This window comes from Oncorhynchus gorbuscha, unplaced genomic scaffold, assembly GCF_021184085.1.
Source record: "Oncorhynchus gorbuscha isolate QuinsamMale2020 ecotype Even-year unplaced genomic scaffold, OgorEven_v1.0 Un_scaffold_1381, whole genome shotgun sequence".
Taxonomy (NCBI): Eukaryota; Metazoa; Chordata; class Actinopteri; order Salmoniformes; family Salmonidae; genus Oncorhynchus; species Oncorhynchus gorbuscha.
The window spans coordinates 359-72,447 of NW_025746174.1; the positions used below are offsets into that span (position 1 = coordinate 359).

At 48.7% G+C, this 72,089-nt stretch overlaps 1 protein-coding gene across 1 annotated transcript; it reads left to right on the forward strand.

Annotated features, from left to right (window-relative positions):
* Positions 1-8,877: 8,877 nt before the first annotated feature.
* LOC124022424 (AT-rich interactive domain-containing protein 5B-like) lies at positions 8,878-40,507 on the forward strand (the record flags this gene model as incomplete). The annotated part of the gene is made up of 9 exons (XM_046337356.1): positions 8,878-8,996; positions 18,824-19,037; positions 23,668-23,745; positions 32,812-32,950; positions 37,522-37,555; positions 37,854-37,992; positions 38,207-38,649; positions 38,832-39,389; positions 39,576-40,507. Coding segments are annotated over 9 exons (2,558 nt in total), but the record flags the coding sequence as incomplete, so codon positions are not given.
* Between the last annotated feature and the right edge of the window lie 31,582 nt (positions 40,508-72,089).

Consider the following 72,089-nt stretch of genomic DNA (forward strand, 5'->3'; position numbering starts at 1 on the left):
TGTGTTTTGTCTCCTCAGTGTGTTTCTGTCTCCTCAGTGTGTTTCTGTCTCCTCAGTGTGTTTCTGTCTCTTCAGTGTGTTTCTGTCTCCTCAGTGTTTCTGTCTCCTCAGTGTGTTTCTGTCTCCTCAGTGTTTCTGTCTCCTCAGTGTGTTTCTGTCTCCTCAGTGTGTTTCTGTCTCCTCAGTGTGTTTCTGTCCCCTTGTCTCCTCAGTGTGTTTCTGCCTCCTCAGTGTTTCTGTCTCCTCAGTGTGTTTCTGTCTCCTCAGTGTTTCTGTCCCCTTGTCTCCTCAGTGTGTTTCTGTCCCCCTGTCTCCTGAGTGTGTTTCTGTCTCCTCAGTGTGTTTCTGTCTCCTCAGTGTGTTTCTGTCTCCTCAGTGTGTTTCTGTCCCCTCAGTGTGTTTCTGTCCCCCTGTCTCCTCGGTGTGTTTCTGTCTCCTCAGTGTGTTTCTGTCTCCTCAGTGTTTCTGTCTCCTCAGTGTGTTTCTGTCCCCATGTCTCCTCAGTGTGTTTCTGTCTCCTCAGTGTGTTTCTGTCCCCCTGTCTCCTCAGTGTGTTTCTGTCTCCTCGGTGTGTTTCTGTCTCCTCAGTGTGTTTCTGTCCCCTTGTCTCCTCAGTGTGTTTCTGTCCCCTGTCTCCTCAGTGTGTTTCTGTCTCCTCGGTGTGTTTCTGTCTCCTCAGTGTGTTTCTGTCTCCTCGGTGTGTTTCTGTCTCCTCGGTGTGTTTCTGTCTCCTCAGTGTGTTTCTGTCTCCTCAGTGTGTTTCTGTCTCCCCTGTCTCCTCAGTGTGTTTCTGTCCCCCCTGTCTCCTCAGTGTTTCCTCTGTCCCCCTGTCTCTCAGTGTGTTTCTGTCTGTCTCCTCAGTGTGTTTCTGTCCCCCTCTCTCGGTGTGTTTCTGTCTCCTCAGTGTGTTTCTGTTTCTGTCTGTCCCTCAGTGTGTTTCTGTCCCCTCATGTCTCCTCAGTGTGTTTCTGTCTCCTCAGTGTGTTTCTGTCTCCTCAGTGTGTTTCTGTCTCTCTCAGTGTGTTTCTGTCTCCTCGGTGTGTTTCTGTCTCCTCAGTGTGTTTCTGTCCCCTTGTCTCCTCAGTGTGTTTCTGTCTGTCTCCTCAGTGTGTTTCTGTCTCCTCAGTGTGTTTCTGTCTCCTCGTGTGTTTCTGTCTCCTCAGTGTGTTTCTGTCTCCTCGGTGTGTTTCTGTCTCCTCAGTGTGTTTCTGTCTCCTCAGTGTGTTTCTGTCTCCCCTGTCTCCTCAGTGTGTTTCTGTCTCCTCAGTGTGTTTCTGTCCCCTCAGTGTGTTTCTGTCCCCCTGTCTCCTCAGTGTGTTTCTGTCTCCTCAGTGTGTTTCTGTCTCCTCAGTGTGTTTCTGTCTCCTCAGTGTGTTTCTGTCTCCCCAGTGTGTTTCTGTCCCCAGTGTGTTTCTCTCTCAGTGTGTTTCTGTCTCCTCAGTGTGTTTCTGTCTCCTCAGTGTGTTTCTGTCTCCTCAGTGTGTTTCTGCCTCCTCAGTGTGTTTCTGTCTCCTCAGTGTGTTTCTGTTTCCCCAGTGTGTTTCTGTCCCCCTGTCTCCTCAGTGTGTTTCTGTCTCCTCAGTGTGTTTCTGTCTCCTCAGTGTGTTTCTGTCCCCTCAGTGTGTTTCTGTCCCCCTGTCTCCTCAGTGTGTTTCTGTCTCCCCAGTGTGTTTCTGTCCCCCTGTCTCCTCAGTGTTTCTGTCTCCCCAGTGTGTTTCTGTCCCCTTGTCTCCTCAGTGTGTTTCTGTCTCCTCAGTGTGTTTCTGTCCCCTTGTCTCCTCCGTGTGTTTCTGTCTCCTCAGTGTGTTTCTGCCTCCTCAGTGTGTTTCTGTCTCCTCAGTGTGTTTCTGTTTCCCCAGTGTGTTTCTGTCCCCCTGTCTCCTCAGTGTTTCTGTCTCCCCAGTGTGTTTCTGTCCCCTTGTCTCCTCAGTGTGTTTCTGTCTCCTCAGTGTGTTTCTGTCTCTTCAGTGTGTTTCTGTCTCCTCAGTGTTTCTGTCTCCTCAGTGTGTTTCTGTCTCCTCAGTGTTTCTGTCTCCTCAGTGTGTTTCTGTCTCCTCAGTGTGTTTCTGTCTCCTCAGTGTGTTTCTGTCCCCTTGTCTCCTCAGTGTGTTTCTGCCTCCTCAGTGTTTCTGTCTCCTCAGTGTGTTTCTGTCTCCTCAGTGTTTCTGTCCCCTTGTCTCCTCAGTGTGTTTCTGTCCCCCTGTCTCCTGAGTGTGTTTCTGTCTCCTCAGTGTGTTTCGGTCCCCCTGTCTCCTCAGTGTGTTTCTGTCTCCTCAGTGTGTTTCTGTCCCCTCAGTGTGTTTCTGTCCCCCTGTCTCCTCGGTGTGTTTCTGTCTCCTCGGTGTGTTTCTGTCTCCTCAGTGTGTTTCTGTCTCCTCAGTGTGTTTCTGTCCCCTTGTCTCCTCAGTGTGTTTCTGTCTCCTCAGTGTGTTTCTGTCTCCTCAGTGTGTTTCTGTCTCTTCAGTGTGTTTCTGTCTCCTCAGTGTTTCTGTCTCCTCAGTGTGTTTCTGTCTCCTCAGTGTTTCTGTCTCCTCAGTGTGTTTCTGTCTCCTCAGTGTGTTTCTGTCTCCTCAGTGTGTTTCTGTCTCCTCAGTGTGTTTCTGTCTCCTCAGTGTGTTTCTGTCCCCTTGTCTCCTCAGTGTGTTTCTGCCTCCTCAGTGTTTCTGTCTCCTCAGTGTGTTTCTGTCTCCTCAGTGTTTCTGTCCCCTTGTCTCCTCAGTGTGTTTCTGTCCCCCTGTCTCCTCAGTGTGTTTCTGTCTCCTCAGTGTGTTTCTGTCCCCTCAGTGTGTTTCTGTCCCCCTGTCTCCTCGGTGTGTTTCTGTCTCCTCAGTGTGTTTCTGTCTCCTCAGTGTTTCTGTCTCCTCAGTGTGTTTCTGTCCCCATGTCTCCTCAGTGTGTTTCTGTCTCCTCAGTGTGTTTCTGTCTCCTCAGTGTGTTTCTGTCCCCCTGTCTCCTCAGTGTGTTTCTGTCTCCTCGGTGTGTTTCTGTCTCCTCAGTGTGTTTCTGTCCCCTTGTCTCCTCAGTGTGTTTCTGTCCCCCTGTCTCCTCAGTGTGTTTCTGTCTCCTCGGTGTGTTTCTGTCTCCTCGTGTGTTTCTGTCTCCTCGGTGTGTTTCTGTCTCCTCAGTGTGTTTCTGTCTCCTCAGTGTGTTTCTGTCTCCTCCGTGTGTTTCTGTCCCCCTGTCTCCTCAGTGTGTTTCTGTCTCCTCAGTGTGTTTCTGTCTCCTCTGTGTGTTTCTGTCTCCTCGGTGTGTTTCTGTCTCCTCGTGTGTTTCTGTCTCCTCGTGTGCTTCTGTCTCCTCAGTGTGTTTCTGTCTCCTCGGTGTGTTTCTGTCTCCTCAGTGTGTTTCTGTCTCCTCAGTGTGTTTCTGTCCCCTTGTCTCCTCAGTGTGTTTCTGTCTCCTCAGTGTGTTTCTGTCTCCTCAGTGTGTTTCTGTCTCCTCAGTGTGTTTCTGTCTCCTCAGTGTGTTTCTGTCTGTGTTTCTGTCTCCTCAGTGTGTTTCTGTCTCCTCAGTGTGTTTCTGTCTCCTCAGTGTGTTTCTGTCTCCTCAGTGTGTTTCTGTCTCCTCAGTGTGTTTCTGTCTCCTCAGTGTGTTTCTGTCTCCTCAGTGTGTTTCTGTCTCCTCAGTGTGTTTCTGTCTCCTCGGTGTGTTTTTGTCTCCTCAGTGTGTTTCTGTCTCCTCAGTGTTTCTGTCTCCTCAGTGTGTTTCTGTCTCCTCAGTGTGTTTCTGTCTCTAAAGTGTGTTTCTGTCTCCTCAGTGTGTTTCTGTCTCCTCGGTGTGTTTCTGTCTCCTCAGTGTGTTTCTGTCCCCTTGCCTCCTCAGTGTGTTTCTGTCTCCTCAGTGTGTTTCTGTCCCCCTGTCTCCTCAGTGTGTTTCTGTCCCCCTGTCTCCTCAGTGTGTTTCTGTCTCCTCAGTGTGTTTCTGTCCCCCTGTCTCCTCGGTGTGTTTCTGTCTCCTCGGTGTGTTTCTGTCTCCTCAGTGTGTTTCTGTCTCCTCAGTGTGTTTCTGTCTCCCTGTCTCCTCAGTGTGTTTCTGTCTCCTCAGTGTGTTTCTGTCTCCTCTGTGTTTCTGTCTCCTCTGTGTGTTTCTGTCTCCTCAGTGTGTTTCTGTCTCCTCAGTGTGTTTCTGTTCCCCTGTCTCCTCAGTGTGTTTCTGTCTCCTCGGTGTGTTTCTGTCTCCTCGGTGTGTTTCTGTCCCCTCAGTGTGTTTCTGTCCCCTGTCTCCTCGGTGTGTTTCTGTCTCCTCAGTGTGTTTCTGTCTCCTCAGTGTGTTTCTGTCTCCTCAGTGTGTTTCTGTCTCCTCAGTGTGTTTCTGTCTCCTCAGTGTGTTTCTGTCTCCTCAGTGTGTTCTGTCTCCTCGGTGTGTTTCTGTTTCCCCAGTGTGTTTCTGTCCCCTGTCTCCTCAGTGTGTTTCTGTCTCCTCAGTGTGTTTCTGTCTCCTCAGTGTGTTTCTGTCTCCTCAGTGTGTTTCTGTCCCCCTTTCTGTCTCCTCAGTGTGTTTCTGTCTCCCCAGTGTGTTTCTGTCCCCCTGTCTCCTCAGTGTTTCTGTCTCCCCAGTGTGTTTCTGTCCCCTTGTCTCCTCAGTGTGTTTCTGTCTCCTCAGTGTGTTTCTGTCCCCTTGTCTCCTCCATGTGTTTCTGTGTTTCTGTCTCCTCAGTGTGTTTCTGTCCCCTTGTCTCCTCAGTGTGTTTCTGTCTCCTCAGTGTGTTTCTGTCCCCTTGTCTCCTCAGTGTGTTTCTGTTTCTGTCTCCCTCAGTGTGTTTCTGTCTCCTCAGTGTGTTTCTGTCTCCTCAGTGTTTTGTCTGTCTCCTCAGTGTGTTTCTGTCTCCTCAGTGTGTTTCTGTCTCCTCAGTGTTTCTGTCCCCTTGTCTCCTCAGTGTGTTTCTGTCCCCCTCTCCTGAGTGTGTTTCTGTCTCCTCAGTGTGTTTCTCCCCCTGTCTCCTCAGTGTGTTCTGTCTCCTCAGTGTGTTTCTGTCCCCTCAGTGTGTTTCTGTCCCCCTGTCTCCTCGGTGTGTTTCTGTCTCCTCAGTGTGTTTCTGTCTCCTCAGTGTTTCTGTCTCCTCAGTGTGTTTCTGTCCCCATGTCTCCTCAGTGTGTTTCTGTCTCCTCAGTGTGTTTCTGTCTCCTCAGTGTGTTTCTGTCTCCTCAGTGTGTTTCTGTCTCCTCGTGTGTTTCTGTCTCCTCAGTGTGTTTCTGTCCCCTTGTCTCCTCAGTGTGTTTCTGTCCCCCTGTCTCCTCAGTGTGTTTCTGTCTCCTCGGTGTGTTTCTGTCTCCTCGTGTGTTTCTGTCTCCTCGGTGTGTTTCTGTCTCCTCAGTGTGTTTCTGTCTCCTCAGTGTGTTTCTGTCCCCCTGTCTCCTCAGTGTGTTTCTGTCTCCTCAGTGTGTTTCTGTCTCCTCGGTGTGTTTCTGTCTCCTCGGTGTGTTTCTGTCTCCTCGGTGTGCTTCTGTCTCCTCGGTGTGTTTCTGTCTCCTCGGTGTGTTTCTGTCTCCTCAGTGTGTTTCTGTCTCCTCAGTGTGTTTCTGTCCCCTTGTCTCCTCAGTGTGTTTCTGTCTCCTCAGTGTGTTTCTGTCTCCTCAGTGTGTTTCTGTCTCCTCAGTGTGTTTCTGTCTTCTCAGTGTGTTTCTGTCTCCTCAGTGTGTTTCTGTCTCCTCAGTGTGTTTCTGTCTCCTCAGTGTGTTTCTGTCTCCTCGGTGTGTTTCTGTCTCCTGTGTGTTTCTGTCTCCTCAGTGTGTTTCTGTCTCCTCAGTGTGTTTCTGTCTCCTCAGTGTGTTTCTGTCTCCTCGGTGTGTTTTTGTCTCCTCAGTGTGTTTCTGTCTCCTCAGTGTTTCTGTCTCCTCAGTGTGTTTCTGTCTCCTCAGTGTGTTTCTGTCTCTGAAGTGTGTTTCTGTCTCCTCAGTGTGTTTCTGTCTCCTCGGTGTGTTTCTGTCTCCTCAGTGTGTTTCTGTCCCCTTGCCTCCTCAGTGTGTTTCTGTCTCCTCAGTGTGTTTCTGTCCCCCTGTCTCCTCAGTGTGTTTCTGTCCCCCTGTCTCCTCAGTGTGTTTCTGTCTCCTCAGTGTGTTTCTGTCCCCCTGTCTCCTCGGTGTGTTTCTGTCTCCTCGGTGTGTTTCTGTCTCCTCGGTGTGTTTCTGTCTCCTCAGTGTGTTTCTGTCTCCTCGGTGTGTTTCTGTCTCCTCAGTGTGTTTCTGTCTCCTCAGTGTGTTTCTGTCTCCTCGGTGTGTTTCTGTCTCCTCTGTGTGTTTCTGTCTCCTCAGTGTGTTTCTGTCTCCTCAGTGTGTTTCTGTTCCCCTGTCTCCTCAGTGTGTTTCTGTCTCCTCGGTGTGTTTCTGTCTCCTCGGTGTGTTTCTGTCCCCTCAGTGTGTTTCTGTCCCCCTGTCTCCTCGGTGTGTTTCTGTCTCCTCAGTGTGTTTCTGTCTCCTCAGTGTGTTTCTGTCTCCTCAGTGTGTTTCTGTCTCCTCAGTGTGTTTCTGCCTCCTCAGTGTGTTTCTGTCTCCTCAGTGTTTCTGTCTCTCGGTGTGTTTCTGTTTCCCCAGTGTGTTTCTGTCCCCCTGTCTCCTCAGTGTGTTTCTGTCTCCTCAGTGTGTTTCTGTCTCCTCAGTGTGTTTCTGTCCCCTCAGTGTGTTTCTGTCCCCCTGTCTCCTCAGTGTGTTTCTGTCTCCCCAGTGTGTTTCTGTCCCCCTGTCTCCTCAGTGTTTCTGTCTCCCCAGTGTGTTTCTGTCCCCTTGTCTCCTCAGTGTGTTTCTGTCTCCTCAGTGTGTTTCTGTCCCCTTGTCTCCTCCGTGTGTTTCTGTCTCCTCAGTGTTTCTGTCTCCTCAGTGTGTTTCTGTCTCCTCAGTGTGTTTCTGTCCCCTTGTCTCCTCAGTGTGTTTCTGTCTCCTCAGTGTGTTTCTGTCCCCTTGTCTCCTCAGTGTGTTTCTGTCTCCTCAGTGTTTCTGTCTCCTCAGTGTGTTTCTGTCTCCTCAGTGTTTCTGTCTCCTCAGTGTGTTTCTGTCTCCTCTGTGTGTTTCTGTCTCCTCAGTGTGTTTCTGTCTCCTCAGTGTGTTTCTGTCCCCCTGTCTCCTCAGTGTGTTTCTGTCCCCCTGTCTCCTCAGTGTGTTTCTGTCTCCTCAGTGTGTTTCTGTCTCCTCAGTGTGTTTCTGTCTCCTCAGTGTGTTTATGTCCCCCTGTCTCCTCTGTGTGTTTCTGTCTCCTCAGTGTGTTTCTATCCCCTGTCACCTCTGTGTGTTTCTGTCTCCTCAGTGTTTCTGTCTTCTCAGTGTGTTTCTGTCTCCTCAGTGTGTTTCTGTCTCCTCAGTGTGTTTCTGTCTCCTCAGTGTGTTTCTGTCTCCTCAGTGTGTTTCTGTCCCCTCAGTGTGTTTCTGTCTCTTCAGTGTGTTTCTGTCCCCTCAGTGTGTTTCTGTCTCCTCAGAGTTTCTGTCTCCTCAGTGTGTTTCTGTCTCCTCAGAGTTTCTGTCTCCTCAGTGTGTTTCTGTCTCCTCAGTGTGTTTCTGTCTCCCCAGTGTGTCTCTGTCCCCTTGTCTCCTCAGTGTGTTTCTGTCTCCTCAGTGTGTTTCTGTCCCCTTGTCTCCTCCGTGTGTTTCTGTCTCCTCAGTGTGTTTCTGTCTCCTCAGTGTTTCTGTCTCCTCAGTGTTTCTGTCTCCTCAGTGTGTTTCTGTCTCTTCAGTGTGTTTCTGTCTCCTCAGTGTATTTCTGTCTCCTCAGTGTTTCTGTCTTCTCAGTGTGTTTCTGTCCCTTTGTCTCCTCAGTGTGTTTCTGTCTCCTCAGTGTGTTTCTGTCCCCTTGTCTCCTCAGTGTGTTTCTGTCCCCCTGTCTCCTCTGTGTGTTTCTGTCTCCTCTGTGTGTTTCTGTCTTCTCAGTGTGTTTCTGTCTCCTCATTGTGTTTCTGTCTCCTCAATGTGTTTCTGTCCCCCTGTCTCCTCAGTGTGTTTATGTCCCCCTGTCTCCTCAGTGTGTTTCTGTCTCCTCATTGTGTTTCTGTCTCCTCAGTGTGTTTCTGTCCCCTCAGTGTGTTTCTGTCTCCTCATTGTGTTTCTGTCTCCTCAGTGTGTTTCTGTCCCCTCAGTGTGTTTCTGTCTCCTCAGTGTGTTTCTGTCTCCTCAGTGTGTTTCTGTCTCCTCAGTGTGTTTATGTCCCCCTGTCTCCTCTGTGTGTTTCTGTCCCCCTGTCTCCTCAGCGTGTTTCTGTCTCCTCAGTGTGTTTCTGTCCCCCTGTCTCCTCAGTGTGTTTCTGTCCCCCTGTCTCCTCAGTGTGTTTCTGTCTCCTCAGTGTGTTTCTGTCCCCCTGTCTCCTCAGTGTGTCTCTGCATCTCTGACTCCTCTGTGTCTCTGTGTCTCTGACTCCATATTGTCTCTGACTCCACAGTGTCTCTGTGTCTGTATCTCTGACTCCTCTGTGTCTCTGACTCTATATTGTCTCTGACTCCATATTGTCTCTGACTCCACAGTGTCTCTGTGTCTCTGACTCTATATTGTCTCTGACTCCTCTGTGTCTCTGACTCCACAGTGTCTCTTTGTCTCTGACTCTATATGGTCTCTGACTCCATATTGTCTCTGACTCCACAGTGCCTCTGTGTCTCTGACTCCTCTGTGTCTCTGACTCCACAGTGTCTCTTTGTCTCTGACTCTATATGGTCTCTGACTCCATATTGTCTCTGACTCTATATGGTCTCTGACTCCATATTGTCTCTGACTCCATATTGTCTCTGACTCCATATTGTCTCTGACTCCACAGTGTCTCTGTGTCTCTGACTCCATATTGTCTCTGACTCCATATTGTCTCTGACTCCATATTGTCTCTGACTCCACAGTGTCTATGTGTCTCTGACTCCACTGTGACTCCACTCTGTTGACAACAGTGTTTCTCTCTCTCTCTCTCCTCTAGCTCCCAACCTGAAGGGCCGGCCTCGGAAAAAGAAGCTGTCGGTCTCGCAACGCTGCGACTCCCAGAATACACCAGCAGGCAAGGAGACGTGCAACACAGAGGGCAAGGCCCCTGCCAAGGTACAACATTTGATAGCAATAGCATTAGCACTGGTCTCTCCTCTGGGCCCCCAGGTACAGCATCTGATAGCAATAGCATTAGCACTGGTCTCTCCTCTGGGCCCCCAGGTACAGCATCTGATAGCAATAGCATTAGCACTGATCTCTCCTCTGGGCCCACAGGAACAGCATCTGATAGCAATAGCATTAGCACTGGTCTCTCCTCTGGGCCCACAGGTACAGCATCTGATAGCAATAGCATTAGCACTGGTCTCTCCTCTGGGCCCACAGGTATAGCATTCATTCAGTAATTGATTAGGATCCCCAAGACTACTAACGCAGCAGCTACTCTTCCTGGGTTGATGACATAATACAGACCATTGGTATACACTAGGAGTCATATACTATACACACTAACTCTGGGACTGAACTACATAGCTTTAAAATGATATGTTCACACCGACACACACCTTGACATTCAGCCGGCTCACAGATACAGTTCCACATTCAGCCGGCTCACAGATACAGTTTGACATTCAGCCGGCTCACAGATACAGTTTAACATTCAGCCAGCTCACAGATACAGTTCCACATTTAGCCAGCTCTTAGATACAGTTCCACATTCAGCCAGCTCACAGATACAGTTCCACATTCAGCCGGCTCACAGATACAGTTCCACATTCAGCCGGCTCACAGATACAGTTCCACATTCAGCCGGCTCACAGATACAGTTCCACATTCAGCCGGCTCACAGATACAGTTCCACATTCAGCCGGCTCACAGATACAGTTCCACATTTAGCCAGCTCACAGATACAGTTCCACATTCAGCCGGCTCACAGATACAGTTTAACATTCAGCCGGCTCACAGATACAGTTCCACATTTAGCCGGCTCACAGATACAGTTCCACATTCAGCCGGCTCACAGATACAGTTTAACATTCAGCCGGCTCACAGATACAGTTCCACATTTAGCCGGCTCACAGATACAGTTCCACATTCAGCCGACTCACAGATACAGTTCCACATTCAGCCGGCTCACAGATACAGTTCCACATTTAGCCGGCTCACAGATACAGTTCCACATTTAGCCAGCTCACAGATACAGTTTAACATTCAGCCGGCTCACAGATACAGTTCCACATTCAGCCGGCTCACAGAGGCAGGGTAGCCAAGTGGTTAGAGCGTTGGACTAATAACCGAAAGGTTGCAAGTTCGAATCCCCGAGCTGACAAGGTACAAATCTGTCGTTCTGCCCCTGAACAGGCAGTTAACCCACTGTTCCCAGGCTGTCATTGAAAATAAGAATTTGTTCTTAACTGACTTGCCTAGTAAAAATAAAGGTAAAATAAATAAAAAATACAGTTCCACATTCAGCCGGCTCACAGATACAGTTCCACATTCAGCCGGCTCACAGATACAGTTTAACATTCAGCCGGCTCACAGATACAGTTCCACATTCAGCCGGCTCACAGATACAGTTCCACATTCAGCCAGCTCACAGATACAGTTCCACATTCAGCCGGCTCACAGATACAGTTTAACATTCAGCCGGCTCACAGATACAGTTCCACATTCAGCCGGCTCACAGATACAGTTCCACATTCAGCCAGCTCTTAGATACAGTTCCACATTCAGCCAGCTCTTAGATACAGTTCCACATTCAGCCGGCTCACAGATACAGTTCCACATTCAGCCGGCTCACAGATACAGTTCCACATTCAGCCGGCTCACAGATACAGTTCCACATTCAGCCGGCTCACAGATACAGTTTAACATTCAGCCAGCTCACAGATACAGTTCCACATTCAGCCGGCTCACAGATACAGTTCCACATTCAGCCGGCTCACAGATACAGTTCCACATTCAGCCGGCTCACAGATACAGTTCCACATTCAGCCAGCTCACAGATACAGTTCCACATTCAGCCAGCTCTTAGATACAGTTCCACATTCAGCCGGCTCACAGATACAGTTCCACATTCAGCCAGCTCTTAGATACAGTTCCACATTCAGCCGGCTCACAGATACAGTTCCACATTCAGCCAGCTCTTAGATACAGTTCCACATTCAGCCGGCTCACAGATACAGTTCCACATTCAGCCAGCTCTTAGATACAGTTCCACATTCAGCCGGCTCACAGATACAGTTCCACATTCAGCCGGCTCACAGATACAGTTCCACATTCAGCCAGCTCACAGATACAGTTCCACATTCAGCCGGCTCACAGATACAGTTCCACATTCAGCCGGCTCACAGATACAGTTCCACATTCAGCCGGCTCACAGATACAGTTCCACATTCAGCCAGCTCACAGATACAGTTCCACATTCAGCCGGCTCACAGATACAGTTCCACATTCAGCCAGCTCTTAGATACAGTTCCACATTCAGCCAGCTCACAGATACAGTTCCACATTCAGCCAGCTCTTAGATACAGTTCCACATTCAGCCGGCTCACAGATACAGTTCCACATTCAGCCGGCTCACAGATACAGTTCCACATTCAGCCGGCTCACAGATACAGTTCCACATTCAGCCAGCTCTTAGATACAGTTCCACATTCAGCCGGCTCACAGATACAGTTCCACATTCAGCCAGCTCTTAGATACAGTTCCACATTCAGCCGGCTCACAGATACAGTTCCACATTCAGCCAGCTCTTAGATACAGTTCCACATTCAGCCGGCTCACAGATACAGTTCCACATTCAGCCAGCTCTTAGATACAGTTCCACATTCAGCCGGCTCACAGATACAGTTCCACATTCAGCCGGCTCACAGATACAGTTCCACATTCAGCCAGCTCACAGATACAGTTCCACATTCAGCCGGCTCACAGATACAGTTCCACATTCAGCCGGCTCACAGATACAGTTCCACATTCAGCCAGCTCTTAGATACAGTTCCACATTCAGCCAGCTCTTAGATACAGTTCCACATTCAGCCGGCTCACAGATACAGTTCCACATTCAGCCGGCTCACAGATACAGTTCCACATTCAGCCGGCTCACAGATACAGTTCCACATTCAGCCGGCTCACAGATACAGTTTAACATTCAGCCAGCTCACAGATACAGTTCCACATTCAGCCGGCTCACAGATACAGTTCCACATTCAGCCGGCTCACAGATACAGTTCCACATTCAGCCAGCTCACAGATACAGTTCCACATTCAGCCGGCTCACAGATACAGTTTAACATTCAGCCGGCTCACAGATACAGTTCCACATTCAGCCGGCTCACAGATACAGTTCCACATTCAGCCAGCTCTTAGATACAGTTCCACATTCAGCCGGCTCACAGATACAGTTCCACATTCAGCCGGCTCACAGATACAGTTCCACATTCAGCCAGCTCACAGATACAGTTCCACATTCAGCCGGCTCACAGATACAGTTCCACATTCAGCCGGCTCACAGATACAGTTCCACATTCAGCCGGCTCACAGATACAGTTCCACATTCAGCCGGCTCACAGATACAGTTCCACATTCAGCCAGATCACAGATACAGTTCCACATTCAGCCGGCTCACAGATACAGTTCCACATTCAGCCGGCTCACAGATACAGTTCCACATTCAGCCGGCTCACAGATACAGTTCCACATTCAGCCGGCTCACAGATACAGTTCCACATTCAGCCGGCTCACAGATACAGTTCCACATTCAGCCAGCTCTTAGATACAGTTCCACATTCAGCCGGCTCACAGATACAGTTCCACATTCAGCCAGCTCTTAGATACAGTTCCACATTCAGCCGGCTCACAGATACAGTTCCACATTCAGCCAGCTCTTAGATACAGTTCCACATTCAGCCGGCTCACAGATACAGTTCCACATTCAGCCAGCTCTTAGATACAGTTCCACATTCAGCCGGCTCACAGATACAGTTCCACATTCAGCCGGCTCACAGATACAGTTCCACATTCAGCCGGCTCACAGATACAGTTCCACATTCAGCCGGCTCACAGATACAGTTCCACATTCAGCCGGCTCACAGATACAGTTCCACATTCAGCCGGCTCTTAGATACAGTTCCACATTCAGCCAGCTCTTAGATACAGTTCCACATTCAGCCGGCTCACAGATACAGTTCCACATTCAGCCGGCTCACAGATACAGTTCCACATTCAGCCAGCTCTTAGATACAGTTCCACATTCAGCCGGCTCACAGATACAGTTCCACATTCAGCCGGCTCACAGATACAGTTCCACATTCAGCCAGCTCACAGATACAGTTCCACATTCAGCCGGCTCACAGATACAGTTCCACATTCAGCCGGCTCACAGATACAGTTCCACATTCAGCCGGCTCTTAGATACAGTTCCACATTCAGCCAGCTCTTAGATACAGTTCCACATTCAGCCGGCTCACAGATACAGTTCCACATTCAGCCGGCTCACAGATACAGTTCCACATTCAGCCGGCTCACAGATACAGTTCCACATTCAGCCAGCTCACAGATACAGTTCCACATTCAGCCGGCTCACAGATACAGTTCCACATTCAGCCGGCTCACAGATACAGTTCCACATTCAGCCGGCTCTTAGATACAGTTCCACATTCAGCCAGCTCTTAGATACAGTTCCACATTCAGCCGGCTCACAGATACAGTTCCACATTCAGCCAGCTCACAGATACAGTTCCACATTCAGCCGGCTCACAGATACAGTTCCACATTCAGCCGGCTCACAGATACAGTTCCACATTCAGCCGGCTCTTAGATACAGTTCCACATTCAGCCAGCTCTTAGATACAGTTCCACATTCAGCCGGCTCACAGATACAGTTCCACATTCAGCCGGCTCACAGATACAGTTCCACATTCAGCCGGCTCACAGATACAGTTCCACATTCAGCCGGCTCACAGATACAGTTCCACATTCAGCCAGCTCACAGATACAGTTCCACATTCAGCCGGCTCACAGATACAGTTCCACATTCAGCCGGCTCACAGATACAGTTCCACATTCAGCCAGCTCACAGATACAGTTCCACATTCAGCCGGCTCACAGATACAGTTTAACATTCAGCCGGCTCACAGATACAGTTCCACATTCAGCCGGCTCACAGATACAGTTCCACATTCAGCCAGCTCTTAGATACAGTTCCACATTCAGCCGGCTCACAGATACAGTTCCACATTCAGCCGGCTCACAGATACAGTTCCACATTCAGCCAGCTCACAGATACAGTTCCACATTCAGCCGGCTCACAGATACAGTTCCACATTCAGCCGGCTCACAGATACAGTTCCACATTCAGCCGGCTCACAGATACAGTTCCACATTCAGCCGGCTCACAGATACAGTTCCACATTCAGCCAGCTCTTAGATACAGTTCCACATTCAGCCGGCTCACAGATACAGTTCCACATTCAGCCGGCTCACAGATACAGTTCCACATTCAGCCTGCTCACAGATACAGTTCCACATTCAGCCGGCTCACAGATACAGTTCCACATTCAGCCGGCTCACAGATACAGTTCCACATTCAGCCGGCTCACAGATACAGTTCCACATTCAGCCGGCTCTTAGATACAGTTCCACATTCAGCCAGCTCTTAGATACAGTTCCACATTCAGCCAGCTCACAGATACAGTTCCACATTCAGCCGGCTCTTAGATACAGTTCCACATTCAGCCAGCTCTTAGATACAGTTCCACATTCAGCCGGCTCTTAGATACAGTTCCACATTCAGCCAGCTCTTAGATACAGTTCCACATTCAGCCGGCTCACAGATACAGTTCCACATTCAGCCAGCTCTTAGATACAGTTCCACATTCAGCCGGCTCACAGATACAGTTCCACATTCAGCCGGCTCACAGATACAGTTCCACATTCAGCCGGCTCACAGATACAGTTCCACATTCAGCCGGCTCACAGATACAGTTCCACATTCAGCCGGCTCACAGATACAGTTCCACATTCAGCCGGCTCACAGATACAGTTCCACATTCAGCCGGCTCACAGATACAGTTCCACATTCAGCCGGCTCACAGATACAGTTCCACATTCAGCCGGCTCACAGATACAGTTCCACTGGGCTTCACTTCACCTCCTTCATCCCTGTTCATAAACAGTGTACCGGAGGAGCTTCACATTTTGTCCCATTCAGCTCATAAAATGAACAAACTATCAGCCGGCTGGGTTTCACTTCACCTCCTTCACCCCTGCTCATAAACAGTGTACCGGAGGAGCTTCACATTTTGTCCCATTCAGCTCATAAAATGAACAAACTATCAGCCGGCTGGGTTTCACTTCACCTCCTTCACCCCTGCTCATAAACAGTGTACCAGGGGAGTTTCACATATTGTCCTTCACTCCCATTCAGCTCCCAAGCAAAAAGGCAATTCCTCATAGCGTGGAACTGAGAAAAATGGCTTTTATTTACCTTGGTTTCACAGTAGCTCTATGCAGTTACTGCTAACATGACCTCCATTTTCTCCAAAACGCAATATAATAGAGGCAGGATACTTGTCCACATGATTAAGCATGTATTTAATGTAGCAAAAAAATATATCAACTCATTTTCGACCAAATGAGCAGTTACTGCCTTTTTGCTTGGTAGGGCAGAATACCGATAATGATAGTAATAACGTAAACCATGGCAATAACAACAGCGATAGCATTAGCGATAACAGAACTGATGTTGCAGGCGAAAGCCTGAGAAAAATCCAATCCAGAAGTGCCTCATGTTTTGAAAGCGCTGAGTTCCTATGCATCCCTATTGAGCAGTGAATGGGCTATCAACCAGATTACTCTTTCTCCGTATTCCCCAAGGTGTCTACAGCATTGTGATGTAGTGTTACGCATTTATTTTGAAGAATACACGTAAGCGGCTACATTGCGCAAGTGGTCACCTGATGCTCCCAGAGAGATTCTCGCGTAAAATACAGAGGTAGCCATTACTCCAATCGGTCCTACTGAAAAAACTAATTGTCCCGATGGATATATTATCGAATAGATATTTGAAAAACACCTTGAGGATTGATTATAAACAACGTTTGCCATGTTTCTGTCGATATTTTGGAGCTAATTTGGAATATTTTTCGCTGTTTTCGTGACTTCAATTTCCGGGGAATTTCTCAGCCAAACGTGAAGAACAAACGGAGCTATTTCGCCTACAAAAATAATCTTTTGGGAAAAAAGGAACATTTGCTATCTAACTGGGAGTCTCGTGAGTGAAAACATCTGAAGCTCATCAAAGGTAAACTATTTAATTTGATTGCTTTTCTGATTTCCGTGACCAAGTTACCTGCTGCTAGCTGGACAAAATGCTATGCTAGGCTATCGATAAACTTACACAAATTATTGTCTAGCTTTGGCTGTAAAGCATATTTTGAAAATCTGAGATGACAGGGTGATAAACAAAAGGCTAAGCTGTGTCTCAATATATTTCATTTGTGATTTTCATGAATAGGAATATTTTCTAGGAATATTTATGTCCGTTGCGTTATGCTAATTAGTGTCAGCCGATGATTACGCTCCCTCATGCGGGATGGGGAGTCGTTAGAGGTTAACTAAATTTGCAGGTTTAAATTGTTTTGTTGCTATAACAGCCTCCACTCTTTCCACTAGATGTCTTCCATTCAGAGCGTTAGTGAGGTCGGGCACTGATGTCCGTTGCTCTAATGTCCATCTGCCCACATCTCTGCCCTCATGTCCATCTCTGCCCTCATGTCCATCTCTGCCCTCATGTCCATCTCTGCCCACATCTCTGCCCTCATGTCCATCTCTGCCCTCATGTCCATCTCTGCCCTCATGTCCTTCTCTACCCTCATGTCCTTCTCTACCCTCGTGTCCATCTCTGCCCTCGTGTCCATCTCTGCCCTCATGTCCATCTCTGCCCTCATGTCCATCTCTGCCCTCATGTCCTTCTCTGCCCTCATGTCCATCTCTGCCCTCATGTCCTTCTCTACCCTCGTGTCCATCTCTGCCCTCATGTCCTTCTCTACCCTCATGTCCTTCTCTACCCTCATGTCCTTCTCTACCCTCGTGTCCATCTCTGCCCTCATGTCCTTCTCTACCCTCATGTCCTTCTCTACCCTCGTGTCCATCTCTGCCCTCGTGTCCATCTCTGCCCTCATGTCCATCTCTGCCCTCATGTCCTTCTCTGCCCTCATGTCCTTCTCTACCCTCATGTCCTTCTCTACCCTCGTGTCCATCTCTGCCCTCATGTCCATCTCTGCCCTCATGTCCATCTCTGCCCACATCTCTGCCCTCATGTCCATCTCTGCCCACATCTCTGCCCTCATGTCCATCTCTGCCCTCATGTCCATCTCTGCCCTCATGTCCATCTCTGCCCTCATGTCCATCTCTGCCCTCATGTCCATCTCTGCCCTCATGTCCTTCTCTACCCTCATGTCCTTCTCTACCCTCGTGTCCATCTCTGCCCACATCTCTGCCCTCATGTCCATCTCTGCCCTCATGTCCTTCTCTGCCCTCATGTCCTTCTCTGCCCTCATGTCCATCTCTGCCCTCATGTCCATCTCTGCCCTCATGTCCTTCTCTACCCTCATGTCCTTCTCTGCCCTCATGTCCATCTCTGCCCTCATGTCCATCTCTGCCCTCATGTCCTTCTCTGCCCTCATGTCCTTCTCTGCCCTCATGTCCATCTCTGCCCTCATGTCCATCTCTGCCCTCATGTCCTTCTCTACCCTCATGTCCTTCTCTGCCCTCATGTCCTTCTCTGCCCTCATGTCCATCTCTGCCCTCATGTCCATCTCTGCCCTCATGTCCTTCTCTACCCTCATGTCCTTCTCTGCCCTCATGTCCATCTCTGCCCTCATGTCCATCTCTGCCCTCATGTCCTTCTCTGCCCTCATGTCCTTTTCTGCCCTGATGTCCATCTCTGCCCTCATGTCCATCTCTGCCCTCATGTCCATCTCTGCCCTCATGTCCTTCTCTACCCTCGTGTCCATCTCTGCCCTCGTGTCCATCTCTACCCTCGTGTCCATCTCTACCCTCGTGTCCATCTCTGCCCTCGTGTCCATCTCTGCCCTCATGTCCTTCTCTGCCCTCATGTCCATCTCTGCCCTCATGTCCATCTCTGCCCTCATGTCCATCTCTGCCCTCATGTCCATCTCTGCCCTCATGTCCTTCTCTGCCCTCATGTCCATCTCTGCCCTCATGTCCTTCTCTGCCCTCATGTCCATCTCTGCCCTCATGTCCATCTCTGCCCTCATGTCCATCTCTGCCCTCATGTCCATCTCTGCCCTCATGTCCATCTCTACCCTCATGTCCATCTCTACCCTCATGTCCATCTCTACCCTCATGTCCATCTCTGCCCTCATGTCCATCTCTGCCCACATCTCTGCCCTCATGTCCTTCTCTACCCTCATGTCCTCCTCTGTCCTCATGTCCATCTCTGCCCTCATGTCCATCTCTGCCCTCATGTCCATCTCTACCCTCATGTCCATCTCTGCCCTCATGTCCATCTCTGCCCTCATGTCCATCTCTGCCCTCATGTCCATCTCTGCCCTCATGTCCATCTCTGCCCTCATGTCCATCTCTGCCCTCATCTCTGCCCTCATGTCCATCTCTGCCCTCATGTCCTCCTCTGCCCTCATGTCCATCTCTGCCCTCATGTCCATCTCTGCCCTCATGTCCATCTCTGCCCTCATGTCCATCTCTGCCCTCATGTCCATCTCTGCCCTCGTGTCCATCTCTGCCCTCGTGTCCATCTCTGCCCTCATGTCCATCTCTGCCCTCATGTCCATCTCTGCCCTCATGTCCATCTCTACCCTCATGTCCATCTCTGCCCTCATGTCCATCTCTGCCCTCATGTCCTCCTCTGCCCTCATGTCCTTCTCTGTTCTCATATCCTTCTCTGTCCTCTGTGTCTTCAGGTGAAGCCTGAGTCCAAGGCAGTGCTGTCCAGGTGGCCTAAAGGAATCAGTAGAGGCAGCAGCTGCTGTAAGAGGGTCTCCTCTAAAGGAGGAACAGGGGGAGGAGGTGAGGAGTGTCCTCCTGATGAACAGGCCTTCCTAGTAGCTCTGTATAAATACATGAAGGAGAGGAGGACGCCCATAGAGAGGATCCCCTACCTGGGCTTCAAACAGAGTAAGTAGAAGCCTCCTTCTTTTACTGCCTCTATCTTTCTGGAGCCAACACCTCTGTTTTCTCACTAGATGCTGTCAGTCTGTCTGTCAGGCCACCAGGGTCAGGTGCTGCTGTGTCAACATGGTATCAGCCCTGCATTGAGTCCAGGAACAACTATGCTAACATGTGGCAGCACAGCAGAACAGAACACAGCAGAGCGGAACAGAGCAGAACACAGCTGAGCAGAACACAGCAGAGCAGAGCAGAGCAGAACAGAGCAGAACTCAGCAGAACACAGCTGAGCAGAACACAGCTGAGCAGAACACAGCTGAGCAGAACACAGCTGAGCAGAGCAGAGCAGAACAGAGCAGAACTCAGCAGAACACAGCTGAGCAGAGCAGAACAGAACACAGCTGAGCAGAACACAGCTGAGCAGAACACAGCTGAGCAGAACCGAGCAGAACACAGCTGAGCAAAACACAGCTGAGCAGAACAGAACAGAACACAGCTGAGCAGAACACAGCTGAGCAGAACACAGCAGAGCAGAGCAGAGCAGAACAGAGCAGAACTCAGCAGAACACAGCTGAGCAGAGCAGAACAGAACACAGCTGAGCAGAACTCAGCAGAGCGGAACAGAGCAGAACACAGCTGAGCAGAACACAGCTGAGCAGAACACAGCTGAGCAGAGCAGAACTCAGCAGAACACAGCTGAGCAGAGCAGAACAGAACACAGCTGAGCAGAACACAGCTGAGCAGAACACAGCAGAGCGGAACAGAGCAGAACACAGCTGAGCAGAACAGAACAGAACACAGCTGAGCAGAACACAGCTGAGCAGAACACAGCTGAGCAGAACACAGCTGAGCAGAACAGAACAGAACACAGCTGATCAGAACACAGCTGAGCAGAACAGAGCAGAACACAGCTGAGCAGAACACAGCTGAGCAGAACACAGCTGAGCAGAACCGAGCAGAACACAGCTGAGCAGAACACAGCTGAGCAGAACAGAACAGAACACAGCTGAGCAGAACACAGCTGAGCAGAACACAGCTGAGCAGAACACAGCTGAGCAGAACACAGCAGAGCAGAACAGAGCAGAGCAGAACAGAGCAGAGCAGAACAGGACGATGGAGAGAGAGGAGGATAGGAGGATATGGGGGTAGAATAAGAGAGGAGGATGGAGAGAGGAGGATAGAAGGATATGGGGGTAGAATAAGAGAGAGGAGGATCGAAGGATATGGGGGTAGAATAAGAGAGAGGAGGAGAGGAGGATATGGGGATACAATAGGGGAGAGGAAGGGAGGAGATTTGAGAGAGAGGAGGAGGAGAGAAGGATATGGGGGTAGAATAAGAGAGAGGAGGAGAGGAGGATATGGGGATACAATAGGGAGAGGAAGGGAGGAGGTTTGAGAGAGAGGAGGAGAGAAGGATATGGGGGTAGAATAAGAGAGAGGAGGAGAGGAGGATATGGGGATACAATAGGGGAGAGGAAGGGAGGAGGTTTGAGAGAGAGGAGGAGAGAAGGATATGGGGGTAGAATAAGAGAGAGGAGGAGAGGAGGATATGGGGATACAATAGGGGAGAGGAAGGGAGGAGGTTTGAGAGAGAGGAGGAGAGAAGGATATGGGGGTAGAATAAGAGAGAGGAGGAGAGGAGGATATGGGGATCCAATAGGGGAGAGGAAGGGAGGAGGTTTGAGAGAGAGGAGGAGAGGAGGATATGGGGGTAGAATAAGAGAGAGGAGGAGAGGAGGATATGGGGATACAATAGGGGAGAGGAAGGGAGGAGGTTTGAGAGAGAGGAGGAGAGGAGGATATGGGGGTAGAATAAGGGAGAGGAGGAGAGGAGGATATGGGGATACAATAGGGGAGAGGAAGGGAGGAGGTTTGAGAGAGAGGAGGAGAGAAGGATATGGGGGTAGAATAAGAGAGAGGAGGAGAGGAGGATATGGGGATACAATAGGGGAGAGGAAGGGAGGAGGTTTGAGAGAGAGGAGGAGAGAAGGATATGGGGGTAGAATAAGAGAGAGGAGGAGAGGAGGATATGGGGATACAATAGGGGAGAGGAAGGGAGGAGGTTTGAGAGAGGAGGAGAGAAGGATATGGGGGTAGAATAAGAGAGAGGAGGAGAGAAGGATATGGGGATACAATAGGGGAGAGGAAGGGAGGAGGTTTGAGAGAGAGGAGGAGAGAAGGATATGGGGGTAGAATAAGAGAGAGGAGGAGAGAAGGATATGGGGGTAGAATAAGAGAGAGGAGGAGAGGAGGATATGGGGGTAGAATAAGAGAGAGGAGGAGAGAAGGATATGGGGGTAGAATAAGAGAGAGGAGGAGAGAAGGATATGGGGGTAGAATAAGAGAGAGGAGGAGAGAAAGATATGGGGGTAGAATAAGGGAGAGGAGGAGAGGAGGATATGGGGGTAGAATAAGAGAGAGGAGGAGAGAAGGATATGGGGGTAGAATAAGGGAGAGGAGGAGAGAAGGATATGGGGGTAGAATAAGAGAGAGGAGGAGAGAAGGATATGGGGGTAGAATAAGGGAGAGGAGGAGAGAAGGATATGGGGATAGAATAAGAGAGAGGAGGAGAGAAGGATATGGGGATAGAATAAGGGAGGAGAGGAGGAGAGAAGGATATGGGGGTAGAATAAGAGAGAGGAGGAGAGGAGGATATGGGGATACAATAGGGGAGAGGAAGGGAGGAGGTTTGAGAGAGAGAGGAGAGAGAGGATATGGGGGTAGAATAAGAGAGAGGAGGAGAGGAGGATATGGGGATACAATAGGGGAGAGGAAGGGAGGAGGTTTGAGAGAGAGGAGGAGAGAAGGATATGGGGGTAGAATAAGAGAGAGGAGGAGAGGAGGTTTGAGAGAGAGGAGGAGAGAAGGATATGGGGGTAGAATAAGAGAGAGGAGGCCACCATGACAAATGCATGGAATCCTGATGAAAGCCAGATTGATCCTCTGGAGTCCATCAGTAATATTCCTTTTACAGAATGTCATTGACAGACACTACAGTATGGAATTGTCCTGTACATTGTAATTAATATGTTATTAATACTGTACTAAAAACAGGTTTTCCTTTTCATGTAAGAAGTGTTGATATTTCAAAAATCTTAAATCCCTTTTGAATGCTGTAGGTATGACTGACTGACTGACTGACTGACTGACTGACTGACTGACTGACTGACTGACTGACTGACTGACTGACTGACTGACTGACTGACTGACTGACTGACTGACTGACTGACTGACTGACTGACTGACTGACTGACTGACTGACTGACTGACTGACTGACTGACTGACTGACTGACTGACTGACTGACTGACTGACTGACTGACTGACTGACTGACTGACTGACTGACTGACTGACTGACTGACTGACTGACTGACTGACTGACTGACTGACTGACTGACTGACTGACTGACTGACTGACTGACTGACTGACTGACTGACTGACTGACTGACTGACTGACTGACTGACTGACTGACTGACTGACTGACTGACTGACTGACTGACTGACTGACTGACTGACTGACTGACTGACTGACTGACTGACTGACTGACTGACTGACTGACTGACTGACTGACTGACTGACTGACTGACTGACTGACTGACTGACTGACTGACTGACTGACTGACTGACTGACTGACTGACTGACTGACTGACTGACTGACTGACTGACTGACTGACTGACTGACTGACTGACTGACTGACTGACTGACTGACTGACTGACTGACTGACTGACTGACTGACTGACTGACTGACTGACTGACTGACTGACTGACTGACTGACTGACTGACTGACTGACTGACTGACTGACTGACTGACTGACTGACTGACTGACTGACTGACTGACTGACTGACTGACTGACTGACTGACTGACTGACTGACTGACTGACTGACTGACTGACTGACTGACTGACTGACTGACTGACTGACTGACTGACTGACTGACTGACTGACTGACTGACTGACTGACTGACTGACTGACTGACTGACTGACTGACTGACTGACTGACTGACTGACTGACTGACTGACTGACTGACTGACTGACTGACTGACTGACTGACTGACTGACTGTATTGTATAGACAGAATATTACAACTGGGTTTGTCTTGGTGTTATTGTCTTATTGATCGTTGTATAGACAGAATATTACAACTGGGTTTGTCTTGGTGTTATTGTCTTATTGATCGTTGTATAGACAGAACATTACAACTGGGTTTGTCTTGGTGTTATTGTCTTATTGATCGTTGTATAGACAGAACATTACAACTGGGTTTGTCTTGGTGTTATTGTCTTATTGATCTTGTATAGACAGAACATTACAACTGGGTTTGTCTTGGTGTTATTGTCTTATTGATCGTTGTATAGACAGAAAACCTTTTGTCTTGAACTTATGTTTCATAGACAGAACATTACAACTGGGTTTGTCTTGGTGTTATTGTCTTATTGATCTTGTATAGACAGAACATTACAACTGGGTTTGTCTTGGTGTTATTGTCTTATTGATCGTGTAAGACAGAACATTAAACTGGGTTTGTCTTGGTGTTATTGTCTTATTGATTGTTTTAGACAGAACATTACAACTGGGTTTGTCTTGGTGTTATTGTCTTATTGATCTCACTATTATTGTCCCTCTAACAGTAAACCTTTGGAACATGTTTCAAGCAGCAGAGACCCTTGGAGGATATGATCTGACCTTTTCTCCGTCTAAATCATGGTGTAATAAAGGGTTTGTATAGCTTTATGTTTTCCCAGCGTTTCCTCTGACACTCATCACCAAGCCCTATCTCTGACCTTTTTAACCTGTCTCTCCTTTCTGAGGAGGTTCCCATTGCCCCTATCATCACCAAGCCCTATCTCTGACCTTTTTAACCTGTCTCTCCTTTCTGAGGAGGTTCCCATTGCCCCTATCATCACCAAGCCCTATCTCTGACCTTTTTAACCCGTCTCTCCTTTCTGAGGAGGTTCCCATTGCTTGGAAGGCAGCCACAGCTCGTCCTTTTAAATGGGGAGATCAAGCTGATCCTAACTGTTAAAGGCCTATTTCTATTTTGCCCTGTTCATCAAAAGTGTTGGAGAAACTTAATCAACAATCAACTGACTGGCTTTCTTGATGTCTATAGTATTCTCTCGGGTATGGAATCTGGTTTCCACTCAGGTTATGGATGCGTCACTGCAACCTTAAAGGTCCTCAATGATTTCACCATTGCCCTTGATTTTAAGCAATATTGCGCTGCTATTTTTATTGACTTGGCCAAAGCTTTTGATATGGTAGACCATTCCATTCTGGGAGGCTGGCTAAGGAATATTGGTGTCTCTGATGGGTCTTTGGCCTGGTTTGCTAACTACCTCTCTCAAAGAGTGCAGTGTATAAAGTCATAAAATCTGCTGTCTCAGCCACTGCCTGTGACCAGGGGAGTACCCCAAGGCTCAATGCTGGGCCCCACACTCTTCTAAATTTACATCAACAACATAGCTCAGGCAGTAGGAAGCTCTCTAATCCATTTATATGCAGATGAAACAGTCTTATACTCAGCTGGCCCCTCCCTGGATTTAGTGTTAAACACTCTACAACAAAGCTTTCTTAGTGTCCAACAAGCTTTCTCTACCCTTAACCTCTCTGAACCACCCCTCCCGGATCCGGGATAATTGTCATCAGCAACGCTGAATAGCATAGCACCACAGTCAAATAATATTACTAGAAAATATTCTTATTCATGAAATCACAAGTGCAATATTGCAAAACACAGCCTCTTAGCCTTTTGTTAATCCACCTGTCGTCTCAGGTAATTATGATTTACAGCTAAAGCAATCCAAGCGTTTGTGTAAGTTCATTGATCGCTCAACAAAACAATAAGTACACTTAGCATCAGGTAACTTGGACACGAAAATCAGAAAAGCAATCAAATTAATCGTTTACCTTTTGATGATCTTCGGATGTTTTCACTCACGAGACTCCCAGTTAGACAACAAATGTTCCTTTTGTTCCATAAAGATATTTTTTATATCCAAATACCTCGTATACCTTAGAATACCTCAAATACCTTAGTTTGGTGCGTTATGCCCAGGAATCCACCAGAAAGAGCAGTCTCGACAACGCAGACAAAAATTCCAAATTTTACCCATAAAATCCACATAATGTCCACAAAAATGTCAGACGTTTTTTATAATCAATCCTCAGGGTGTTTGTCAAATATCTATTCGATAATATATCAAGCTGGAAAAGTTGGCTTTTCACTAGGACCGGGAGTAACAATGGCCGCCTTTCACTTTTGCGCACAACTCACTCTGAGAGCCCCCACCTATCCACTTACGCAATGTGGTCGTTCACGCTCATTCTTCAAAATAAAACTATGTCTGAAGACTTGTTGACACCTTGAGGAAGTGATAGGAAAAGGAATCTGGTTGATATCCCTTTAAATGGAGCAATGGGTTAGATAACAAATGTTCCTTTTTTCCAAAAATATTATTTTTGTAGGCGAAATAACTCCGTTTGTTCTTCACGTTTGGCTGAGAAATCGACCGGAAAATGCGGTCACTACAACGCCAAACTTTTTTCCAAATTAGCTCCATAATATCTACAGAAACATGGCAAACGTTGTTTAGAATCAATTCTCAAGGTGTTTTCACATATCTATTCCATAATATATCCACCGGGACAATTGATTTCTCATTAGAAGCGATTGGAATAATGGCTACCTCTGTACTTTACGCAAGATTTTCTGCGGGAGCCATCATGTGACCACTTGCTCAATGTGGTCCCTTACGGCTATTCTTCAACATAAATGCGTAAAAATAAGTCACAATGCTGTAGACACCTTGGGGAATACGTAGAAAGCGTAAGCTCATGCGTAGCCCATTAACAGCCATATAAAGAGTCATTGGCATGCAGCGCTTTCAAAATAGGGGGCACTTCCTGATTGGATTTTTATCTGGGTTTCGCCTGTAACATCAGTTCTGTTGCACTCACAGACAATATCTTTGCAGTTGTGGAAATGTCAGAGTGTTTCCTATCCAAAGCTGTCAGTTATATGCATAGTCGAGCATCTTGTTGTGACAAAATATCCTGTTTAAAACGGGAACGTTTTTTATCCAAAAATGAAATACCGCCCCCAGAGTTTTAAGAGTTTCAATATGCTAATATGCTAGCTATGCTATATGTTAGGGTCCAACTGTTTTCTAACCCTGTCATTGTCCCCCTGTGTCATCAGATCACATTGCGCCGACAGTGGAAACATGTTTATGACGAGTTAGGAGGAAACCCAGGAAGCACCAGCGCTGCAACCTGCACCAGACGACACTATGAAAGGTCTCTATATTAAACATGTCCCCTACTATACCTGTATACATAGACACTATGAAAGGTCTCTATATTAAACATGTCCCCTACTATACCTGTGTACACAGACACTATGAATGGTCTCTATATTAAACATGTCCCCTACTATACCTGTATACACAGACACTATGAAAGGTCGCTATATTAAACATGTCCCCTACTATACCTGTATACACAGACACTATGAAAGGTCGCTATATTAAACATGTCCCCTACTATACCTGTATACACAGACACTATGAAAGGTCGCTATATTAAACATGTCCCCTACTACACCTGTGTACACAGACACTATGAAAGGTCGCTATATTAAACATGTCCCCTACTACACCTGTGTACACAGACACTATGAAATGTACTCTAACTGTACTGTATTAATGAATGGCAAATACTGTAGATGGGAGTAATAATGATTTGACAGTATGGTACATATTAGGAGAACATTTTGACTCATGACAGTCAGAGAATGATTCATACAGTATGGTACATATTAGGAGAACATTTTGACTCATGACAGGCAGAGAATGATTCATACAGTATGGTACATATTAGGAGAACATTTTGACTCATGACAGTCAGAGAATGATTCATACAGTATGGTACATATTAGGAGAACCGTTTGACTCATGACAGTCAGAGAATGATTCATACAGTATGGTACATATTAGGAGAACATTTTGACTCATGACAGTCAGAGAATGATTCATACAGTATGGTACATATTAGGAGAACCGTTTGACTCATGACAGTCAGAGAATGATTCATACAGTATGGTACATATTAGGAGAACCGTTTGACTCATGACAGGCAGAGAATGATTCATACAGTATGGTACATATTAGGAGAACCGTTTGACTCATGACAGTCAGAGAATGATTCATACAGTATGGTACATATTAGGAGAACATTTTGACTCATGACAGGCAGAGAATGATTCATACAGTATGGTACATATTAGGAGAACCGTTTGACTCATGACAGGCAGAGAATGATTCATACAGTATGGTACATATTAGGAGAACATTTTGACTCATGACAGGCAGAGAATGATTCATACAGTATGGTACATATTAGGAGAACATTTTGACTCATGACAGGCAGAGAATGATTCATACAGTATGGTACATATTAGGAGAACATTTTGACTCATGACAGGCAGAGAATGATTCATACAGTATGGTACATATTAGGAGAACATTTTGACTCATGACAGGCAGAGAATGATTCATACAGTATGGTACATATTAGGAGAACCGTTTGACTCATGACAGGCAGAGAATGATTCATACAGTATGGTACATATTAGGAGAACATTTAGACTCTTTCTCATACTGTAGTTGGTCCTGTGGAGGATACAGTCTCAGACCAGTTATTAGTACTGTAGTTGGTACCATATAGAGGATACAGTCTCAGACCAGTTATTAGTACTGTAGTTGGTACCATGGAGGATACAGTCTCAGACCAGTTATTAGTACTGTAGTTGGTACCATATAGAGGATACAGTCTCAGACCAGTTATTAGTACTGTAGTTGGTACCATGGAGGATCCAGTCTCATTAGTACTGTAGTTGGTACCATATAGAGGATCCAGTCTCAGACCAGTTATTAGTACTGTAGTTGGTACCATGGAGGATACAGTCTCAGACCAGTTATTAGTACTGTAGTTGGTACCATGGAGGATACAGTCTCAGACCAGTTATTAGTACTGTAGTTGGTACCATGGAGGATACAGTCTCAGACCAGTTATTAGTACTGTAGTTGGTACCATGGAGGATACAGTCTCAGACCAGTTATTGGTACTGAGTTGGTACCGTGGAGGATACATTCTCAGACCAGTTATTAGTACTGTAGTTGGTACCATGGAGGATACAGTCTCAGACCAGTTATTAGTACTGTAGTTGGTACCATATAGAGGATACAGTCTCAGACCAGTTATTAGTACTGTAGTTGGTACCATGGAGGATACAGTCTCAGACCAGTTATTAGTACTGTAGTTGGTACCATGGAGGATCCAGTCTCAGACCAGTTATTAGTACTGTAGTTGGTACCATGGAGGATACAGTCTCAGACCAGTTATTAGTACTGTAGTTGGTACCATATAGAGGATACAGTCTCAGACCAGTTATTAGTACTGTAGTTGGTACCGTGGAGGATACAGTCTCAGACCAGTTATTGGTACTGTAGTTGGTACCATGGAGGATACAGTCTCAGACCAGTTATTAGTACTGTAGTTGGTACCATGGAGGATACAGTCTCAGACCAGTTATTAGTACTGTAGTTGGTACCGTGGAGGATACAGTCTCAGACCAGTTATTAGTACTGTAGTTGGTACCATGGAGGATCCAGTCTCAGACCAGTTATTAGTACTGTAGTTGGTAACATATAGAGGATACAGTCTCAGACCAGTTATTAGTACTGTAGTTGGTACCATGGAGGATACAGTCTCAGACCAGTTATTAGTACTGTAGTTGGTACCATATAGAGGATACAGTCTCAGACCAGTTATTAGTACTGTAGTTGGTACCGTGGAGGATACAGTCTCAGACCAGTTATTAGTAGAAATCATGAAAATAATGCAAGCAGGTTGGCTGATGGAATGTGTAGAGATATCGTAATATCTCCTTGGATTGGATTCTGCCCCAAGAGGTTTTTAAACATATTTTTACCAAGGGGTGCTTTCGACAGATACCCCTCATTAATGACTGCATTGCAGCTAGCGTTAGGGGAAGGCAGTGTGGTCAGTGGAGGAGGCACTGTAGACTGTGACCATACCTCGTTGGTTTTCCAGTCCAGCAATGGGAGTAACCGATCCATCAAGTCTGCTCCAAGTAGCAGGGTTACAGTTTTGAGGCTGGTAACATACACAGGGTGAACGAGCGATACGTCCTTGAAGTGTAGTTTCAGCATGACTCTCAATGTGAGAGGCAAGGTAGTTTGAGTGACCCCTCGAAGTGTAGCGTCGCATCGTTCCACTTTTAACCAACGTTTAGCTGGCTTCAAAGCCCTTTTAAGATCATCAAACAATGTTTGAGAGATGAGTGATATTGTCGCACCCAAAACAATTAGCGCATGACAAGTTAAGCAGTACTCCAGGACTGTTTCCAGGTATGTGCGTTTAGATTCATGGTTAGTGGACATGTTCCCCACAAAGTGGAGTGGTCATTCGCAACTTCGTAATGTGCCATTTCTGTTCAAGGTGGAAGCAGATTGACTTTTCCGATTTTGAGTGGGCTTGGCTTTAACGAAGCCTTTTACCTTTTTCTTCACAACCTTTGTATCAGAGTCTATAGACGGGGCTTGTTTCTTGATCAAGCGGGCCCTGGAAGGGTCTTGAATGAGAGCGGGAGAAATTTGAACTTTAACATCCTTGCTATGGGTGTTAATTCCTGCGGACCTGGTGTCCGGTAATTCCCCGTCTAGTCCTTGTGACTTATCTTTCACCCTTTTCTCAAATTGTTCTCGCTTTAGTTCTTCCCGTAGTGGAACTTCTGGAGAACATTAGTCTATGTTTTGATCATCCTTCACCCCTTTGTTATCCTTGTGCTCTGACACTTTTTGGGAGTTGGGTGCAGGAACGTAGCGAACAGGTCGATTTTAGCGGTAGTCATGTTGATGGAGACGTACTTTACAGTTATTTAGACCGCGGAGGTTATTGGAATCATGGTTTCGTGGTAGAAACTGTTGTTGTGTGTCATCTCTCAACGCTCCAATACCTGATAATGCACACTCTGACTGGAGTGAAACTTCAAAACCGAGTGGTCAGGGCTCTTAGCGTTGTGAACTTTTGATGCCTCAAAGGCTGTGCTTGCAAGCTCTCTGAGTTGTAAGATAGGCAAGCCAACGTGGGCGTCAGGGCCCAAGTAGGTAATAAAGGTAGGATACATGTTCGACAGGAACATCTGTTTAAAAGGTAACAGGTCTTCCATGCCTGTTTCAGTGAGTAGGCCAAAGGAAGCTGAACGAAGCCTATGATATTAAGCTTGTGGGTGTTCGTTACTAGCTTGTTTGACCGTGTTAGCCTGTGAGCTATCGTGTTTGCGAGTCGCGGAACCACTGAATTCTCATTTCAAAGCTCGAGGAGAAGCCAATCCTTGTTGTTGGCCAAGAGGCGCAATATTACTCAGTGCCGAATGGTCAAGAGGAGAAGACTGAGGGACACATGACGGAGGCAAGGTCTGAAACCTATCGTCTTTACTCTTGTGAGTACAGGGCTCCGGGTGCTTGTATTGGTAGTCACGCTGTAGAGCGTGACCATTCTGGACTTCCTCCAGATGGTCCCTAAGGGTGGTATTCTGCTGCATTGCAGAGTCCACTTGAGTGCTTAGAATACAGATTTTGGACACCTGAGTGTAACACTTGCTCCTTTTGGTCTCAAACTTATCTGTCATTGTTTGCAGATAGAGGCATTAAGTACGGAGCGAGAGAGTCAGTGATGAGATTTCCTCCACTTGCTTAGAAATCAATATTTCCATCTTCATCACCTGAGTTCTCTCATCATTCATTTGGTCAGCGACTTCAATGAGTTCTGCTGATTTGTCATCCAACTTTGTCATTGTGTTCATTAACTGATTGTCTTTGCTCTGCAGCGTTTTGAGTAGAACCGTGTTACTTTGAGTAACGTTCAACAAAACTTATTTGTCATGGGATGAAATCTGATTTTAGCTTCTAAAAGAGAAGCTTCTAGAGATTTGGGTTTTCATAAGATAGGGCTTTGCTCAATCAGTGGCCTGCCCCTGTGAAGGGACATGGGCTATAAAACTTTTCAAACACGCCCTCCTCTCCCTTCCTATATAAGCCCTTGACGACAATATAACCTCCTGTTCCGAGGACGTGAGGACGACGGTCCGATGTCAGAATGGTTCAGATAATAACTACAGAACGAAGCCAACATCAGCGTGAGCTTTGGTTGCGAATGGTATGAACTTTGAACTCTTATTCACTACAGAAGTAATACCTCCTAGCCGTTGAGTTAGCAACAGCTGCTGCAAACGAGGGTTAGGAAGGAACAGACAGAGTAACCTGTCTATCACCCAACGACGTTACTACAACGTATCCAATTGACAACCAGAGACATTCTTCAAAGGACTCGGTTTGGCAACACGGCCTTCCATCTACCACCAACCTACCGAAGCGCAGCTCAGAGTAAATATTTATTGCATTTTCCTTTTCCAAATGGGCGGTAATTTAGAATGCCTAAGATACTGTATTTACGATAGCACAGCTTCGCCCTTTGTTCCTCAGTCTTCCCGCTCGTTCACTCAAACCCAGCCCCTTTTATTTTGTGTAACCAGCTGTCATATCTGTTCCGCCCGCTAGGGACGATTTCCTTTATGACGTAATTTGTAATCAAGTTGATTAATTATGTGTGTGTGTAATTCTGTGTGATTAGTTAGGTATTTAGTAAATAAATAATTAAACCCAATTTTGTATTGCTGGTTCAACTTGTTAGCCAGGGTTCGTGCAGATAATCAAGAATTTACAACTTTCAGATGAGACTGAATTAAGGTGCCGATTAATATTGACTGCTATTGATGTAAAATATTACTAGGTCTTTAAGAGTTTATTCGGAAGATAACAGCTCTATAAATATTATTTTGTGGTGCCCGACTCTCTAGTTAATTACATTTACATGATTAGCTCAATAAGGTAATATTAATTACGGAGAAATTATTCTATAGAATAGCATGTCATATCACTTAATCCGGCATAGCCAAAGACATGACAGCTGGGTGTCAGTGTTAGGGCTCTATGGCTGGGTGTCAGTAGGTCAGTGTTAGGGCTCTATGGCTGGGTGTCAGTGTATCAGTGTTAGGGCTCTATGGCTGGGTGTCAGTGTGTCAGTGTTAGGACTCTATGGCTGGGTGTCAGTGTATCAGTGTTAGGGCTCTATGGCTGGGTGTCAGTAGGTCAGTGTTAGGGCTCTATGGCTGGGTGTCAGTGTGTCAGTGTTAGGGCTCTATGGCTGGGTGTCAGTGTGTCAGTGTTAGGGCTCTATGGCTGGGTGTCAGTGTGTCAGTGTTAGGACTCTATGGCTGGGTGTCAGTGTGTCAGTGTTAGGACTCTATGGCTGGGTGTCAGTGTTAGGTTAAATGTGTGTCTATAGATATAATCAGTTACTTAAATGGTGTCAGCTGAGACTCAGTCTCTGTCTCTGTCTCTGTCTCTGTCTCTCCATCTCTCCATCTCTCTCTCTGTCTCTCTGTCTCTCTGTCTCTGTCTCTCTCTGTCTCTCTCTCTCTCTGTCTCTCTCTGTCTCTCTGTCTCTCTGTCTCTCTGTCTCTCTGTCTCTCTCTCTCATTACCTGGGGTATCTGTATAATAACTGTTGATGTTTAATGGCTGATATTGATTGATAATACTTCTCTCTCTCCCCAGGCTTATCCTGCCTTATGAGAGGTTCACTAAAGGAGAGGAAGATAAGCCCCTCCCCTCCCCAAACCCCGTAAAGACCTCACCACCCAGCAGGAGGTCCCCAAGACCAAGGTTCCCACGGTGACGCAGTGCCCCAAAGAGGAGCAACACCCACAAAACCCCCAACCCCCAGGACTGAACAGGACCCCTGTGCTAAAGGCCTGGAACTCTCACCAGTCAGTCCCATTCTCTTTCTCTGTGTCCCTCTCTCTCCTCCCAGTCAGTCTAATTCTTTCTCTTCTCCTCCCAGTCAGTGTGGTGGTTAATTTCTGTATTTACCAAATGAGGAGAGACAAACTTCACACACCAGAGTTATACTTAAACTACATCTTTAATAATAAGAGCCTTGCAATGACATTTGACTTTAAATGATGCACCATTTCTAATACACCCCTTTCAATGATGCACCATTTCTAATACACCCCTTTCAATGATGCACCATTTATAATACACCCCTTTCAATGATGCACCATTTCTAATACACCCCTTTCAATGATGCACCATTTCTAATACACCCCTTTCAATGATGCACCATTTCTAATACACCCCTTTCAATGATGCACCATTTCTAATACACCCTTTCAATGATGCACCATTTCTAATACACCCCTCTCAATGATGCACCATTTCTAATAACCCCTATGATGCACCATTTCTAATACACCCTCAATGATGCACCATTTCTAATACACCCCTTTCAATGATGCACCATTTCTAATGAACCATTGAAAAGTGACAACATTTCTAAAACCCAAATGATCCTTTATAATAGCCCCTTTCAATGATACACCACCTCTCAGATGCCTATTTCTAATGAACCATTGAAAAGTGACAACCGAAAGTACATAGAATGGGTCACGAGGTTAAGATTTGTATGAAAGGTATCTATAATACATAGAATGGGTCACAGGTTAAGATTTGTATGAAAGGTATCTATAATACATAGAATGGGTCACAAGGTTAAGATTTGTATGAAAGGTATCTATAATACATAGAATGGGTCACAAGGTTAAGATTTGTATGAAAGGTATCTATAATACATAGAATGGGTCACGAGGTTAAGATTTGTATGAAAGGTATCTATAATACATAGAATGGGTCACCAGGTTAAGATTTGTATGAAAGGTATCTATAATACATAGAATGGGTCACCAGGCTAAAATTTGTATGAAAGGTATCTATAATACATAGAATGGGTCACAAGGTTAAGATTTGTATGAAAGGTATCTATAATACATAGAATGGGTCACAAGGTTAAGATTTGTATGAAAGGTATCTATAATACATAGAATGGGTCACGAGGTTAAGATTTGTATGAAAGGTATCTATAATACATAGAATGGGTCACAAGGTTAAGATTTGTATGAAAGGTATCTATAATACATAGCAGACAGCATCTGCTGTGTCAACAGTTTTCATTGTATAGACCAGTGTCTGGTCCTCTGACTCCAAACTGGAACCATCTCACCCTGCTACATAGAACAGAAACATTACCTCATTCTCTGGAATGATCAGCAGCAGCTACTCTCCCTGCTACGGTATAGAACAGAAACATTACCTCATTCTCTGGAATGCTCAGCAGCAGCTACTCTCCCTGCTACGGTATAGAACAGAAACATTACCTCATTCTCTGGAATGATCAGCAGCAGCTACTCTTCCTGGGGTTTATTATGGATCCCCATTAGTTCCTGCTACGGCAGCAGCTACTCTTCCTGGGGTTTATTATGGATCCCCATTAGTTCCTGCTAAGGCAGCAGCTACTCTTCCTGGAGTTTATTATGGATCCCCATTAGTTTTATTATGGATCCCCATTAGTTTTATTATGGATCCCCATTAGTTTTATTATGGATCCCCATTAGTTCCTGCTAAGGCAGCAGCTACTCTTCCTGGGGTTTATTATGGATCCCCATTAGTTCCTGCTAAGGCAGCAGCTACTCTTCCTGGTTTATTAGCCCCATTAGTTTTATTATTCCCCATTAGTTTTATTATGGATCCCCATTAGTTTTATTATGGATCCTGTTTTATTATGGATCCCCATTAGTTTTATTATGGATCCCCATTAGTTCCTGTCAAGGCAGCTGCTACTCTTCCTGGGGTTTATTATGGATCCCCATTAGTTCCTGCCAAGGCAGCAGCTACTCTTCCTGGGGTTTATTATGCATCTCCATTAGTTCCTGCTAAGTCAGCAGCTACTCTCCCTGCTACGGTATAGAACAGAAACATTACCTCATTCTCTGGAATGCTCAGCAGCAGCTACTCTTCCTGGTGTTTATTATGGATCCCCATTAGTTCCTGCCAAGGCAGCAGCTACTCTTCCTGGGGTTTATTATGGATCCCCATTAGTTCCTGCCAAGGCAGCATCTACTCTTCCTGGGGTTTATTATGGATCCACATTAGTTCCTGCCAAGGCAGCAGCTACTCTTCCTGGGGTTTATTATGGATCCCCATTAGTTCCTGTCAAGGCATCAGCTACTCTTCCTGGGGTTTATTATGGATCCCCATTAGTTCCTGCCGAGGCAGCAGCTACTCTTCCTGGGGTTTATTATGGATCCCCATTAGTTCCTGCCGAGGCAGCAGCAACTCTTCCTGGGGTTTATTATGGATCCCCATTAGTTCCTGCCGAGGCAGCAGCTACTCTTCCTGGGGTTTATTATGGATCCCCATTAGTTCCTGCCGAGGCAGCAGCTACTCTTCCTGGGGTTTAAGGATCCCCATTAGTTCCTGCCAGGCAGCAGCTACTCTTCCTGGGGTTTATTATGGATCCCATTAGTTCCTGCCGAGGCAGCAGCTACTCTTCCTGGGGTTTATTATGAATCCCCATTATTATGAATCCCCATTTGATGGAAACAGTTCATTAGAGAGGAGAAGAGGGAGGCTGGTGGATTGGACTGTGCATGTAAACGTTATTCAGTACTACCTCTGTAGTGTGTATTGGTGGTCTGGTTTCTAACTGTCCGTGTGCCAGTAAACCCCCTGTAAACTCTTAATATTACCTCTATAATGGACTCTGGTTCCTAACTGTCCTCTGTGTCTTATCTGTCTGGTTCCTAACTGTCCTCTGTGTCTGTTGTCTGTCTGGTTCCTAACTGTCCTCTGTCTGTTATCTGTCTGGTTCCTAACTGTCCTCTGTCTGTTATCTGTCTGGTTCCTAACTGTCCTCAGTCTGTTATCTGTCTGGTTCCTAACTGTCCTCTGTGTCTGTTGTCTCTCTGGTTCCTAACTTTCCTCTGTGTCTGTTGTCTTTCTGGTTCCTAACTGTCCTCTGTGTCTGTTTAGTTCCTAACTGTCCTCTGTGTCTGTTTAGTTCCTAACTGTCCTCTGTGTCTGTTTAGTTCCTAACTGTCCTCTGTGTCTGTTTAGTTCCTAACTGTCCTCTGTGTCTGTTTAGTTCCTAACTGTCCTCTGTGTCTGTTTAGTTCCTAACTGTCCTCTGTGTCTGTTGTCTGTTTAGTTCCTAACTGTCCTCTGTGTCTGTTGTCTGTTTAGTTCCTAACTGTCCTCTGTGTCTGTTTAGTTCCTAGCTGTCCTCTGTGTCTGTTGTCTGTTTAGTTCCTAACTGTCCTCTGTGTCTGTTGTCTGTTTAGTTCCTAACTGTCCTCTGTGTCTGTTTAGTTCCTAACTGTCCTCTGTGTCTGTTTCTGTTTAACTGTCCTCTGTGTCTGTTTACTGTCCTAACTGTCCTCTGTGTCTGTTTCTGTTCCTAACTGTCCTCTGTGTCTGTTTAGTTCCTAACTGTCCTCTGTGTCTGTTTCTAACTGTTCCTAACTGTCCTCTGTGTCTGTTGTCTGTCTGGTTCCTAACTGTCCTCTGTGTCTGTTTCTGTTGGTTCCTAACTGTCCTCTGTGTCTGTTTAGTTCCTAACTGTCCTCTGTCTGTTATCTGTCTGGTTCCTAACTGTCCTCTGTGTCTGTTGTCTATCTGGTTCCTAACTGTCCTCTGTGTTTAGTTCTAACTGTCTGTGTCTGTCTGGTTCCTAACTGTCCTCTGTGTCTGTTGTCTGTCTGGTTCCTAACTGTCCTCTGTGTCTGTTTAGTTCCTAACTGTCCTCTGTGTCTGTTGTTCCTAACTCTGTGTTCCCTAACTGTCCTCTGTGTCTGCTGTTGTCTGTTTACTCTGGTTCCTAACTGTCCTCTGTGTCTGTTGTGTTGCAGGTTCCTAACTGTCCTCTGTGTCTGTTGAGAACTGTCCTCTGTGTCTGTTTAAGTTCCTAACTGTCCTCTGTGTCTGTTGTCTGGAACTGTCCTCTGTGTCTGTTTAGTTCCTAAGGTCTGTTTAGTTCCTAAGCAGGTCTGTTGTGTTCCTAACTGTCCTCTGTGTCTGGTGAGGTGAACTGTCCTCTGTGTCTGTTGTCTACCAGTGTCCTCTGTGTCTGTTGTCTGTCTGGTTCCTAACTGTCCTCTGTGTCTGTTGTCTATCTGAGTCCTCTGTGTCTGTTGTCTAACTGGTTCTGTCCTCTGTGTCTGTTGTCTGTCTGGTTCCTAACTGTTCCAACTGTCCTCTGTCTGTTAGCTGTGTCTGTTGTCTGTCTGGTTCCTAACTTTCCTCTGTGTCTATTGTCTGTCTGGTTCCTAACTTTCTGTGTCTGGTTCCTAACTGTCCTCTGTGAACAACTGTCCTCTGTGGCTGTTGTCTCTCTGGTTCCAACTTTCAGACACCACTACACTGGTCCCTAACTTCTTCTGTGTCTGTTGTCTCTCTGACCTAACTCCTGTGTCTGTTTACTTCCAATAAACCTGTGTCTGTTTAGTTCCCACCCTCAGGACCTGTTTAGTTCCAAAACTGTACTCTGTGCTGTTTAGTTCCTGACTATGCCAACTGTCCATGTCCTGTTGTCTGTTTAGTTCCTAACTGTCCTCTGGCTGTCCTCTGTGTCTGTTTACCAGTCCTCTGTGTCTGTTTAGTTCCTAACTGTCTTCTGAGGTTCCTAACTGTCCTCTGTGTCTGTTGTCCTCTGGTTCCTAACCCTCTGTGTCATGTTGTGTCTGCCAACTGTAGTGTCTGAGTCTGTGGTTCTCCCCATTCTGGTCAGTTTAGTTCCTAACTGTCCTCTGTGGCTGTCCCCTCTGTGGCTGTTGTCAGGGCTCCAGAGGACACCAGGACAGAGCACAGCTCCCTGGACAGGACCACTCCTGTTACAGATACTCTACTGATACTCAGGAGCACCAGGCAGAGCCCATCCTGGACCTGGCATCAACCATCCAGGCACCTACACCAAGGAGTTTCCTGGGAACCTTCAGACACCACTACACTCCACCCTGGCACCAACCATGCCAGGCACCAAACCCATGTCCCCAGGGCTGGACCAACCATCCCCAGGCACCAACCCTGGCATGGTGGCCAAGTGGAGGTGGTGCTCCCCATCCAGGCATCAACCATCCAGGCACCAACCACAGCTCCCTGGACAGGACCACCCTGTTAAGATACCATCTCAGGCAGAGCCCATCCTGGACCTGGCATCAACCATCCAGGCACCAACCCTGGCACCAACCATCCAGGCACCAACCATCCAGGCACCAACCATCCAGGCACCAACCCTGGCACCAACCATCCAGGCATCAACCATCCAGGCACCAACCATCCAGGCACCAACCATCCAGGCACCAACCCTGGCACCAACCATCCAGGCACCAACCCTGGCATCAACCATCCAGGCACCAACCATCCAGGCACCAACCATCCAGGCACCAACCCTGGCACCAACCCTGGCACCAACCATCCAGGCATCAACCATCCAGGCACCAACCATCCAGGCACCAACCATCCTGGCACCAACCATCCTGGCACCAACCATCCAGGCACCAACCATCCTGGCACCAACCCTGGCACCAACTCTGGCACCATGTCTGATCTAGCCAAGAAGAAGCTGCTCTCTCAGGTCAATGGAACCGCCCCTGGGCCATCTCTGCGAAATCACTACTCCATTGGCCCGCCCCACCCCTCATCAACACAAGCCTGGCTATTGGCAACGCAGAGGAGTCGGCCAGTCAGCCAATAGCAGGCTGTCAGAGTTCCTGCAGCACAGACACAGCTGTGGTCAAACGTCCGTCTGTCATCCAGCATGCCCAGAGCTTCAAGCCGCTGTTCTGCGAGACAGGGGAGAGGAGGGAGAGGGAGGGCCTGAACAGGAACATGTGTAAAACAGGGGAACCCTACTCTCCCTGTGACCTGACCCAGCCCAACCCTAACTCTCCCTGTGACCTGACCCAGCACCATCCTAACTCTCCCTGTGACCTGACCCAGCCCCATCCTAACTCTCCCTGTGACCTGACCCAGCCCCATCCTAACTCTCCCTGTGACCTGACCCAGCACCATCCTAACTCTCCCTGTGACCTGACCCAGCACCATCCTAACTTTCCCTGTGACCTTTACCTACGGAGTCCTGAGACGCCCCAACCTGGCCACATTACCAGATTCCTGCCTGACTTCTCCCACCCCCTCCACCCCCAGAACCTCCACAGTTTGTACAACCATACAGAGACACACGTCAGCCAGTTCATCAGCAGCAGGGAGAGGGAGACCGCCTTACCCAGGGATTGTGAGGCCGCGCCTGGCCCGGGAGGGCCGCGGTTCCCCTCCTCTAAACACCCCGACACAATGGGTCTGGGGGGCTACTGTGCCCGTATAAACCCCTGACCCCCAACCTGACCCCTCACACACTAAGAGACATGACGTCTCTCGTACAGACAAGCTCAGAAGACCAACCCACAGACTTAAGTCTTCCCAAGTCCTCTCCTCACAAACCTACCCCCTCCACTGCCATCCCCTCCCTTCACAACAACCCCCACCCCCATGCCCCTCCAGGATACTGGAAGGTTCTGTAGAGTCCCCCCCATGACCATGTCCTCCAGCCCCAGACACCCTGCAGACCCCCAGCCTAACCCCAGGGGGAAGACCCTGAATGGCCAGAGAGGAGGATGGGAGGACCAGGGGCTGGGACACAAGATGGAGGAGCTAAACAGACCAAGAATACGTCTAGGCACCAAGAATACGTCCAGACCCCAGAACAACGTGTGCACGGCGCGCCCACTGAAGAGGAGTCTGGAGGAGCGGGAGAACGGGCCCCCAGAGAGGAAGATCAGAGCTGTCAGTCCCATGCACTCCTCCTCTTCCTCCTCATCCTGTACAAGCAGGGACAGAGACAGGGAGGGCCACTCGGAGTGGAAGGTCAGGACCCCAGCACTGGAGGGGGTGGTACCAGCCGACCCCCAGCCAGCCCCGGCCCACAGCCTCCACCTACACATCAACTCCTTCGTGGAAGGACACAAGTTCCCCTTCCACTCCTCCCCCCTGTTCCCCGGGGGCCTCTACCCAGAGGCCTTCATCTCTCAGATCCAGGATATGTGTGAGGGCCTGGGCCCCCACAGGCCCCTGGGGTACCATCCCCTACAGTACCTGAAGAACCAGGCCGGCCTCTCTCCTCTGGTCCCGCCCTTCGCTTTCCACTCCTTCATGATGCAAAGACAGGCTCACAGCCCCGCCCACATGTACCGGCACCCTATGGGAGCCTCGTATGGGGAACTGTTGCATCATGGTCTACACCCCATGTCTTCCATGTCTGCCCTCAACACACAGCAACACCCAGACATCAGCCCCTCACAGCTCTCCTCTGTCAAACCAAACACCAAACTATCATAACCCTAACCCTCCCTTCAGAGCCTCACAGCTCTCCTCTGTCAAACCAAACACCAAACTATCATAACCCTAACCCTCCCTTCAGAGCCTCACAGCTCTCCTCTGTCAAACCAAACACCAAACTAATATAACCCTAACCCTCCCTTCAGAGCCTCACAGCTCCCTCTGTCAAACCAAACACCAAACTAATATAACCCTAACCCTCCCTTCAGAGCCTCACAGCTCTCCTCTGTCCACCCCAACACCAAACTATCCTAACTCAACCATTCCCTACAGACAAGTCGGAAGTTTACATACATCTTAGCCAAATACATTTAAACTCAGTTTTTCACAATTCCTGACGTTTAATCCTAGTAAAAATTCCCTGTCTTAGGTCAGTTAGAATCACCACTTTATTTTAAGAATGTGAAATGTCAGAATAATAGTAGAGAGAATTATTTATTTAACCTTTTATTTATTTCATCACATTCCCAGTGGGTCAGAAGTATATATACACTCAATGAGTATTTGGTAGCATTGCCTTTAAATTGTTTAAACTTGGGTCAAACGTTTTGGGTAGCCTTCCACAGGCTTCCCACAAAAAGTTGGGTGAATTTTGGCCCATTCCTCCTAACAGAGCTGGTGTAACTGAGTCAGGTTTGTAGGTCTCCTTGCTCGCACCCACCTTTTCAGTCCTGCCCACAACATTTCTATTCAGGGCTTTATGATGGCCGCTCCAATATGTTGACTTTGTTGTCCTTAAGCCATTTTGCCAAAACTTTGGAAGTATGTTTGGGGTCATTGTTCATTTGAAAGACCCATTTGCGACCAAGCTTTAACTTCCTGACTGATGTCTTAAGATGTTGCTTCAATATATCCACATAATTTTCCATCCTCATGATTTCATCTATTTTGTGAAGTGCACCAGTCCCTCCTGCAGCAAAACACCCCCACAACGTGATGCTGCTTCACGGTTGGGATGGTGTTCCTTGGCTTGCAAATCTCCCCCTTTTTCCTCCAACCACAACGATGGTGATTATGGCCAAACAGTTCTATTTTTGTTTCATCAGACCAGAGGACATTTCTCCAAAAAGTACGATCTTTGTCACCATGCGCAGTTGCAAACCGTAGTCTGGATTTTTTTATGGTGGTTTTGGGGCAGTGGCTTCTTCCTTCTTCCTTATGTCGATATAGGATTTGTTTTATTGTGGATATAGATACTTTTGCACCTGTTTCCTCCAGCATCTTCACAAGGTCCTTTGCTGTTGATCTGGGATTGATTTGCACTTTTCACACCAAAGTACGTTAATCTCTAGGAGACAGAACGCATCTCCTTCCTGAGCGGTATGACGGCTGCGTGGTCCCATGGTGTTTATACTTGCGTACTATTGTTTGTACAGATGAACATGGTACCTTCAGGTGTTTGGAAATTTCTCCCAAGGATGAACCAGACTTGTGGAGGTCTACAATTTTTTTTCTGAGGTCTTGGCTGATTTCTCTTGATCATCCCATGATGTCAAGTGAAGAGGCACTGAGTTTGAAGGTAGGCCTTGAAATACATCCACAGATACACCTCCAATTGACTCAAATGACGTCAATTAGCCTATCAGAAGCTTCTAAAGCCATGACATCATTTTCTGGAATTGTCCAAGTTGTTTAAAGGCACAGTCAACTTAGTGTATGTAAACTTCTGACCCACTGGAATTGTAATACAGTGAATTATAAATGAAATAATCTGTCTGTTAACAATTGTTGGAAAAATGTACTTGTGTTATGCAGAAAGTAGATGTCCGAACCGACTTGCCAAAACTATAGTTTGTTAAACAAGAAATGTGTAGAGTGGTTGAGAAACAAGTTTTAATGACTCCAACCTAAGTGTATGTAAACTTCTGACTTCAACTGTGTTCCTACAAACTATCCTAACTTAACCATTCCCTACAGACACAGGTATCCCAGCTGATGCAATTAGATAACAGATACCAAGGTTTACTCCCTAGTGTTTCTTAGACCTGGGAACCAGCTAAATATTTTTCCAAGTTTACCATTTGCACATATTTCTGAAAATGGGCCAACTGGGTTAACTGGGCCAACTGGGTTAACTGGGTAACTGGGCCAACTGGGTTAACTGGGATAACTGGGCCAACTGGGTAACTGGGCCAACTGGGTTAACTGGGCCAACTGGGTTAACTGGGTTAACTGGGCCAACTGGGTCAACTGGGCCAACTGGGTTAACTGTGTCTAGGCCAATGCAGAGGTGCTTGTACAGAAACAAAAAGGATTATTAGCTGCAACACTTTGTGTTATATTCACTGGCTACTGTAACTGTTGACTGGGTGTTGGAGAGGAGGGGGAGAGGAGGAGGAGGGGGAGGAAGAGGAGGGAGAGAGGAGGAGGAGGTGGGAGAGAGGGGGAGGAAGAGGAGGGAGAGGAGGAGGGGGAGGAAGAGGAGGGAGAGAGGAGGAGGTGGGGGAGGAAGAGGAGGGAGAGAGGAGGGAGGTGGGAGAGGAGCAGGAGAGAGGGGGAGGAAGAGGAAGAGGAGGAGGAGGCGGGGGAGGAGGAGGAGGAGGGGAGAGGAGAGGAGGAAGTGGAGGAGGGAGAGGAGGTCGGAGAATAGGAGGAGAGGGCGAGGGAGAGGGGGAGGAGGCGGGAGAGGAGGAGGAGAAGGTGGGGGAGGAGGGAGAGGGAGAGGAGGATGAGGAGGCGGGAGAGGAGGAGGAGGGCGAGAGGAGGAGGGGGGGGAGGAGGAGGAGGAGGCGGGAGGAGGAAGAGGGGGAGAGGAGGAGGGGGAGGGAGAGGGAGAGGAGGAGAAAAGGAGGAGGAGCAAGATGAGGAGGAGGAGGAGGAAGAGGGTTGAGGAGGAGGATATGGTGTAATATCAAGGACTACTTTCAGAGTCAGAAACTGACTTTATTTTCTGCAGGTATTTCATTGTGATCTATGTAAACTCAGAGGAAATATTTCAGGAGCTTGGCCACAGTTATTAAAGACTCAGCCAGAACACATTAAGACTTGAGGAGCACTTAGTTAAGCACACAAACCAAGTCCTTACTGATTGGTTCTTACTGACTGGTTCTTACTGACTGGTTCAACCAGAGGACGCCTTGTACTCTGAATCTGTTGGACATTTTAATGAAGACTGCGAAGACGACAATCATTTGAAACTGTTTTTCTGAAATTATGCAAAACATTTTGAAAAAATGCTGCCAGCATAAAAGGTTGGGTTTGGAAATAACGGAGGACAATATTCAATCAAAACCTGTAACTGGATTTCCATACATCAAAAAGGAATCCATAAATCAAACAATCCAATCCAAGACTTCAATAAACCCATGAAACAAAATGAAAATGTCTGTTTTAGACTTTCCTTGAAAATGTGGTGACCAGTTTTGATTGAATAGTTCCCTAGCAACACAATCTCACCATGGGTAGTCCATATTTCAGATGTGTGTTGGGAATGAAAACAAAATGTTTGGGGTAATATGGATTGTATATTTGCTCCAACAGTGTTTGGAGTAACACTCAAGGTTGCTATGTAACATTTCTTAAATGAGTAATAAACTATTTTATAACGTAACAAAAGGCTACAGTCTTTTATTCAAATAAAATAATTAATGTGATCACATTTTTATTTCCACATTTAGCCGTAACTAGAACACTTAGTCTGAATCCCAAATGGCTTCCTGTTCCCTATAGTGCCTTCAGAAGTACTGACTTATTCCACATTTAGCCGTAACTAGAACACTTAGCCTGCATCCCAAATGGCTTCCTGTTCCCTATAGTGCCTTCATTTAGCCGTGACTAGAACACTTAATATGCATCCCGAATGGCTTCCTGTTCCCTATAGTGCCATGGTCATCCCTACTACCTCTGATCTGGAGGACTCACTAAACAGAGAACATCCCTGGTCATCCCTACTGCCTCTGATCTGGAGGACTCACTAAACAGAGAACATCCCTGGTCATCCCTACTGCCTCTGATCTGGAGGACTCACTAAACAGAGAACATCCCTGGTCATCCCTACTGCCTCTGATCTGGAGGACTCACTAAACAGAGAACATTTACATTTACATTTAAGTCATTTAGCAGACGCTCTTATCCAGAGCGACTTACAAATTGGTGCATTCACCTTATGACATCCAGTGGAACAGTCACTTTACAATAGTGCATCTAAATCTTAAAGGGGGGTGAGAGGGAATACTTATCCTATCCTAGGTATTCCTGAAAGAGGTGGGGTTTCAGGTGTCTCCGGAAGGTGGTGATTGACTCCGCTGTCCTGGCGTCGTGAGGGAGTTTGTTCCACCATTGGGGGGCCAGAGCAGCGAACAGTTTTGACTGGGCTGAGCGGGAGCTGTACTTCCTCAGTGGTAGGGAGGCGAGCAGGCCAGAGGTGGATGAACGCAGTGCCCTTGTTTGGGTGTAGGGCCTGATCAGAGCCTGGAGGTACTGAGGTGCCGTTCCCCTCACAGCTCCGTGGGCAAGCACCATAGTCTTGTAGCGGATGCGAGCTTCAACTGGAAGCCAGTGGAGAGAACGGAGGAGCGGGTTGACGTGAGAGAACTTGGGAAGGTTGAACACCAGACGGGCTGCGGCGTTCTGGATGAGTTGAAGGGGTTTAATGGCACAGGCAGGGAGCCCAGCCAACAGCGAGTTGCAGTAATCCAGACGGGAGATGACAAGTGCCTGGATTAGGACCTGCGTCGCTTCCTGTGTGAGGCAGGGTCGTACTCTGCGGATGTTGTAGAGCATGAACCTACAGGAACGGGCCACCGCCTTGATATTGGTTGAGAACGACAGGGTGTTGTCCAGGATCACACCAAGGTTCTTAGCGCTCTGGGAGGAGGACACAATGGAGTTGTCAACCGTGATGGCGAGATCATGGAACGGGCAGTCCTTCCCCGGGAGGAAGAGCAGCTCCGTCTTGCCGAGGTTCAGCTTGAGGTGGTGATCCGTCATCCACACTGATATGTCTGCCAGACATGCAGAGATGCGATTCGCCACCTGGTCATCAGAAGGGGGAAAGGAGAAGATTAGTTGTGTGTCGTCTGCATAGCAATGATAGGAGAGACCATGTGAGGTTATGACAGAGCCAAGTGACTTGGTGTATAGCGAGAATAGGAGAGGGCCTAGAACAGAGCCCTGGGGGACACCAGTGGTGAGAGCGCGTGGTGAGGAGACAGATTCTCGCCACGCCACCTGGTAGGAGCGACCTGTCAGGTAGGACGCAATCCAAGCGTGGGCCGCGCCGGAGATGCCCAACTCGGAGAGGGTGGAGAGGAGGATCTGATGGTTCACAGTATCGAAGGCAGCCGATAGATCTAGAAGGATGAGAGCAGAGGAGAGAGAGTTAGCTTTAGCAGTGCGGAGCGCCTCCGTGATACAGAAGAGAGCAGTCTCAGTTGAATGACTAGTCTTGAAACCTGACTGATTTGGATCAAGAAGGTCATTCAGAGAGAGATAGCGGGAGAGCTGGAGAGAAAAGAAAGAAGGGATACTGGTCTGTAATTGTTGACATCGGAGGGATCGAGTGTAGGTTTTTTCAGAAGGGGTGCAACTCTCGCTCTCTTGAAGACGGAAGGGACGTAGCCAGCGGTCAGGGATGAGTTGATGAGCGAGGTGAGGTAAGGGAGAAGGTCTCCGGAAATGGTCTGGAGAAGAGGGGAGGGGATAGGGTCAAGCGGGCAGGTTGTTGGGCGGCCGGCCGTCACAAGATGCGAGATTTCATCTGGAGAGAGAGGGGAGAAAGAGGTCAGAGCACAGGGTAGGGCAGTGTGAGCAGAACCAGCGGTGTCGTTTGACTTAGCAAACGAGGATCGGATGTCGTCGACCTTCTTTTCAAAATGGTTGACGAAGTCGTCTGCAGAGAGGGAGGAGGGGGGGGGGAGGGGGAGGAGGATTCAGGAGGGAGGAGAAGGTGGCAAAGAGCTTCCTAGGGTTAGAGGCAGATGCTTGGAATTTAGCGTGGTAGAAAGTGGCTTTAGCAGCAGAGACAGAGGAGGAAAACGTAGAGAGGAGGGAGTGAAAGGATGCCAGGTCCGCAGGGAGGCGAGTTTTCCTCCATTTCCGCTCGACTGCCCGGAGCCCTGTTCTGTGAGCTCGCAATGAGTCATCGAGCCACGGAGCGGGAGGGGAGGACCGAGCCGGCCTGGAGGATAGGGGACATAGAGAGTCAAAGGATGCAGAGAGGGTGGAGAGGAGGGTTGAGGAGGCAGAATCAGGAGATAGGTTGGAGAATGTTTGAGCGGAGGGAAGAGATGATAGGATGGAAGAGGAGAGATTAGCGGGGGAGAGAGAGCGAAGGTTGGGACGGCGCGATACCATCCGAGTAGGGGCAGTGTGGGAGGTGTTGGATGAGAGCGAGAGGGAAAAGGATACAAGGTAGTGGTCGGAGACTTGGAGGGGTGTTGCAATGAGGTTAGTGGAAGAACAGCATCTAGTAAAGATGAGGTCGAGCGTATTGCCTGCCTTGTGAGTAGGGGGGGGAAGGTGAGAGGGTGAGGTCAAAAGAGGAGAGGAGTGGAAAGAAGGAGGCAGAGAGGAATGAGTCAAAGGTAGACATCGGGAGGTTAAAGTCGCCCAGAACTGGCATCAAGCTCATTGATGAACTCTCCGAGGGAACCTGGAGGGCGATAAATGATAAGGATGTTAAGCTTGAAAGGGCTGGTAACTGTGACAGCATGGAATTCAAAGGAGGCGATAGACAGATGGGTAAGGGGAGAAAGAGAGAATGACCACTTGGGAGAGATGAGGATCCTGGTGCCACCACCCCGCTGACCAGAAGCTCTCGGGGTGTGCGAGAACACGTGGGCGGACGAAGAGAGAGCAGTCGGAGTAGCAGTGTTGTCTGTGGTGATCCATGTTTCTCTATTTTTCAAACCAAATACTTTTAGACTTTTATTCAAGTAGTATTTCACTGGGTGACTTCCACTTTAACTTGAGCCAATTTCTAGTAAAGTATCTTTACTTTTACTCAAGTATGACAATTTGGTTATTTTTCCACCACCAAGGAGGTGGAGTCTCCTACTGACTGGTCTCTAATAGGACACTGAGGAGGTGGAGTCTCCTACTGACTGGTCTCTAATAGGACACTGAGGAGGTGGAGTCTCCTACTGACTGGTCTCTAATAGGACACTGAGGAGGTGGAGTCTCCTACTGACTGGTCTCTAATAGGACACTGAGGAGGTGGAGTCTCCTACTGACTGGTCTCTAATAGGACACTGAGGAGGTGGAGTCTCCTACTGACTGGTCTCTAATAGCACACTGAGGAGGTGGAGCCTCCTACTGGCTGGTCTCTATAGCACACTGAGGAAGTGGAGCCTCCTACTGGGTCTGGTCTCTATAGGACACTGAGGAGGTGGAGTCCTCTGGCTGGTCTCTACTGAGCTGGTCTCTATAGCACACTGAGGAGGTGGAGCCTCCTACTGGCTGGTCTCTATAGCACACTGAGGAGGTGGAGTCTCCTACTGACTGGTCTCTATAGCACACTGAGGAGGTGGAGCTTCCTACTGGCTGGTCTCTATAGCACACTGAGGAGGTGGAGTCTCCTACTGACTGGTCTCTATAGCACACTGAGGAGGTGGAGCCTCCTACTGGCTGGTCTCTATAGCACACTGAGGAGGTGGGGTCTCCTACTGACTGGTCTCTATAGCACACTGAGGAGGTGGAGTCTCCTACTGACTGGTCTCTATAGCACACTGAGGAGGTGGAGTCTCCTACTGACTGGTCTCTATAGCACACTGAGGAGGTGGAGCCTCCTACTGGCTGGTCTCTATAGCACACTGAGGAGGTGGAGTCTCCTACTGACTGGTCTCTATAGCACACTGAGGAGGTGGAGCGTCCTACTGGCTGGTCTCTATAGCACACTGAGGAGGTGGAGTCTCCTACTGACTGGTCTCTATAGCACACTGAGGAAGTGGAGCCTCCTACTGGCTGGTCTCTATAGCACACTGAGGAGGTGGGGTCTCCTACTGACTGGTCTCTAATAGGACACTGAGGAGGTGGAGCCTCCTACTGGCTGGTCTCTATAGCACACTGAGGAGGTGGAGGGCTGGTCTCTATAGCACACTGAGGAGGTGGGGCCTCCTACTGGCTGGTCTCTATAGCACACTGAGGAGGTGGAGCCTCCTACTGGCTGGTCTCTATAGCACACTGAGGAGGTGGAGCCTCCTCCTGGTCTCTACTGGCTTGTCTCTATAGCACACTGAGGAGGTGGAGTCTCCTACTGGCTGGTCTCTATAGGACACTGAGGAGGTGGAGTCTCCTACTGGCTGGTCTCTATAGGACACTGAGGAGGTGGAGTCTCCTACTGGCTGGTCTCTAGTAGGACACTGAGGAGGTGGAGTCTCCTACTGGCTGGTCTCTATAGGACACTGAGGAGGTGGAGCCTCCTACTGGCTGGTCTCTATAGGACACTGAGGAGGTGGAGTCTCCTACTGGCTTGGTCTCTATAGGACACTGAGGAGGTGGAGTCTCCTACTGGCTGGTCTCTATAGGACACTGAGGAGGTGGAGTCTCCTGGTCTCTATAGGACACTGAGTCTCTATGAGGTCTCTACACACTGAGGAGGTGGAGCCTCCTACTGGCTGGTCTCTAGTAGGACACTGAGGAGGTGGAGTCTCCTACTGGCTGGTCTCTATAGGACACTGAGGAGGTGGAGCCTCCTACTGGCTGGTCTCTATAGGACACTGAGGAGGTGGAGTCTCCTACTGTCTGGTCTCTATAGCACACTGAGGAGGTGGAGCCTCCTACTGGCTGGTCTATAAAAAGGACACTGAGGAGGTGGGGCCTCCTACTGGCTGGTCTCTATAGGACACTGAGGAGGTGGAGTCTCCTACTGGCTGGTCTCTATAGGACACTGAGGAGGTGGATCCTCCTACTGGCTGGTCTGTAATAGGACACTGAGGAGGTGGAGCCTCCTACTGGCTGGTCTCTAATAGGACACTGAGGAGGTGGAGCCTCCTACTGGCTGGTCTCTATAGGACACTGAGGAGGTGGAGTCTCCTACTGGCTGGTCTCTATAGGACACTGAGGAGGTGGGGCCTCCTACTGGCTGGTCTCTATAGCACACTGAGGAGGTGGAGCCCTACTGGCTGGCTCCTACTGGTCTCTATAGGACACTGAGGAGGTGGAGTCTCCTACTGGCTGGTCTCTATAGGACACTGAGGAGGTGGAGTCTCCTACTGGCTGGTCTCTAGTAGGACACTGAGGAGGTGGAGTCTCCTACTGGCTGGTCTCTATAGGACACTGAGGAGGTGGAGCCTCCTACTGGCTGGTCTCTATAGGACACTGAGGAGGTGGAGTCTCCTACTGGCTGGTCTCTATAGGACACTGAGGAGGTGGAGTCTCCTACTGGCTGGTCTCTATAGGACACTGAGGAGGTGGAGTCTCCTACTGGCTGGTCTCTATAGGACACTGAGGAGGTGGAGCCTCCTACTGGCTGGTCTCTATAGGACACTGAGGAGGTGGAGCCTCCTACTGGCTGGTCTCTATAGGACACTGAGGAGGTGGAGTCTCCTACAGGCTAGTCTCTATAGCACACTGAGGAGGTGGAGTCTCCTACTGGCTGGTCTCTAATAGGACATTGAGGAGGTGGAGCCTCCTACTGACTGGTCTCTATAGGACACTGAGGAGGTGGAGTCTCCTACTGGCTGGTCTCTATAGGACACTGAGGAGGTGGAGTCTCCTACTGGCTGGTCTCTATAGGACACTGAGGAGGTGGAGTCTCCTACTGGCTGGTCTCTATAGGACACTGAGGAGGTGGGGCCTCCTACTGGCTGGTCTCTATAGCACACTGAGGAGGTGGAGCCTCCTACTTGCTGGTCTCTATAGGACACTGAGGAGGTGGAGTCTCCTACTGGCTGGTCTCTATAGCACACTGAGGAGGTGGAGTCTCCTACTGGCTGGTCTCTAGTAGGACACTGAGGAGGTGGAGTCTCCTACTGGCTGGTCTCTATAGGACACTGAGGAGGTGGAGCCTCCTACTGACTGGTCTCTATAGGACACTGAGGAGGTGGAGTCTCCTACTGGCTGGTCTCTATAGCACACTGAGGAGGTGGAGTCTCCTACTGGCTGGTCTCTATAGCACACTGAGGAGGTGGAGTCTCCTACAGGCTGGTCTCTATAGCACACTGAGGAGGTGGAGCCTCCTACTAGCTGGTCTCTATAGCACACTGAGGAGGTGGAGCCTCCTACTGGCTGGTCTCTATAGGACACTGAGGAGGTGGAGTCTCCTACAGGCTAGTCTCTATAGCACACTGAGGAGGTGGAGTCTCCTACTAGCTGGTCTCTAATAGGACACTGAGGAGGTGGAGCCTCCTACTGACTGGTCTCTATAGGACACTGAGGAGGTGGAGCCTCCTACTGGCTGGTCTCTAATAGGTCACTGAGGAGGTGGAACCTCCTACTGGCTGGTCTCTAAAGGACACTGAGGAGGTGGAGCCTCCTACTGGCTGGTCTCTATAGGACACTGAGGAGGTGGAGCCTCCTACTGGCTGGTCTCCATAGGACACTGAGGAGGTGGAGCCTCCTACTGGCTGGTGTCTATAGGACACTGAGGAGGTGGAGTCCCCTACTGGCTGGTCTCTATAGGACACTCAGGACAGACAGCAGAGAGCTAGAGTAGGGCTCCCCTTTTAGGCTCAGTCTGGTCACTACCAGTATAGTTACTCTTCCAATCCTGACAGTGATAGCTGGAAAACAAAGCCTTTGGCTGGGACTGGACAGATGTTTATAATATATGCCATTTAGCAGACGCTTTTATCCAAAGCGACTTACAGTCATGTGTGCATACATTCTACGTATGGGTGGTCCCGGGGATCGAACCCACTACCCTGGCGTTACAAGCGCCATGCTCTACCAACCGAGCTACAGAAAGACGGTCTCTAATAGGACACTGAGGAGGTGGAACCTGTTTAGTCTCTCTATGAAGTCATTCATTAAACAGAGATGATTAGATCAGCATGTTGTCAGGGGAGAGGCTGGAATGTATTCTATCATGATTAAACCTCATGTACTGTAATGCACTGTCAGCAATGTGGACTCACAGTCAGCTATGGAGTCTCACTGTCAGCTACGGAGTCTCACTGTCAGCAATGTGGACTCACAGTCAGCTACGTAGTTTCACTGTCAGCTACGTTGTCTCACTGTCAGCTACGTAGTCTCACTGTCAGCTACGGAGTCTCACTGTCAGCTACGTAGTCTCACTGTCAGCTACGGAGTCTCTCTGTAAGCTACGGAGTCTCACTGTCAGCTACGTAGTCTCACTGTCAGCTACGGAGTCTCTCTGTAAGCTGGTGGAACGGTGGAACAAACTCCCTCACGACGCCAGGACAGCGGAGTCAATCACCACCTTCCGAAGACACCTGAAACCCCACCTCTTTAAGGAATACCTAGGATAGGATAAGTAATCCTTCCACCCCCTTTAAGATTTAGATGCACTATTGTAAAGTGACTGTTCCACTGGATGTCATAAGGTGAATGCACCAATTTGTAAGTCGCTCTGGATAAGAGCGTCTGCTAAATGACTTAAATGTAAATGTAAATGTAAGCTACGGAGTCTCACTGTCAGCTACGTTGTCTCACTGTCAGCTACGTTGTCTCACTGTCAGCTACGGAGTCTCACTGTAAGCTACGGAGTCTCACTGTCAGCTACGTTGTTTCACTGTAAGCTATGTAGTCTCACTGTCAGCTACGTTGTTTCACTGTCAGCTACGGAGTCTCACAGTCAGCTACGTAGTTTCACTGTCAGCTACAGAGTCACTGTCAGCTATGGAGTTTCACTGTAACAATACAGCCTGCTGATCATAGTGTAACAATACAGCCTGCTGATCATAGTGTACTGTAACAATACAGCCTGCTGATCATAGTGTACTATAACAATACAGCCTGCTGATCATAGTGTACTGTAACAATACAGCCTGCTGATCATAGTGTAACAATACAGCCTGCTGATCATAGTGTACTGTAACAATACAGCCTGCTGATCATAGTGTACTGTCACAATACAGCCTACTGATCATAGTGTAACAATACAGCCTGCTGATCATAACAATACAGTGTAACAATACAGCCTGCTGATCATAGTGTAACAATACAGCCTGCTGATCATAGTGTAACAATACAGCCTGCTGATCATAGTGTAACAATACAGCCTGCTGATCATAGTGTAGTGTAACTATACAGCCTGCTGATCATAGTGTAGTGTAACTATACAGCCTGCTGATCATAGTGTAACAATACAGCCTGATGATCATAGTGTAACAATACAGCCTGCTGATCATAGTGTAACAATACAGCCTGCTGATCATAGTGTACTGTAACAATACAGCCTGCTGATCATAGTGTACTGTAACAATACAGCCTGCTGATCATAGTGTACTGTAACAATACAGCCTGCTGATCATAGTGTAACAATACAGCCTGCTGATCATAGTGTACTGTAACAATACAGCCTGCTGATCATAGTGTAACAATACAGCCTGCTGATCATAGTGTAACAATACAGCCTGCTGATCATAGTGTAACAATACAGCCTGCTGATCATAGTGTAACAATACAGCCTGCTGATCATAGTGTAACAATACAGCCTGCTGATCATAGTGTACTGTCACAATACAGCCTACTGATCATAGTGTAACAATACAGCCTGCTGATCATAGTGTAACAATACAGCCTGCTGATCATAGTGTAACAATACAGCCTGCTGATCATAGTGTAACAATACAGCCTGCTGATCATAGTGTAACAATACAGCCTGCTGATCATAGTGTAGTGTAACAATACAGCCTGCTGATCAGCCAATGCTGATCATAGTGTAACTGTAACAATACAGCCTGCTGATCATAGTGTAACAATACAGCCTGATGATCATAGTGTAACAATACAGCCTGCTGATCATAGTGTAACAATACAGCCTGCTGATCATAGTGTACTGTAACAATACAGCCTGCTGATCATAGTGTACTGTAACAATACAGCCTGCTGATCATAGTGTACTGTAACAATACAGCCTGCTGATCATAGTGTAGCCTGTGAAACAATACAGCCTGCTGATCATAGTGTAACAATGTACAGCCTGCTGATCATAGTGTACTGTAACAATACAGCCTGCTGATCATAGTGTACTGTAACAATACAGCCTACTGATCATAGTGTAACAATACAGCCTGCTGATCATAGTGTAACAATACAGCCTGCTGATCATAGTGTAACAATACAGCCTGCTGATCATAGTGTAACAATACAGCCTGCTGATCATAGTGTAACAATACAGCCTGCTGATCATAGTGTAGTGTAACTATACAGCCTGCTGAACATAGTGTACTGTAACAATACAGCCTGCTGATCATAGTTTAACAATACAGCCTGCTGATCATAGTGTACTGTAACAATACAGCCTGCTGATCATAGTGTACTGTCACAATACAGCCTGCTGATCATAGTGTACTATAACAATACAGCCTGCTGATCATAGTGTACTGTAACAATACAGCCTGCTGATCATAGTGTAACAATACAGCCTGCTGATCATAGTGTACTGTAACAATACAGCCTGCTAATCATAGTGTACTGTCACAATACAGCCTACTGATCATAGTGTAACAATACAGCCTGCTGATCATAGTGTAACAATACAGCCTGCTGATCATAGTGTAACAATACAGCCTGCTGATCATAGTGTAACAATACAGCCTGCTGATCATAGTGTAGTGTAACTATACAGCCTGCTGATCATAGTGTACGGTAACAATACAGCCTGCTGATCATAGTGTACTGTAACAATACAGCATGCTGATCATAGTGTAACAATACAGCCTACTGATCATAGTGTACTGTAACAATACAGCCTGCTGATCATAGTGTAACAATACAGCCTGCTGATCATAGTGTACTGTAACAATACAGCCTGCTGATCATAGTGTAACAATACAGCCTGATGATCATAGTGTAACAATACAGCCTGCTGATCATAGTGTAACAATACAGCCTGCTGATCATAGTGTACTGTAACAATACAGCCTGCTGATCATAGTGTACTGTAACAATACAGCCTGCTGATCATAGTGTACTGTAACAATACAGCCTGCTGATCATAGTGTAACAATACAGCCTGCTGATCATAGTGTAACAATACAGCCTGCTGATCATAGTGTAACAATACAGCCTGCTGATCATAGTGTAACAATACAGCCTGCTGATCATAGTGTAACAATACAGCCTGCTGATCATAGTGTAACAATACAGCCTGCTGATCATAGTGTACTGTCACAATACAGCCTACTGATCATAGTGTAACAATACAGCCTGCTGATCATAGTGTAACAATACAGCCTGCTGATCATAGTGTAACAATACAGCCTGCTGATCATAGTGTAACAATACAGCCTGCTGATCATAGTGTAACAATACAGCCTGATGATCATAGTGTAGTGTAACTATACAGCCTGCTGATCATAGTGTACTGTAACAATACAGCCTGCTGATCATAGTGTAACAATACAGCCTGATGATCATAGTGTAACAATACAGCCTGCTGATCATAGTGTAACAATACAGCCTGCTGATCATAGTGTACTGTAACAATACAGCCTGCTGATCATAGTGTACTGTAACAATACAGCCTGCTGATCATAGTGTACTGTAACAATACAGCCTGCTGATCATAGTGTACTGTAACAATACAGCCTGCTGATCATAGTGTAACAATACAGCCTGCTGATCATAGTGTACTGTAACAATACAGCCTGCTGATCATAGTGTAGTGTCACAATACAGCCTGCTGATCATAGTGTAACAATACAGCCTGCTGATCATAGTGTACTGTAACAATACAGCCTGCTGATCATAGTGTACTGTAACAATACAGCCTGCTGATCATAGTGTACTGTAACAATACAGCCTACTGATCATAGTGTAACAATACAGCCTGCTGATCATAGTGTAACAATACAGCCTACTGATCATAGTGTAACAATACAGCCTGCTGATCATAGTGTACTGTAACAATACAGCATGCTGTTCATAGTGTAACAATACAGCCTGCTGATCATACTGTAACAATACAGCCTGCTGATCATAGTGTACTGTAACAATACAGCATGCTGATCATAGTGTAACAATACAGCCTACTGATCATAGTGTACTGTAACAATACAGCCTGCTGATCATAGTGTCACAATACAGCCTGCTGATCATAGTGTAACAATACAGCCTGCTGATCATAGTGTAACAATACAGCCTGCTGATCATAGTGTACTGTAACAATACAGCCTGCTGATCATAGTGTACTGTAACAATGCAGCCTGCAGATCATAGTGTAACAATACAGCCTGCTGATCATAGTGTAACAATACAGCCTGCTGATCATAGTGTAACGATACAGCCTGCTGATCATAGTGTAACAATACAGCCTGCTGATCATAGTGTAACAATACAGCCTGCTGATCATAGTGTAACAATACAGCCTGCTGATCATAGTGTAGTGTAACTATACAGCCTGCTGAACATAGTGTACTGTAACAATACAGCCTGCTGATCATAGTTTAACAATACAGCCTGCTGATCATAGTGTACTGTAACAATACAGCCTGCTGATCATAGTGTACTGTCACAATACAGCCTGCTGATCATAGTGTACTGTAACAATACAGCCTGCTGATCATAGTGTAACAATACAGCCTGCTGATCATAGTGTAACAATACAGCCTGCTGATCATAGTGTAACAATACAGCCTGCTGATCATAGTGTAACAATACAGCCTGCTGATCATAGTGTAACAATACAGCCTGCTGATCATAGTGTAACAATACAGCCTGCTGATCATAGTGTGACACAATACAGCCTGCTGATCATAGTGTAACAATACAGCCTGCTGATCATAGTGTAGTGTAACTATACAGCCTGCTGATCATAGTGTACTGTAACAATACAGCCTGCTGATCATAGTGTAACAATACAGCCTGATGATCATAGTGTAACAATACAGCCTGCTGATCATACTGTAACAATACAGCCTGCTGATCATAGTGTACTGTAACAATACAGCCTGCTGATCATAGTGTACTGTAACAATACAGCCTGCTGATCATAGTGTAACAATACAGCCTGCTGATCATAGTGTACTGTAACAATACAGCCTGCTGATCATAGTGTACTGTCACAATACAGCCTGCTGATCATAGTGTACTGTAACAATACAGCCTGCTGATCATAGTGTAACAATACAGCCTGCTGATCATAGTGTAACAATACAGCCTGCTGATCATAGTGTAACAATACAGCCTGCTGATCATACTGTAACAATACAGCCTGCTGATCATAGTGTAACAATACAGCCTGCTGATCATAGTGTACTGTAACAATACAGCCTGCTGATCATGGTGTACTGTAACAATACAGCCTGCTGACCATAGTGTAACAATACGGCCTGCTGATCATAGTGTACTGTAACAATACAGCCTGCTGACCATAGTGTACTGTAACAATACAGCCTGCTGACCATAGTGTAACAATACAGCCTGCTGATCATAGTGTACTGTAACAATATAGCCTGCTGATCATAGTGTAACAATACAGCCTGCTGATCATAGTGTACTGTAACAATACAGCCTGCTGATCATAGTGTAACAATACAGCCTGCTGATCATAGTGTACTGTAACAATACAGCCTGCTGATCATAGTGTACTGTAACAATACAGCCTGCTGATCATAGTGTACTGTAACAATACAGCCTGCTGATCATAGTGTACTGTAACAATACAGCCTGCTGATCATAGTTGTGTTTTATATGGGTCTCATGGTGCCAGAATATTATCTGTACTTTCTGTGTCTTTCATGTTAGCCTGGTGGTAGAAACTGTCTGTACTCTATGGGTGTCTTTCATGTTAGCCTGGTGGTAGAAACTGTCTGTACTGTCTGTGTCTTTCATGTTAGCCTGGTGGTAGAAACTGTCTGTACTGTCTGTGTCTTTCATGTTAGCCTGGTGGTAGAAACCGTCTGTACTCTATGGGTGTCTTTCATGTTAGCCTGGTGGTAGAAACTGTCTGTACTGTCTGTGTCTTTCATGTTAGCCTGGTGTGGTGGTAGAAACCGTCTGTACTCTATGGGTGTCTTTCATGTTAGCCTGGTAGTAGAAACTGTCTGTACTGTCTGTGACTTTCATGTTAGCCTGGTGGTAGAAACTGTCTGTACTGTCTCTGTCTTTCATGTTAGCCTGGTGGTAGAAACTGTCTGTACTGTCTGTGTCTTTCATGTTAGCCTGGTGTGGTGGTAGAAACCGTCTGTGCTGTCTCTAGGTCTTTCATGTTAGCCTGGTGGTAGAAACCGTCTGTACTGTCTCTAGGTCTTTCATGTTAGCCTGGTGGTAGAAACCGTCTGTACTGTCTCTAGGTCTTTCATGTTAGCCTGGTGGTAGAAACCGTCTGTACTGTCTCTAGGTCTTTCATGTTAGCCTGGTGGTAGAAACCGTCTGTACTGTCTCTAGGTCTTTCATGTTAGCCTGGTGGTAGAAACCGTCTGTACTGTCTGTGTCTTTCATGTTAGCCTGGTGGTAGAAACCGTCTGTACTGTCTCTAGGTCTTTCATGTTAGCCTGGTGGTAGAAACCGTCTGTACTGTCTCTGTCTTTCATGTTAGCCTGGTGGTAGAAACCGTCTGTACTGTCTCTAGGTCTTTCATGTTAGCCTGGTGGTAGAAACCGTCTGTACTGTCTCTGTCTTTCATGTTAGCCTGGTGGTAGAAACCGTCTGTACTGTCTCTGTCTTTCATGTTAGCCTGGTGGTAGAAACCGTCTGTACTGTCTCTAGGTCTTTCATGTTAGCCTGGTGGTAGAAACCGTCTGTACTGTCTCTAGGTCTTTCATGTTAGCCTGGTGGTAGAAACCGTCTGTACTGTCTCTAGGTCTTTCATGTTAGCCTGGTGGTAGAAACCGTCTGTACTGTCTCTAGGTCTTTCATGTTAGCCTGGTGGTAGAAACCGTCTGTACTGTCTCTAGGTCTTTCATGTTAGCCTGGTGGTAGAAACCGTCTGTACTGTCTCTAGGTCTTTCATGTTAGCCTGGTGGTAGAAACCGTCTGTACTGTCTCTAGGTCTTTCATGTTAGCCTGGTGGGAGATCCAGACCTTTCTGGATTCATTTCACCTGTTTGTTGAATTGCCCATCCATTCTGTGTGTGTGTGTGTGTGTGTGTGTGTGTGTGTGTGTGTGTGTGTGTGTGTGTGTGTGTGTGTGTGTGTGTGTGTGTGTGTGTGTGTGTGTGTGTGTGTGTGTGTGTGTGTGTGTGTGTGTGTGTGTGTGTGTGTGTGTGTGTGTGTGTGTGTGTGTGTACTACAATGATACACTGTACTTCTTTACTACAGAGGAAGGGAAGAAAGAGAATTGATGATGTCAAGGACCAGTACATCACAGTCTCTCTCTCTCCCTCCCCCTCTTTCTTTCTCTCTCCCTCCCCCTCTTTCTTTCTCTCTCCCTCCCCCTCTTTCTCTCTCTCTCCCTCCCCCTCTTTCTTTCTCTCTCCCTCCCCCTCTCTCTTTTTATCTCTCTCCCCTCTCTCCCTCTCTCGGTCCTCTCTCTCGCTCTCTCTCTCTCTCTCTCTCTCTCTCTCTCTCTCTCTCTCTCTCTCTCTCTCTCTCTCTCTCTCTCTCTCTCTCTCTCTCTCTCTCTCTCCCTCTCTTTTTTATCTCTCTCCCCCCTCTCCCTCTCTCTCTCTCTTTCTCTTTCTCTCTCTCAAAGCTGTGGACTTCTCAAGGAGGAGGGTCATTTTCAAAGCTGTGATTTGTGAGATGTCAGTCCGGTCCATTCCGGTAGAGAGTGGTCACTCTGTCACATCTGTGATAATGTGTTGTGAGTGATGTGACAGAGCAGTGGAGTGTGAAACAGACTCTTGTCTCCTTCTAGCCTCAACAGAAACCATTGAGCCGGTCTGGCTGGTGAAGCCCAGACGTAATAACAGCATTTGTATGTTGTACTCTTTCATATAGTGAAGGTCTGGCAACACATCACAGAGCTCTTCTCCAGCCAAACATCTGAGACTCCTTTCTCTCTCTGTCCTCAGCCTTCAGCTGACTTCTTACAAACCCCCCTTGATGCTCCAAACCCCTCCTCTTCTCTCCTTCTCCCATTTCTTCCCTCCTCCCCTCCTCCCCTCATCTTCTCTCCTTCTTCCCTCCTCCTCCCCTCCTCTTCTCTCCTTCTCCCCTCTCTTCTCTCCTTCTCCCCTCTCTTCTCCCCTTCTCCCCTCTCTTCTCTCCTCCTCCCCTTTCTTCCCTCCTCCTCCCCTCCTCTTCTCTCCTTCTCCCCTCCTCTTCTCTCCTTCTCCTCTCTCTTCTCTCCTTCTCCCCTCCTCTTCTCTCTCTTCTCCCCTCTCTTCTCTCCTCCTCCCCTCCTCTTCTCTCCTTCTCCCCTCTCTTCTCTCCTTCTCCCTTCCTCTTTTCTCCTCCTCCCCTCCTCTTCTCTCCTTCTCCCCTCTCTTCTCTCCTTCTCCCCTCCTCTTCTCTCCTCCTCCCCTCCTCTTCTCTCCTTCTCCCCTCTCTTCTCTCCTTCTCCCCTCCTCTTCTCACCTTCTCCCCTCTCTTCTCTCCTTCTCCCCTCCCTTCTCCCCTCTCTTCTCTCCTCCTCCCCTTTCTTCCCTCCTCCTCCCCTCCTCTTCTCTCCTTCTCCCCTCCTCTTCTCTCCTTCTCCTCTCTCTTCTCTCCTTCTCCCCTCCTCTTCTCTCCTTCTCCCCTCCTCTTCTCTCCTTCTCCCCTCCTCTTCTCTCCTTCTCCCCTCCTCTTCTCTCCTTCTCCTCTCTCTTCCCTCCTCCCCTCCTACCCCTCCTCTTCTTCTTCCCTCCTCCTCCCCTCCTCTTCTCTCCTTCTCCCCTCTCTTCTCCCCTTCTCCCCTCTCTTCTCTCCTCCTCCCCTTTCTTCCCTCCTCCTCCCCTCCTCTTCTCTCCTTCTCCCCTCCTCTTCTCTCCTTCTCCTCTCTCTTCTCTCCTTCTCCCCTCTCTTCTCCCCTTCTCCCCTCTCTTCTCTCCTCCTCGCCTTTCTTCCCTCCTCCTCCCCTCCTCTTCTCTCCTTCTCCCCTCCTCTTCTCTCCTTCTCCTCTCTCTTCTCTCCTTCTCCCCTCTCTTCTCTCCTCTCTTCTCTCCTCCTCCTCTCTCTTCCCTCCTCCTCCCCTTTCTTCCCTCCTCCTCCCCTCCTCTTCTCTCCTTCTCCCGTCTCTTCTCTCCTTCTCCCCTCTCTTCTCTCCTCCTCCCCTCTCTTCTCTCCTCCTCCCCTTTCTTCCCTCCTCCTCCCCTCCTCTTCTCTCCTTCTCCCCTCCTCTTCTCTCCTCCTCCCCTTTCTTCCCTCCTCCTCCTCTTTCTTCCCTCCTCTCTCCCTTTCCCGCAATACATTCTCTCATTGTTAATTGTTTCCACGGAAGTTATTACAATTCAGAATATTCCAAAAGAGAGCGGCTGGCCGGCTGTGGAATGTGAGACGTGTGAGAAAGTTCATGGTCAGAGAGAGTCTGTTGAGTCGTCTACAGGAAGCTGCTCTGTAACCCAACACCACAGAGCAGGTAAATCACTATGTTGAGTCTGTAACCCAACATCACAGAGCAGGTAAATCACTATGTTGAGTCTGTAACCTAACACCACAGAGCAGGTAAATCACTATGTTGAGTCTGTAACCCAACATCACAGAGCAGGTAAATCACTATGTTGAGTCTGTAACCCAACATCACAGAGCAGGTAAATCACTATGTTGAGTCTGTAACCCAACATCACAGAGCAGGTAAATCACTATGTTGAGTCTGTAACCCAACACCACAGAGCAGGTAAATCACTATGTTGAGTCTGTAACCCATCATAGAGCAGGTAAATCACTATGTTGAGTCTGTAACCCATCATAGAGCAGGTAAATCACTATGTTGAGTCTATTACCCAACATCACAGAGCAGGTAAATCACTATGTTGAGTCTGTAACCCATCACAGAGCAGGTAAATCACTATGTTGAGTCTATTACCCAACATCACAGAGCAGGTAAATCACTATGTTGAGTCTGTAACCCAACACCACAGAGCAGGTAAATCACTATGTTGAGTCTATTACCCAACATCACAGAGCAGGTAAATCACTATGTTGAGTCTGTAACCCATCACAGAGCAGGTAAATCACTATGTTGAGTCTATTACCCAACATCATAGAGCAGGTAAATCACTATGTTGAGTCTATTACCCAACATCATAGAGCAGGTAAATCACTATGTTGAGTCTATTACCCAACATCATAGAGCATAACTCCTGCAGAATTAAGCGTTTTTTGCAGTAAAATGAACAGGAGTGGAGAAATATGATTTATTTATTTATCTCTGCATCTTGAGATGTTCAGTTACTTAAAAGTGTCATAAAAGCTGATGGTATTTCAACCACATCTATTTTTGTATTTTCTCACCAGTCCCTGGAAACGTCTTTGCTCCGAGAAAGATGACAGAGAACTTGACCAATGTCAACTAGATTGAAGCTTCAGGGGATATGCTACAGCGAGACGTCAGGGGATATGCTACAGCGAGACGTCAGGGGATATGCTACAGCGAGACGTCAGGGGATATGCTACAGCGAGACGTCAGGGGATATGCTACAGCGAGACGTCAGGGGATATGCTACAGCGAGACGTCAGGGGATATGCTACAGCGAGACGTCAGGGGATATGCTACAGCGAGACGTCAGGGGATATGCTACAGCGTGACGTCAGGGGATATGCTACAGCGTGACGTCAGGGGATATGCTACAGCGTGACGTCAGGGGATATGCTACAGCGAGACGTCAGGGGATATGCTACAGCGAGACGTCAGGGGATATGCTACAGCGAGACGTCAGGGGATATGCTACAGCGAGACGTCAGGGGATATGCTACAGCGAGACGTCAGGGGATATGCTACAGCGAGACGTCAGGGGATATGCTACAGCGTGACAAGACGTCAGGGGATATGCTACAGCGAGACGTCAGGGGATATGCTACAGCGAGACGTCAGGGGATATGCTACAGCGAGACGTCAGGGGATATGCTACAGCGAGACGTCAGGGGTTATGCTACAGCGTGACGTCAGGGGATATGCTACAGCGAGACGTCAGGGGATATGCTACAGCGAGACGTCAGGGGATATGCTACAGCGTGACAAGACGTCAGGGGATATGCTACAGCGAGACGTCAGGGGATATGCTACAGCGAGACGTCAGGGGATATGCTACAGCGAGACGTCAGGGGATATGCTACAGCGAGACGTCAGGGGATATGCTACAGCGAGACGTCAGGGGATATGCTACAGCGAGACGTCAGGGGATATGCTACAGCGAGACGTCAGGGGATATGCTACAGCGAGACGTCAGGGGATATGCTACAGCGAGACGTCAGGGGATATGCTACAGCGAGACGTCAGGGGATATGCTACAGCGAGACGTCAGGGTTATGCTACAGCGAGACGTCAGGGGATATGCTACAGCGAGACGTCAGGGGATATGCTACAGCGAGACGTCAGGGGATATGCTACAGCGAGACGTCAGGGGATATGCTACAGCGAGACGTCAGGGGATATGCTACAGCGTGACGTCAGGGGATATGCTACAGCGTGACGTCAGGGGATATGCTACAGCGAGACGTCAGGGGATATGCTACAGCGAGACGTCAGGGGTTATGCTACAGCGAGACGTCAGGGGATATGCTACAGCGAGACGTCAGGGGATATGCTACAGCGAGACGTCAGGGGATATGCTACAGCGAGACGTCAGGGGATATGCTACAGCGAGACGTCAGGGTTATGCTACAGCGAGACGTCAGGGGATATGCTACAGCGAGACGTCAGGGGATATGCTACAGCGAGACGTCAGGGGATATGCTACAGCGAGACGTCAGGGGATATGCTACAGCGTGACGTCAGGGGATATGCTACAGCGAGACGTCAGGGGATATGCTACAGCGAGACGTCAGGGGATATGCTACAGCGAGACGTCAGGGGTTATGCTACAGCGAGACGTCAGGGGATATGCTACAGCGAGACGTCAGGGGATATGCTACAGCGAGACGTCAGGGGTTATGCTACAGCGAGACGTCAGGGGATATGCTACAGCGAGACGTCAGGGGTTATGCTACAGCGAGACGTCAGGGGATATGCTACAGCGAGACGTCAGGGGTTATGCTACAGCGAGACGTCAGGGGATATGCTACAGCGAGACGTCAGGGGATATGCTACAGCGAGACGTCAGGGGATATGCTACAGCGAGACGTCAGGGGATATGCAACAGCGTGACGTCAGGGGATATGCTACAGCGTGACGTCAGGGGATATGCTACAGCGAGACGTCAGGGGATATGCTACAGCGAGACGTCAGGGGTTATGCTACAGCGAGACGTCAGGGGATATGCTACAGCGAGACGTCAGGGGATATGCTACAGCGAGACGTCAGGGGATATGCTACAGCGAGACGTCAGGGGATATGCTACAGCGAGACGTCAGGGGTTATGCTACAGCGAGACGTCAGGGGATATGCTACAGCGAGACGTCAGGGGATATGCTACAGCGAGACGTCAGGGGATATGCTACAGCGAGACGTCAGGGGATATGCTACAGCGAGACGTCAGGGGATATGCTACAGCTATGCTACAGCGAGACGTCAGGGGATATGCTACAGCGAGACGTCAGGGGATATGCTACAGCGAGACGTCAGGGGATATGCTACAGCGAGGCGTCAGGGGATATGCTACAGCGAGACGTCAGGGGATATGCTACAGCGAGACGTCAGGGGATATGCTACAGCGAGACGTCAGGGGATATGCTACAGCGAGACGTCAGGGGATATGCTACAGCGAGACGTCAGGGGATATGCTACAGCGAGACGTCAGGATATGCTACAGCGAGACGTCAGGGGATATGCTACAGCGTGACGTCAGGGGATATGCTACAGCGAGACGTCAGGGGATATGCTACAGCGAGACGTCAGGGGATATGCTACAGCGTGACGTCAGGGGATATGCTACAGCGTGGCGTCAGGGGATATGCTACAGCGTGACGTCAGGGGATATGCTACAGCGAGACGTCAGGGATATGCTACAGCGAGACGTCAGGGGATATGCTACAGCGAGACGTCAGGGGATATGCTACAGCGAGACGTCAGGGGATATGCTACAGCGAGACGTCAGGGGATATGCTACAGCGAGGCGTCAGGGGATATGCTACAGCGAGACGTCAGGGGATATGCTACAGCGAGACGTCAGGGGATATGCTACAGCGAGACGTCAGGGGATATGCTACAGCGAGACGTCAGGGGATATGCTACAGCGAGACGTCAGGGGATATGCTACAGCGAGACGTCAGGGATATGCTACAGCGAGACGTCAGGGGATATGCTACAGCGAGACGTCAGGGGATATGCTACAGCGAGACGTCAGGGGATATGCTACAGCGAGACGTCAGGGGATATGCTACAGCGTGACGTCAGGGGATATGCTACAGCGTGACGTCAGGGGATATGCTACAGCGAGACGTCAGGGGATATGCTACAGCGAGACGTCAGGGGATATGCTACAGCGAGACGTCAGGGGATATGCTACAGCGAGACGTCAGGGGATATGCTACAGCGAGACGTCAGGGGATATGCTACAGCGAGACGTCAGGGGATATGCTACAGCGAGACGTCAGGGGATATGCTACAGCGAGACGTCAGGGGATATGCTACAGCGAGACGTCAGGGGATATGCTACAGCGAGACGTCAGGGGATATGCTACAGCGAGACGTCAGGGGATATGCTACAGCGAGACGTCAGGGATATGCTACAGCGAGACGTCAGGGGATATGCTACAGCGAGACGTCAGGGGATATGCTACAGCGTGACGTCAGGGGATATGCTACAGCGTGACGTCAGGGGATATGCTACAGCGAGACGTCAGGGGATATGCTACAGCGAGACGTCAGGGGATATGCTACAGCGAGACGTCAGGGGATATGCTACAGCGAGACGTCAGGGGATATGCTACAGCGAGACGTCAGGGGATATGCTACAGCGAGACGTCAGGGGATATGCTACAGCGAGACGTCAGGGGATATGCTACAGCGAGACGTCAGGGGATATGCTACAGCGAGACGTCAGGGGATATGCTACAGCGAGACGTCAGGGGATATGCTACAGCGAGACGTCAGGGGATATGCTACAGCGAGACGTCAGGGGATATGCTACAGCGAGACGTCAGGGGATATGCTACAGCGAGACGTCAGGGGATATGCTACAGCGTGACAAGACGTCAGGGGATATGCTACAGCGAGACGTCAGGGGATATGCTACAGCGAGACGTCAGGGATATGCTACAGCGAGACGTCAGGGGATATGCTACAGCGAGACGTCAGGGGTATGCTACAGTGTGACGTCAGGGGATATGCTACAGCGAGACGTCAGGGGATATGCTACAGCGAGACGTCAGGGGATATGCTACAGCGTGACAAGACGTCAGGGGATATGCTACAGCGAGACGTCAGGGGATATGCTACAGCGAGACGTCAGGGGATATGCTACAGCGAGACGTCAGGGGATATGCTACAGCGAGACGTCAGGGGATATGCTACAGCGAGACGTCAGGGGATATGCTACAGCGAGACGTCAGGGGATATGCTACAGCGAGACGTCAGGGGATATGCTACAGCGAGACGTCAGGGGATATGCTACAGCGAGACGTCAGGGGATATGCTACAGCGAGACGTCAGGGGATATGCTACAGCGAGACGTCAGGGGATATGCTACAGCGAGACGTCAGGGGATATGCTACAGCGAGACGTCAGGGGATATGCTACAGCGAGACGTCAGGGGATATGCTACAGCGTGACGTCAGGGGATATGCTACAGCGTGACGTCAGGGGATATGCTACAGCGAGACGTCAGGGGATATGCTACAGCGAGACGTCAGGGGTTATGCTACAGCGAGACGTCAGGGGATATGCTACAGCGAGACGTCAGGGGATATGCTACAGCGAGACGTCAGGGGATATGCTACAGCGAGACGTCAGGGGATATGCTACAGCGAGACGTCAGGGGTTATGCTACAGCGAGACGTCAGGGGATATGCTACAGCGAGACGTCAGGGGATATGCTACAGCGAGACGTCAGGGGATATGCTACAGCGAGACGTCAGGGGATATGCTACAGCGTGACGTCAGGGGATATGCTACAGCGAGACGTCAGGGGATATGCTACAGCGAGGCGTCAGGGGATATGCTACAGCGAGGCGTCAGGGGTTATGCTACAGCGAGCGTCAGGGGATATGCTACAGCGAGCGTCAGGGGATATGCTACAGCGAGACGTCAGGGGATATGCTACAGCGGACGTCAGGGGATATGCTACAGCGAGACGTCAGGGGATATGCTACAGCGAGACGTCAGGGGATATGCTACAGCGAGGCGTCAGGGGATATGCTACAGCGAGACGTCAGGGGATATGCTACAGCGAGACGTCAGGGATATGCTACAGCGAGACGTCAGGGGATATGCTACAGCGTGACGTCAGGGGATATGCTACAGCGTGACGTCAGGGGATATGCTACAGCGAGACGTCAGGGGATATGCTACAGCGAGACGTCAGGGGATATGCTACAGCGAGACGTCAGGGGATATGCTACAGCGAGACGTCAGGGGATATGCTACAGCGAGACGTCAGGGGATATGCTACAGCGAGACGTCAGGGGATATGCTACAGCGAGGCGTCAGGGGATATGCTACAGCGAGACGTCAGGGGATATGCTACAGCGAGACGTCAGGGGATATGCTACAGCGTGACGTCAGGGGATATGCTACAGCGTGACGTCAGGGGATATGCTACAGCGTGACGTCAGGGGATATGCTACAGCGAGACGTCAGGGGATATGCTACAGCGAGACGTCAGGGGATATGCTACAGCGAGACGTCAGGGGATATGCTACAGCGAGACGTCAGGGGATATGCTACAGCGAGACGTCAGGGGATATGCTACAGCGAGACGTCAGGGGATATGCTACAGCGAGACGTCAGGGGATATGCTACAGCGAGACGTCAGGGGATATGCTACAGCGAGACGTCAGGGGATATGCTACAGCGAGACGTCAGGGGATATGCTACAGCGAGACGTCAGGGGATATGCTACAGCGAGACGTCAGGGGATATGCTACAGCGAGACGTCAGGGGATATGCTACAGCGTGACGTCAGGGGATATGCTACAGCGAGACGTCAGGGGATATGCTACAGCGAGACGTCAGGGGATATGCTACAGCGAGACGTCAGGGGATATGCTACAGCGAGACAAGACGTCAGGGGATATGCTACAGCGAGACGTCAGGGGATATGCTACAGCGAGACGTCAGGGGATATGCTACAGCGAGACGTCAGGGGATATGCTACAGCGAGACGTCAGGGGATATGCTACAGCGAGACGTCAGGGGATATGCTACAGCGAGACGTCAGGGGATATGCTACAGCGAGACGTCAGGGGATATGCTACAGCGAGACGTCAGGGGATATGCTACAGCGTGACGTCAGGGGATATGCTACAGCGAGACGTCAGGGGATATGCTACAGCGAGACGTCAGGGGATATGCTACAGCGAGACGTCAGGGGATATGCTACAGCGAGACGTCAGGGGATATGCTACAGCGAGACGTCAGGGGATATGCTACAGCGAGACGTCAGGGGATATGCTACAGCGTGACGTCAGGGGATATGCTACAGCGAGACGTCAGGGGATATGCTACAGCGAGACGTCAGGGGATATGCTACAGCGAGACGTCAGGGGATATGCTACAGCGAGACGTCAGGGGATATGCTACAGCGAGACGTCAGGGGATATGCTACAGCGAGACGTCAGGGGATATGCTACAGCGTGACGTCAGGGGATATGCTACAGCGAGACGTCAGGGGATATGCTACAGCGAGACGTCAGGGGATATGCTACAGCGAGACGTCAGGGGATATGCTACAGCGTGACGTCAGGGGATATGCTACAGCGAGACGTCAGGGGATATGCTACAGCGAGACGTCAGGGGATATGCTACAGCGAGACGTCAGGGGATATGCTACAGCGAGACGTCAGGGGATATGCTACAGCGAGACGTCAGGGGATATGCTACAGCGAGACGTCAGGGGATATGCTACAGCGAGACGTCAGGGGATATGCTACAGCGAGACGTCAGGGGATATGCTACAGCGTGACGTCAGGGGATATGCTACAGCGTGACGTCAGGGGATATGCTACAGCGAGACGTCAGGGGATATGCTACAGCGAGACGTCAGGGGATATGCTACAGCGAGACGTCAGGGGATATGCTACAGCGTGACGTCAGGGGTTATGCTACAGCGAGACGTCAGGGGATATGCTACAGCGAGACGTCAGGGGATATGCTACAGCGTGACGTCAGGGGATATGCTACAGCGTGACGTCAGGGGTTATGCTACAGCGTGACGTCAGGGGTTACGCTACAGCGAGACGTCAGGGGATATGCTACAGCGTGACGTCAGGGGATACGCTACAGCGAGACGTCAGGGGATATGCTACAGCGAGACGTCAGGGGTTATGCTACAGCGAGACGTCAGGAGATATGCTACAGCGAGACGTCAGGGGATATGCTACAGCGAGACGTCAGGGGATATGCTACAGCGTGACGTCAGGGGATATGCTACAGCGTGACGTCAGGGGATATGCTACAGCGAGACGTCAGGGGATATGCTACAGCGAGACGTCAGGGGATATGCTACAGCGAGACGTCAGGGGATATGCTACAGCGAGGCGTCAGGGGATATGCTACAGCGAGACGTCAGGGGATATGCTACAGCGAGACGTCAGGGGATATGCTACAGCGAGACGTCAGGGGATATGCTACAGCGTGACGTCAGGGGATATGCTACAGCGTGACGTCAGGGGATATGCTACAGCGAGACGTCAGGGGATATGCTACAGCGAGACGTCAGGGGATATGCTACAGCGAGACGTCAGGGGATATGCTACAGCGAGACGTCAGGGGATATGCTACAGCGAGACGTCAGGGGATATGCTACAGCGAGACGTCAGGGGATATGCTACAGCGAGACGTCAGGGGATATGCTACAGCGTGACGTCAGGGGTTATGCTACAGCGAGACGTCAGGGGATATGCTACAGCGAGACGTCAGGGGATATGCTACAGCGAGACGTCAGGGGATATGCTACAGCGAGACGTCAGGGGATATGCTACAGCGAGACGTCAGGGGATATGCTACAGCGAGACGTCAGGGGATATGCTACAGCGAGACAAGACGTCAGGGGATATGCTACAGCGAGACGTCAGGGGATATGCTACAGCGAGACGTCAGGGGATATGCTACAGCGAGACGTCAGGGGATATGCTACAGCGAGACGTCAGGGGATATGCTACAGCGAGACGTCAGGGGATATGCTACAGCGAGACGTCAGGGGATATGCTACAGCGAGACGTCAGGGGATATGCTACAGCGAGACGTCAGGGGATATGCTACAGCGTGACGTCAGGGGATATGCTACAGCGAGACGTCAGGGGATATGCTACAGCGAGACGTCAGGGGATATGCTACAGCGAGACGTCAGGGGATATGCTACAGCGAGACGTCATTGGATATGCTACAGCGAGACGTCAGGGGATATGCTACAGCGAGACGTCAGGGGATATGCTACAGCGTGACGTCAGGGGATATGCTACAGCGAGACGTCAGGGGATATGCTACAGCGAGACGTCAGGGGATATGCTACAGCGAGACGTCAGGGGATATGCTACAGCGAGACGTCAGGGGATATGCTACAGCGAGACGTCAGGGGATATGCTACAGCGAGACGTCAGGGGATATGCTACAGCGTGACGTCAGGGGATATGCTACAGCGAGACGTCAGGGGATATGCTACAGCGAGACGTCAGGGGATATGCTACAGCGAGACGTCAGGGGATATGCTACAGCGTGACGTCAGGGGATATGCTACAGCGAGACGTCAGGGGATATGCTACAGCGAGACGTCAGGGGATATGCTACAGCGAGACGTCAGGGGATATGCTACAGCGAGACGTCAGGGGATATGCTACAGCGAGACGTCAGGGGATATGCTACAGCGAGACGTCAGGGGATATGCTACAGCGAGACGTCAGGGGATATGCTACAGCGAGACGTCAGGGGATTTGCTACAGCGTGACGTCAGGGGATATGCTACAGCGTGACGTCAGGGGTTATGCTACAGCGAGACGTCAGGGGATATGCTACAGCGAGACGTCAGGGGATATGCTACAGCGAGACGTCAGGGGATATGCTACAGCGTGACGTCAGGGGTTATGCTACAGCGAGACGTCAGGGGATATGCTACAGCGAGACGTCAGGGGATATGCTACAGCGTGACGTCAGGGGATATGCTACAGCGTGACGTCAGGGGTTATGCTACAGCGTGACGTCAGGGGTTACGCTACAGCGAGACGTCAGGGGATATGCTACAGCGTGACGTCAGGGGATGCGCTACAGCGAGACGTCAGGGGATATGCTACAGCGAGACGTCAGGGGTTATGCTACAGCGAGACGTCAGGAGATATGCTACAGCGAGACGTCAGGGGATATGCTACAGCGAGACGTCAGGGGTTATGCTACAGCGAGACGTCAGGGGATATGCTACAGCGAGACGTCAGGGGATATGCTACAGCGAGACGTCAGGGGATATGCTACAGCGAGACGTCAGGGGATATGCTACAGCGAGACGTCAGGGGTTATGCTACAGCGAGACGTCAGGGGATATGCTACAGCGAGACGTCAGGGGATATGCTACAGCGAGACGTCAGGGGATATGCTACAGCGAGACGTCAGGGGATATGCTACAGCGAGACGTCAGGGGTTATGCTACAGCGAGACGTCAGGGGATATGCTACAGCGAGACGTCAGGGGATATGCTACAGCGAGACGTCAGGGGATATGCTACAGCGAGACGTCAGGGGATATGCTACAGCGAGACGTCAGGGGATATGCTACAGCGTGACGTCAGGGGATATGCTACAGCGTGACGTCAGGGGTTATGCTACAGCGAGACGTCAGGGGATATGCTACAGCGAGACGTCAGGGGATATGCTACAGCGAGACGTCAGGGGATATGCTACAGCGTGACGTCAGGGGTTATGCTACAGCGAGACGTCAGGGGATATGCTACAGCGAGACGTCAGGGGATATGCTACAGCGTGACGTCAGGGGATATGCTACAGCGTGACGTCAGGGGTTATGCTACAGCGTGACGTCAGGGGTTACGCTACAGCGAGACGTCAGGGGATATGCTACAGCGTGACGTCAGGGGATATGCTACAGCGAGACGTCAGGGGATATGCTACAGCGAGACAAGACGTCAGGGGATATGCTACAGCGTGACGTCAGGGGATATGCTACAGCGTGACGTCAGGGGATATGCTACAGCGTGACGTCAGGGGATATGCTACAGCGAGACGTCAGGGGATATGCTACAGCGTGACGGCAGGGGTTATGCTACAGCGTGACGTCAGGGGATATGCTACAGCGAGACGTCAGGGGATATGCTACAGCGTGACGGCAGGGGTTATGCTACAGCGTGACGTCAGGGGATATGCTACAGCGTGACGTCAGGGGATATGCTACAGCGTGACGGCAGGGGTTATGCTACAGCGTGACAAGACGTCAGGGGATATGCTACAGCGTGACAAGACGTCAGGGGATATGCTACAGCGTGACAAGACGTC